This window comes from Martes martes, assembly GCF_963455335.1.
Source record: "Martes martes genome assembly, chromosome: 16".
NCBI classification, from domain to species: Eukaryota; Metazoa; Chordata; class Mammalia; order Carnivora; family Mustelidae; genus Martes; species Martes martes.
The window spans coordinates 58,543,469-58,613,331 of NC_137904.1; the positions used below are offsets into that span (position 1 = coordinate 58,543,469).

A 69,863-nucleotide genomic window follows, 5' to 3' on the forward strand; every position below is an offset into this window, starting at 1 on the left:
CAGAACTATTACTCACAACAGAAGAAGCTCTTCCCTCCTCTATCAGCCCAAACAGCAGCCCAGAGAGAAATCATCTTGTAGAGAGAGCAGCCCAGGGACTCCCCTAATTCAGGAGTTGCCAGGTTTCCGTAAAGGCCAGATGGCTAGGATTTTCCACTTCCGGGCCAGGGTCTCCATCAAAACTACTCAGTTCTGCCATCATAGCATGAAAGCGGGCAACAGATTTGTCAACAAATGGGTGTGGCTGTGCGCCAATAAAACTTTATTTATAAAAACAGGCAGCGGGCCACATTTGGCCCATGGAATGTCTTTTGCCCTTAGCCGACCCCTAATTCACCAGACCCCTGCTAGGGCAGGTCTGAGCAGCCTTTAGGATTAGCCATCATTCCTAAACTCCTCTGGACCAGTGGGGAATGGGGGGTGTTCCCCGAGCACGAAGGAGCTGAAGGAGATGTTGGCTGAACTGACCCCCACCCCCGTAAATCACTTCACCTTTGCCCCATTTTTTAATTACACCTGAACAGAGATCTCCCCCATGAGCACAGTTGTGGCTCCATAAATCACCAAGGTAAGCCACTTAAGGAGGTAACAAGGAATGATCCTTCTCCGGGGAGTACGCGAGTCTAGAAAACCCACTGGAAGCAGAGGGAGGGGCCACAGCCCCCCCCCCCCCCCGCCATGGGGGTCCAGGAGCCAAGGAGATGTTTTACTCTTCTACAGAGCCTCGGGGCTCAGGGTCAGTCTCCAGGGGGAAAAACAGGGTTTCGGCTCAGACCAGAGGCCACTTACTCACCGAATGACCTTGAGCAAGTTACTTAATCTCTCTAAACTTTAGTTTCCTTGTTTTATAAAATGGAGATAAAAATAGTACCTGGTTCCTGGAGCCCTGAGGTTTAGCTCAGATAACACACGGAAAGCCGTGAACACAACAGCTAACGTGTTAGGGCAGGGCCCGGCCCGCGTCTGTGACTCCCCGCTGACTCACCGGCACCTTCCAGGGCCCAGGCCTGGGCCAGGAACCGCTAAGTTAAACCGAATTCCTACTCAGTACGGCCCTATGAGGTGGCTCTTAGTAACCCCATGTTACAGGTAAGGAAACTGAGGCTTCTAGGAGCGATCCCTTCCCCCAGGGACACAGAGGTAGCCAGGGTCACAAGGGAGACGGTGAGAGCGCAGATCCGAGAAGAGTGGGGTGGGAGGGGGCCGGGAAGCCTGGGAATGCCCTCACGTGGGTTGGAATCACGGGGTTTCCACTCTCTAGAGGAAGAGGGCGGTGGCCGCTGAGTCACCATCTCCGTGGAAGGCCTGTCTCTTGCGCACCTGCCTGTCTCAGCCGGGAGAGCAGAGTGTCCTGGTGGGAAGATTCTTTGGGGGGTTTTGGGTGAACGTCCCGTGCCTCCGTGTCCCGGTTTGAATGGTGTCTCCAAAAAATTCGTGGTCACTGAGAGCCTCAGAATGTGATCTGATTTGGAAACAGAGTCTTGACAGATATAATTAAGGTCTGAGATGAGATCGTGCTTCATGGCATGGCATGGGAGCACCCCGGTTCGGACCAGAAGAGCAGACGTGGAGACTCAGCGAGGAGGCCACCTGAGATGGAGGCAGAGACCAGAGCGATGCGTCTGCCAGCCGAGGGTTGCCAGCAGCCACCAGAAGCGGGGACAGGACGTGGAACGGGCTCTCCCTCCGAAGGATCCCACCCTGCCCACACCTTGATCTCGGACTTCTCGCCTCCTGACCCGGGAGAGAAACTGCTTCTGTTCTTTGAAGCCACCCAGCGCGTGGTGGTCGGTTATCAGCGCCTCGGGAAGTGAACACACCGGGGGTGAGCATTTGCGGGTGGTTCCCGGTGACCCTGGTGCCCCGCACCCTGAGGTCCCTGAGGACGCCAGCGGGATGGGACAAGGGGCAGGGAAAGAAGGCAGGAAGGGAGAAGTCAGCCGGTGGCCTGCGCTTGGTTTGGAAGGCTGGGGGACGTGCTCGAAGTCTCAGGGGAGCAGCTGCCCCGAGCCAGGGAGGGGCCAGGTCAGAAAACAAGCAGGAGGGGCAAGGCTGGCCAAGCAAGGCTCCATCTCCTCGACGAGGGAGAACTACAGACAGACCACGCTGGTGACAAGGTCTCCAATAACGAGATACGGCCACACAGCAGAGGCAACGAGACGACTGTTTGGTCAGCTCCCTGTGCCACTTTCAACTGCCCTCCGCCCCCACATCGGGGCCTGCACAGCTGTCCAGCAGACGGCCCAACTCCGCCCCCTCGAAGCCATCCAACTGCTTGGTCAGAGCTGTGTCAGGGTGTGGGAGGGAGGCCGGGCTGGATGCTGGCCATGTCCAGGCCTCGACATCACAGCCTTGACCTTGGTGCCCAGGGCCCATGCTGGCCCACGTTTTCATGGCCCAGGGCAAGGCAGCGGCACCTGAGGGGGGGGAGGGGGGTGGGGACTAAGGCTGCCCAGCAGCCTTTCAGTTGAAGGGCTTTCTGTGTCCCCACGCTCCAGCCAAAGCCGGGCCCTCTGGGTGGTCACAGGAACGGCCCATCTAAGCTGGGCGGTTCGGGAGCCTGAGGAACAGGGACTGTCCCTGGTCCTGGGTAGCTTGCCTCTGAGGGGAGCAAAGGCCTCTGTGCCTGCGCTCTGTGGATGACCACCCCATCGAGGCAGAGCCCGTTCCTCCCTACCCTGCATCCGGGCGGCCTTGGAACTGCTCCGAGCAGCGGAATATGGCGACAGAGATACTGAGCCAGACTCGCACCCAGCTGTGAGAGGACTGGCGTTCCCACCTGCTCTCGAAATCCCGGGTCGCCCCTTGAGAGGTGGAGGCCATCCTGCGGGAGCGAGAGGCCACACGGAGGAGCCCTGAGCTGCCAGCTGGGACTCCAGCCCCATCGGGCCCCAGCCGCTGTCTCAAAGACCACCTCCACCACGCGGGAGAACCGGCCAGTTGAACCCTCTGGACCCACAAAACCATGAGAGATATAAATAAATTGTTTGAAGCCACTACATTTAGGGACAGCTTGGTGACCCAGCCCTGCATGATAGAAATAGTCTGAAAGACTCATCCCTTCATCCCCGTCCCCGGGCTCATTTCTGGGTTACTCAGGGGCCACAAGAACTCTCAAGCCCCAAAGTCTGCAGCACCTCATCGACAATCTGACCCCACGGTCTCCCCGGTCATTGGCCCTGGTTGTGGAGCCGACTTGCAGGGGTCGCTGCTCTTTCGCTCCCGCAGGATGGCCTCCACCCCTCAAGGGGTGACCCGGCGGGCAGGAAAGCTCAGCATGAATATCCGTAAAGCCGCTGGGGCATTTGTGGCACTCGGGGGAGCTCAAAGAGACACCCGATGCCTCTTACTTGAAGAGCATTACATTACGTAGCCAGCACTCCAACCTGTTGAACCTCATCTCACCCATGAAAACCACCAAAGTAGCAGGAGGCATTATTCCTTTTGTCCTAGAACAGGAAACTACCTTACGATGACACACACGGGAGTGGCACGTCCCCTGGCTGCCCGTCCATAGGCTGGCCTTGTGGGCATCCCTATCGAGCCCAAACCATCCTGGAGAGCGGCGGTGGCCTTGTCAGGCAGGGGGCGGGGACGTGGGGAAGAGACACTGGCTGCGGCCAGTAAGCCCTGGTTGTGGTTCTGGCCCCCAGCCACTTTCCTGGGGGAAGGTGTGGTTCTTAGCTGTGATAACTCGGCTAGGACTCACCTGGCCACACCTTAGCACCTGCTTCTGGAAAGGGAGATGCCCTCCAGCAGAAAGGGCATGTGTGTGAACCAAGGTGGGCTTTTGTGAACGCCTCCAAGGACAGAGGGGACCATCGGTGATGCCGGAAGCCAGATCACGAAATACAAGTTCTTTGCCTTGCTCTCCACGAAGCTGGCAGAACTCTCGAGGTGGCCGGGCTGTGAGGAAGCCCAGACCAGCCCACCTAAGAAGGCCACATGGAGAGGCCTTGAGGCTGCAGGAAGGAAGATGCCTGTCCGGGCCCCAGGTGCCTCGGCTCCATGCTGTTTTAGCTCCACCCACTGTCCAAGCCAAAACTGCCCAGCTGAGCCCTTCCTGAGTTCCTAACCCAAAGAAAACGTGACAGCTAAGAAAATGGTGCTTGCTGTTTGAAGTCACTAAAGGTTGAGATGGTTTGTCGCACGGCAATAGATAACTAGAACAGAGCTGGTTGGGGGCTGGTGGGTTGAATGGTGTCTCTCCCTTTCCTCTAAGAAAACTCCTCAGAATATGACCCTGCTTGGAATAAAGGTTTGCAGGTGTCCTTCAGATAAGGATACTGAGATGAGATGATCTTGGATTATGGGGAGCCCTACACCCAGGATGAGTGTCCTTATAAGAGATGAGAAAGAAGACACAGAGATACAGAGGAAAAGGCCACATGAAGTCAGGGGCAGAGATGGGAGGGACATGGCCACAAGCCAAGGGACGCCTAGAGCCACCTGAAGCTGGAAGAGGCAAGGAAGGACAGAGGGAGCATGGCCCTGCTGACACCTTGATTTGGAACTTCTGGCCTCCTGAACCATGAGAAAGTTCATTCTGGTCATTTGTCACCACCAAGTTCAGGTTACCTCCCCAACAACCTCAGAATTCAACTTTTTGGCTGAGTGTGCCCCAACATCTTTCCCCCAAAATCTTGTGTGGATTTGGGACTGAATCACCAGCCAGCCAGAGTTGGCATACAATGCCCCACGAAAGTGTGGACACGGCAGCGGCAGTGGGTGTTGGAAAGGGGAACACCAACTGTAGTGCTGATGAGGGTCAGGCGGGCAGCATCAGGGAAAGAAAGCTGAGCAGGAGAGGCGAGAGGGAATGGAGGGGAGTGGGGCAAACCGAGTGCTCCAGCTGACGGTCACTGGGGAGCAATGTGGGCCCAGAGCTGCCACATCTTCCAGTTTTCTAAGAGAACCTGGGAATCCAGATTTCCATGTAAAATCTACTTTTTAAATTGTAGTAGTCAATTCCAATTTTAAACATTGGGTGGATAAAACAACATTTCTGTAGGCCGAATCGGAGCTGAGAGTTGCTAGTTGTGACATCCATTCATGACCATCTATTCGAGCTTGGCACTGACCTGAAATCCCACGTTGGGCTCCTTCTCTCCTGGACGCTCTTCCACCTGGATTCCCAACTAGCGTGGAGTCCCTCCACCCTTGTCCTTGATCCCACAGCACCTCCCATACTTCCGTACCTGCTATCACCCCATATCTCAGCGACTGGTTGACATGACTCCTGCTGATTAGATCAGAGCTGCTTGGGGGCAGGGACTGTAATTCAGCTGCCTTTGCACCCCGTGCCTGGCACAGTGGGAATATGCAGTACGGAGTCATTGGAATGCACCTGCCAAATTTAGAGGCTCTGGTAGGAAGAGCTGAAGAAACTTGCTGGAGGTCACCCAGCTCACTGGAGGCAGAGCGGGGACTGGGAACCACTGCCCAGCTGGGAAGTCTTCTGACACACATCGCTGGGTGCCTGGCTGGGCCAAGGAGCCAGTGAGGGCCAGGAACAAGGGGCTGAGTGGTGCTCCTTGGGAAAGTGCCAGGACTCTACCAAGAAACAACTTTTAGAGAAACAGTGGCTTCAGAAGCAGGGAGGGAGACATGGGCCGCGGAGATGCTTGGGGCAGTCAGGTGAGAAAGTCAGTCAGAATCAGCTGCTGGCAAATGGAGGCTCTAAGGAAGGATCTGATGGACACAAGTTCGGTAATTCGGATCCACAACCCACTGGGAAGTATGAGGACACTCCAGCGAGAGACAGCAGCCTGGGTTTGGGGAAAATGGCCAAGACAGCAGGACTTTCAAAGTGACCTAAAGGCTGGCATGGCAATGGCATTGGCCTCCGGGAGGGTGGCCGATCTAACCCTCAGCTCCCATCAGCGATTTCAACCAGCTGTGCTGTAATTAAAGATAAGACACAGGACACCTGGGTGACTCCATCGATTGATTGTCCAACTCCTGATTTTGGTTCAGGTCATGATCTCAGGGTCATGAGATTGAACCCAGTGTGGGGCTCCCCACTGAGTGAGGAGTCTGCTTAGGATTCTCTCTCTCTCCCTCTGTTCCTCCCCCTGCTGCATGCTTTCAATAAATAAATAAAATCTTAAAAAAAAAAACTAAAGACAATCAGGACTCACATATATATGGGGTTTTACACACCACACAGCATGTGTTGTGGGATGAGATGTGTCCTCTTACCCACTTGAAGAGATACGTTGAAGTTCCAATCCCGTACCTGTGAACGTGACCTTCTTTGGAAGTAGGGTCTTTGTCGATGTCATCAAGTTAAGATAAGGTCAGACCAGAGTTGGGTGGACCCTAAGTCCAGTATGACTCCTGTCCTTATAAGGAGGCCATGTAAAGACCCACGCTGGGAGAGGCCATGTGACAACAAAGCAGAGATTGGAGTGAAGAAGCTGTGAGCCCGAAACACAAAGGGTCACCAGCAGCCACCAGGAACTGGAAGAGACAAAGAAAGATTCTTCCCTGGAGACTTCAGAGGGAATATGGCCCGGCAGACATCTTGATCTGGGGACGCTAGCCTCCAGACCAGTGAGAGGACATTTTTCTCTTGTCTAAGTCTACCCAGTCTGTGGTACAACAGCCCTACCAAACCTCTACAGTGTGTTTTCATCTATTCTCTGAGTTGATCCTCCCAACCACCCTGTTAGCTGCTCTCTGTCACTATCTGTGACCGCCAGCCTCCAGATTGGCCCCACCGGCCCCACCTCCCGATATTTGCTTCTCTGTGTGGTTCCTTCCACACCCAAGAGAGCAGACGTATATAACCAGTAAGATACTGTGGAAAAGACACGTGTACCTTCCATGGCTCAATTCCAGTTTCTGCTTTGCCTCCTCTTAGAATAATTGCACTGGGCAAAGCCTACAACCATGTCCCGAGGCCACATGAACAGCTTGTGGAGAGAGCTCCACGTGGAGAGCAACTGAGGCGTCCGGCCGACAACCAGCTCCATGTGAGGGCGCCATCTTGGAAATAGGCCCTCCAGCCCAGCCCACCCTCCTGATGAGTGCAGCCAGGGCCAACACCTTGGCTGCAGCCTCATGAGAAACTCGGAGCCAGGCACTCTCTAAAACCCACTCCTTGATTCCTGACCCACAGAGGTTGCATGTCCTGATGGACGTCGGTTGCTCTCTGCCACTGAATTTCATGGTAATTTGTGATACAGCACTAAATCAGCACTACGTTTTTTCCCATCCCAACAGAGACAGTCTGTGTAGGAGCAAAGAGGCCAAGGTCTGGAGTCAACTATCTTTGACTAGCTCTTGGCCTTTAGCAGATTACTTCAGCCTCTCTGAGCTTCCTCATTTATAAGCAGGTAGAATCATTATAATTCATATTATAGAATGTTGGGGGACCAAAGGAGTTAATACATAGCTTGTAACCGTCCTTTGCACGTAGTAAATGTTACTGTTATTATATGGGTGAGAAACAGCCCAGGAGAGGTGAACAGATGTCTTCATGGCTACACAGCCTGGAACGGGAAAGTTAGGCCGAGTCCTGAACCCAGTCTCTTGACTCCTTGTGCGGTGATCATGCTTTAACTAACAGACTGTGCATCCTGGGTGAGTCTGTAACATCTCCCACTTCCTCCCCGGCAGCAGGCCGTTTCAGCCATGAAGCGCTGTCCACAGTTGACCGTGCACATGCACGTTGTACTGGGGGTAGGGGGCAGCGGGTCGGGTCAGGCTGTGGCTCTGGCCCTGGGCCCTGGGAGAACCCCTCAGTCCCTGCAGGGGGGATACTGGAAAGGCACGGGAGACCAGGCAGCAGAGGGTGGGCACCCTCTGAGAGGGCTTTCCTGGACCACACTGGATTGACAGAGTGGGCCCTAGGACCCCGAGTGGGCCACTGTTTTCAGCCCAGGGTTCAGAAACAGCGCAGAGAGCAGGACGACTGTCTTGAAATGCAGTAAGATATTAGAGCAAAAAGAGTTGTGGGGGAATCAATCTCTACGGCTTGGGCTGCTTTCATTTGAGCTGATCAAAGTGACCTTGGACAAGCAAAGGCCCAGAAGCCACCAGCTTCCATGGGGCAAGTACCCACTCCTCTTTTGCTCAAAGTCTGTGGCTCCCGTCCCACATCGGATAGCGGGAAACAGTCGCAGTGCATAATGCAAACGGGGGGAAAAGGGCAGAAATTTTAAAAAGGCAGCTGCATCTGAAAGGTACCATTGAATGAGCAAGATCACCTATGGAAATTAGATGCAAAAACCTCCAGGTGTGCTTGTAGCTAATGGCCAGGTGTGTGGCTCTTTGGAAAACATGAAAGAAGATTACTGGGTGTGGTTTTTCCTAAATTACCACTGAAGAGCGGCAGAGCTTGCCTCCTCAAAATATGCCTCTTTGGCATAAGGATTATTTTGAGCCGATTATTTTGAGAAACAGCAGACACCCTGAGAAGCTCTGGAAACTGTCAGTTACCCTTTTGTAAGGGAAAATTTACATTTATAAAGGAAATCTCCCCTGGGTAAGGGTGTCTCCCTCTCTCTACCAGGAAGAGAAGGACCAGGCTCCAATTCCCGAGCACCCACGTCAATCTGCATAACAAATCTTACTCTTATCCCCTCCCCAGTACTGGCCTTGCCCAGTACTTTCTTTTGTTTTAGCTGAAGATAGTATTGAGGCCTGAATTCTAAGTCACCTCTTGGAGTTACTCATTTCCCCATTTGGTTCTCCCGTAAACTTGTTTCTTTTCCTCCTACTAACGTGTCTTTTGTTATGGAGTTCCCAGCTGAGAACCTAGAAGGGTAGAGGGAAAACCGTCTTTCATCTCCTACTTCACCGTGACCCCAAATCCCCCATACCAGCCACCAAGGCTCCCACGTCCCTCCAGAGGACTTGCTTTTTCTCTGGAGTCCACCACTTCTAGAAAGAGGAGGCTGGATGTGAAGGGGAAAGACCAGACACCAGCAGAAAATAATTGAATGATGGCCGCCTCTGACCTCCAGGAAGAGGAAACCTACTAGAGTCAGCGCCAGAAAACTGTATGAGTGAGGGCTTGTGGTTGGGACTGGCTCCTATTTTTTTCTTGAGCTCTGCCCCCTTTCTGTCTTCGGGATCCTCACCTTCCAACGGCGGGAGTCCAAGCAATGTTTCTCACTGCAGTGCTGCTCCCACTGGGGACGCCACACCTTGCCCTCTCACTGCTTGTCTCCCCAACAAGACCCCGTTCCCAGGAGCACATCCATCTAACCCGACTCCTCCGTGACCACACGCCTTCAGCAGCAGCAGCCTCTCGGCCCGGAGTCCTGCCATCCCTCTACCCTCCAGGGAAGTAGTCGAGGCAGATCTGTATTTTGGCGGCTCTAACACTTCATCAGCCCACCAACCTCTGCAGCGCTTGTGAAAAGAGAGTCTGTGGGAGCCTTGAGCTCTGAGGAACGGCGCCCTTATTGGGAGGACTTCAGACGGGGCTGGAAAATATTAGGGGAAGGAGCAGGAGGGCAAGACGAAGGAGGAGAAACCTCACAGGAACTTCCTGACCCTTAATCACGCTTTTAACACAGGAGGGGCCGAGGGTGGGCGTGGGGGAGGAACAGAGAAAACCACAAGGCCCTCGTTTCCTGGAGTGCTTCTGCGGGGTATCCGCTCTGTGCTTCCCTAACCCCAGCGTCACCTTTACGCTCACGCTCCCAAGTCCCTCATTCCGGAGGAGCAGGAAACCTGAGCCTGCATGCCTTCTGGGTTTTGCCTGCATTTCCCCTTCCTTTCCTCGTAGGTGCCTGCAACAATCCTTGGTTTAACCTTGCCTCCCTGGTTCTCAAGGTCAGTGTGCATCCCTAATCCCACTTTGTTTGGGGGTGGGGGCGTGCACCTTGTAGAACAGGCTCTTGACGAGAGACTTGGGTTCCACATCCGGAATGGGACCCAGAAATCTGCTTCTTATTTTTTAAAGATTCTATTTATTTATTTGTTTGTTTACTTATTGAGAGAGGGGATGGGGGAGAATGTGCATGCGAGGGAGGGGCCGAGAGAGAGGAGGAGAGAGCATCCCAGGCAGACTCACCTCTAGCAGGGAGGCCACCCCCACACTTCACCCGCGGATCTCACAGCCCCGAGATCATGGAGATCATGACCTGGGCCTAAATCCAGAGCGGCCAGCTCCACCCCCTGAGCCACCCAGTCCTCCTGAAATCTGCTTTTAAAATAAACAACGCGGGGCGCCTGGGTGGCTCAGTGGGTTAAAGCCTCTGCCTTCGGCTCAGGTTGTGATCCCGGGGTCCTGGGATCGAGTCCCGCATTGGTCTCTGTGTTCCGTGGGGAGACTGCTTCCTCCTCTCTCTCTCTGCCTGCCTCTCTGCCTACTTGCGATCTCTGTCAAATAAATAAATAAAATCTTTAAAAATAAATAAATAAATAAAATAAACAACGCGACCGGTTCTGAAGCCCGAGGCTGAGGTTGAAGAAAGCCTAAGCGCCAGCCTCGCCCCTGTTTCTGTGAGATGCTCTCTCCCTACACAGACCCGGGGCGGGGCAGTGGCAGGTGATGAGCCTGGGGCCAGAAGGTCCCAATTCGTGGACATTCTGGCCAAGGGCTCTCGGATCTGTGGTTTGGCATAATCTTCACAGCGATCACACGCGGCACAGATTTTTACCCCATTTCACAGACAAGCACGTTTTGTGCTCTCTGGACAACTCCGAGGCTCCTTCTGGTTCTGAAAGTATGGTTTCATGACAGGAGGTCAAAGGCCACACCTAAGCCTTCTGTCCATTGTCACATGACCTGGGAGGGTGCTCGATCCCCACCCCCTCCGGGGCCTCCGGTTCCCACATGACAGTAATAAAGCGGGCTGCATCATCTCTATGGTCTTTTATACAGGCTACCCAGAAATAAGTTCCTCACAGGGGCTTAATTTTGTCATCACCGGGTTTGATTATGACTCAAATCTTCCGTCACCCAAACTCAGCCTTCAGACTTTACTGCTCACACTGCAGAATCAAATCACGCCGTCTCAATTCAAAAAGCATAAAGAAGACGACGGAAGAAAACCGGGTCTCAGAGGAATTCCACCACGGGATTGATCCGGGAGGGGCTGTGCCAGAAAGCCTGAGAACGGGTTAATGTGGCAGGGCGGGTACGGGGACAGATGGTAGAAGTAAAGAAGCCCAGCTCCGGTCTGGACGACTGGCAGCGAGGACACAGGCCGTGGCATCGGCGGGCTCCAGTGTACGTGGTTTATGGCCAGGTCCCACTTTAGCGTAACCGCAGCTGCTATTAAGACCCTCAAATGCACCATCCGTGGTTCTGAACTCTGCGTAATGACTGAACTCTGCCTTATCATCAGAGGGGAGGAGAAGAACAGCGTTGAAACCAAAGGGGCTGAAATTTCAGCTGCTGCCGGGCAGCCGGGAGCTTCAACACGCTCCCAGAATAGCGCGGCTGGGTTCCCGGCAGCCTCCCGAGGCACCGCAGCTGGGCTTCCGGCAAGGGAGACAGAGTCAAGCCCCAAGTGGCGCAGGGGGGTGGGCAGGGTGGGAACAGCTGCGACCAGACACTGTGGAGCAGCCAGCCGGCAGGCCCTGCCCTGCTGGAGTGCCACCTCTGGTGAGTGCCGCCAGTCTCCTGCGGCGCCCGGGCTTTCTCCATCACCTCGGGGTCCTGGCTGAGTTCGAGAGTCGGGGTGCTCTCCGATCCAAGGAGAGTGGGTCAGGGCAGCGAGGAGGACTGGGTCTTTTGAAGGCTGTTGAGAGAATTGTGTTGGTGGCTGACGGGGCCGGTAAAAGGCAGGCTGCGGACCATGCTGAGGGGCCGTGAGTGACCATAGGGGCCAGCGGCCACCCAGAGAACAGGGCTGGAGAAGGAAGAAGGGGTTAGAGAGGGAGACAGGTGGCCTTACCAGAGGCCAGGCAACTGTCTAGCACAGCACTGGCGGGAGATGGCTTCGGAGGGCGAAGGGACTGTCGGGAGAAGAGAGGGTGTCAGCTCGACGCTGGGGGCTCTGTTGCCCTCGTCTTGCTCCCGTGCAGGCATGTCCAGATCCTTCCCTTACTTCCTCCCTCACAAATATCGACTGAGGCCCTACTATGGGCAAGGCACCAGGGGAACCAAGATAGATCAGGTACACATCTTTCCCTCAAAGAGCTCACACCCCGGTTGGGGACATAAGACGACGTACACTAATGAGGCGGAAAAGATAAGAGCTATAGGAGAGATGAGAAAAAGCACTTGGCGGGCACCCCACGGAGAAATGCAAGTTGGGCGGAGTTCAGACAAATGGGTTTTAATCCATGGCACACTGTTTGACCTTTATGAACTTCAGTTTTTAAATCTATAAAATCGAGATCATATCTGCTTTATTGAACTCCTGAGGTTATAAGGATCGAATATATACAAAAGACACTTGAAAACTGTACAGCACAACACAAGGACAAGCTATGATGAGGACTGCATTATCAGACCAGCTAGCATCTCTCTGGACTTCCTGGCCTGGACTTCTGGGAGCCAGAGGGAGCCGGGGATCTAAGCAGGGGGTTCATGACCACATCAAGGCCAAGGCTAGACCCTGAGCCTGTCCTCCCCCTTCAAGAAGGCTGCCTTGCTCAGTTCCCAGCCGGTCAGTCCACTATTCTGCTGATATTTATTGCTTCTTTTTTTTTTTTTTTTTAGTGTGTATAAAGCACTATCCTAGGGACTGCGAGGAAGGATAGATGTGAAATCTGAGTCCAGTCCCCGTCAAGCCTATCAGCAATTAGAGAATCAAGATATTTGTGCATAAGGTATAAGTAATGACACAGAGCATTGCTAGGCTAGCAAATTTGCCTTAGAAGGGGAGCTCCAGGAGAGCAGAAGGGAGGATGACTGGGGGGTGGGGTCACCAGCAAAAAATCCTGGGAGGAGCACAGGACTTTCCAAGGGGACTGGATCAGAGAGGCCCCGAGGGGGCTTCCCGGACTGAGAGTCGGGGGCAGTGTGAGCAAAGCCACAGGAAGGCAAGTCCAGGGGCCAGACTGGGAGCTGACCTCTCAGGCTGGAGTGGCCATTTCCTGTAGGGAAGAGGAGGGGGGTGAGGCTGGCGCCCGGGGTCGAGAGCTGGCTGTGGAGATCTTGACTGCTGTGCGAGCAAGCTTAGTCTTTCCCTTCAAGGCGGTGGGAGCCCATGAGCCTGGGGTGAAATCGGGGAATGCCCCCCTGACGGACGGGGGTTTGCAGGGTGACTGGAGTGCTGGGGAGTGAGAGGAAGACTGTAAGTGAGGTAATCAGTTTGGGGCCGTGCGGCCGCTGGAGTGAGGTAAAGGGTACCCCATCCCTGAAATGTTCTTAGATGGGGGTGAGATCCTCCCTCCCCTGAAGGTAAGGGGGAACTAGACGCAGCACCGTGTATACATTTCTTTCTCGTTTTTGGAAGGGGTCAGAGGGTGGAGGGGCCTGACTCCTTGGATCATCTGCTCTGACCCTGGTTCCTAGATCCACTGCGCACTGATGGACACTCTCCAGACCTGGGCAGCTCAGAAAATCCAGTTCTCTCCTCCACAGGGAGTTAATTAGTGGCCACTGAGCCATGGACAGGGGAGGCGGGGGGGAGAACAGATTTGTGCCCACAGTGGATGGGCTTGGCAGCAGGCGACATTCCAGCAGGCTCTGCCCAAGGCCCGCTTCCGGGTCCATTTCCAGAGGGATCATCCATGGGCAGCCAGTTGTGGTGAATTAGTGTTTAACTTGCCCGCTCCCAGACCCCTGGCTTCTTGCTTCTTAAGGTGCCACCTAGGGACCCGAGTCCTTAAAAAACAAAAACCAGGGGGTACCTACTGGTCTCAGCGTCAGTCCTATAAACTCAAGAGAAAAAAGAGGCGTAGCCAGGCACTGTAGGCTGGGTAGTGTTCAGTTAATATGGAGCCCGAGAGCAAGGGAAAGTCAAATGCAAAATCTGTTTACCAGCCAGTGGTGGGGCCCCCAGCCGCCTGGCACAGGATTCCAGGCACCTATCTGTCAGGGAGCCAAGAGCCCTCACCCTTAGCTCCAGGAGGGACTGTTCTCGCTTTACTGCGGCCAGGCCCCAAGATCAAGGGCACTCAACCCCTGTGGGGGTGAGGGGGCAGCCCTCCCCCTCCCCAGAGAAGGCAATGGCTCCCAAGAGTGATGCCACCAGCTGAAATTGCAGTGCGGGACTCCTGCTACCCAGGCCAAAGGAAGTCCCTCTAGGGAGCAAAACTGACCTCTAGCCTCCTGCCCCCCGTGCCCCAAGCCAGGTGGCCAAGTTCCTCTACCTGGACTCTGAATGGAGGGCATTGTTGGTCCAGGGGCAGTGGACTTCTCCAAAAGGCACTGGGGGTTGTCGGTTCCCAGGAAGGTCTCCGGGCCGTGTGCGGGGCAGGTGTGGTGGGCGGTAGGGCAGGTGCCCAAGGCTTGCAAGGTTGCAAGGCCCATGGTGGGAGTGAAGGTCAGTGGCAGACCACTCTCCAGGGGCCGCACCACTCCGCTACTCTTACTGCCACCCGCCTAACCACAGAACAATGGAGCCACCACGTGATTGGCTCTGTGCCAGATGCCGGGGACCACAAGATGTGTGAGCCATGTCCCCCTCTTGAGAACGGCGCAGTCCGATTGGAGAGACAACAGTGGACAGGACTGATGAAGATACACTGGGATATGATAAGTGAACAAACCCATACAAAGCCGTGGGTAAAGCAAGTCCGACAGTTCTTTCTGGGGAAGGTGAGGAAAGCTTCACAGAGGGACAGTGGGGCTGAGCTTTGAGGCGGGGCTGATTCTGTAAAAATTTCGGTCAGAAAAAGGGAAGGAAGTAGGAGGTAGAGGGTGTTGGAAGAAGAAGGAACAGCAGAGGGGAAGGCCCAGAGCATGGTGTGATAAGGCTGTTCCGATAAAACAGAGTTGAAAGAAGGTCAGAGAAGCAGCTTCTACAAGAGTAGACAGGACTAAGATTTGGAGGGGAGGCACCAGGAATAGAGAGGCTGACCGCTGGGCACCTGTGAGGGGCAGACTTGTGGGAGGAACACTCCAGACTCGGGTTCATCTGGATGTTTCGGTGAGCCGTAAAGCTGAGGTTATCAGCCCATTGTACAGGAGAGGATAGTAGGGCCCAGGGAGGTGCAGTGACCTGTCCAGGTCACAGCTGGCTGGTAGCAGAGCTGCTGCTGACCCCTGGGCCCTGTCAGTCCCTTGTGTCCTGCAGCTCATTGAAGAAAGGCTGGGATGGATGAAGGAGGAACCCAAGCACCATATATAAGGAGAGGGAGGGAGCCAGACACTCCGCCACAATCCATTAATCCAGGATCTAACAGTGTGTGTGTGTGTGGGGGGGTGGCAGTATCCATAGAGGATAACTTCACAAAGTGTTATTTTTTGGTGAGAATGGGAGTTCATAAAGGCTTCTATGCCTATAGGTCATTAAACTGGGTGAGTGGCATTTGGGAGCACAGACAACCTTATACCTGGAGTTCTGGAAAACACCATACCTCTCACAGAACTTCCCTTCTGGCCAACGCAGGCTGCCTGTGTCCAGCAGCACCCCTCGCCCCCATGGGGGTACTCACGGGGGCTGGAGTGGGGTGGGGCTCTCCAGACCTGGACCTCCAGTCCCACCATCCCACACCCAGCTGGGCCCTGCCTGAGGGACTAAACCAGAGGGCACCAGGGATCCTGGAGGCTGAAAGGGACAGGTCATCTGCCCCGTGGGCCTTGCTTTGTTTTGAAGGCAGATCCTGTTCCAGGGTGAGACGGGGTGAAAAGGGACCCAGCAAACCTTTCTCGGAAAGCTGCCCTACATTTCCAGGGGTGCCTACTACACAGGCTGGCACGCCTCTTCACCCACTGCCAGTGGGTGGCCAGGCGCCCCATACCCCAACCTTACCCCTGCCTGGGCAGGGGCTGACAGGGGAAAACTTGCCTCTTGGGAGAGTCCTCTGTACCTGAAGGAGTTCCAGAAGCCGGAGAAGATGAGTTGGCTCCAGAATGCTTCTGCTCCCAGCCCATTTCCCCTGCATCCATCCCGGGCTCTCAGAATTGGCTTTTCACATATGCTAATGAGGGACCCTCCCTGCAAACTGATTTCAATACTTGCCTTGTTAATGAAAGCCACGAGTCAGAGAGTCAGAGGTCAGAGGGACTTACTGGCTCGCTTAGGGCTTGCCTTCGCAGCGACTGCACACCCTCATGGGAGGTTTCGGGAAGATGTGGGGGCGGGAGTGGACTTAGGGGAGGGGGACGGAGAGTAAGGCACAACTTTGCACCAGAAACGCGCTGTTCTCTTAATATTTAAGAAGAACGGAAACAATTCAGTGATCACCGCACTTCCCAGACTTGCAAGGGACGGCAAGGCACAGGGAGGGAGGCAGGTTCTAGAAAACACAAGGCCCCACCGCCGGCCCCTGCCGCTAAGCAAACAATCCCTCCTGGACTCCGAGAAGCCGGTGCGCGAGGGGAGGGGCAGGCCTGGGCTTTATCGCTCCGGCAGCTCCTGGTGATTCATTGAGTTTGACTCCTGCTTGTCGTAGATTGAGGCACACAAACAGCCCTGGAGGTACCCCTCCCCTTTCCCCGCGCCCTCCCCCCAACCTTGCCGTCCCCGAACCCGGGACCAGCCGCCTCCCCTCCCCGCCCCTCCCGAGGGCGCTCCGGGCAGTGCAAACACGCCCCGTCGCCCGCCCCGCCACCGGCTGGCTCCGACCGCGCGCTGCTGGCGATCCCCCAGGCAACTCGGCGTCACGAGAACCAGCACCCCGGAGACCCGGAGCCCTGCCCTCCCTCCCCGTCCCCTGGGCCCCGGCCAGACCCAACAACCTCTCCCTTCCCAGTGCGCCGCGGCCCCTCCGGGCCTCCAGTGCTTGCTAACTAGGCCCCGCTGGGCGCCCCCGGACTGCGCTGCCCACCTCCCGCAGAGCCCGCCAGCCCCAGGGGAAGGCGGCCGGAAAAATCTCCTCTTGTTTACTGGGCCGGGGACGTCCCAGACTGGATTCGCTTCCCCAGTTTTGCGGTTCCCTTTCTGCTGATTCCTGGGGCTGGAGGGGAAAGGGTGGTAACCGGCTGGTCCACCCCGGGGCAGAGGGTGGGGGTGGGGCGGAGGGTACTCGAACTCGTGGAAAAGTCCGCGGGCGGCTAGAGAGCTGGACTCGGAGTCAGGGCGGATGCGTCCCTGAGCGCAGGGACCGCGGGGGCCGGGTTAAACACTGTACCTCGGGGAACATGACCGTGAAGGCTAATTAGGACAAGTCGGAACAGGGAACGGGGACGCGGGGAGGGGAGCGCTTGCTCAGAGTTGGACCGTGTCTGGGGCGGTCGCAGGAAATCCAGGCGCAGGGGAGTCAGGCCCGGGGTGACGTTTGTTCACGGTTCCGAGTGGATCCCCGCCCCGCCCACGGCGGTAGGGACGCTCGCGGTGCGCCCTCCGCACCCCCATGCACGTTTGGTGACCCAGGTGCCAGGGAAAGGCCGCGTGTATTAGAGGCGGACAGTCGGTGGGTGGTGTGTCCACGTGTGCAAGCTCGGGGAGGGGGCACAGAAGACGTGACAAAGACGGACTCTGTGTCCGAGTGTGCGCCTCGCTCTAGCCCAGAGCAGCGAACTGTGCCCGGCGTGTGTCTCTCACGGAAGGGCCAGGACGAAGGTGACGAAGGCTCGGTGAGACGCACCCAGGTGGCCGCCGCGCGAGTTCGTGTGTGTGCGCTGGGACATGCGGGGCGAGAGAGCCCGCGGGAGAGGTGTGCTGGGCTGCACCCCAAACCGCTTTCCGGAGGGAAAGCCGAATCCTGAAAGTGAGTGCGCGTGAGTGCGCGTGAGTGCGCGCGCCCGCGTGCGGGGGCGTGGCAGTAAACAGCAACAACACTCGGGCCAGCTCCGCCAGTAACTCCGAGCTCCCTCCCCGGCCGGAAAGTGCGCCTCGCCGGAGCCTGGAGGTGAGTCGGCGGGGGGAGGGCCCGGCGGGCTTTGTTGCTGTGCAAACGGATTGCACATACCTGGAGCGCCGCGGCCGCGCGATAAGCGCCTGAATGGAGGTGATGTCACGGTGATGCAGGCGCCGGCCCACCCTCGCCCAGAGAAAGGAGCGGAGTGCGGGGAGAGGCCAGCGCCAGAAGGAGGGACCGAGCGCGGCCGACCCAGCCCCGGTTCCCGGGAGAGGCAGGCCCTGCGCCCCGAGCCCCCGCCCGGGCCCCGCCACCCCAGGCCGGGGCTGTGTCTGGCTCCGCGCCCTCCGCCGAGCCCCTCTCACCCCACTCGCGCTCCGCTTGGGGCTGGAGGTGGCCCCAAACGCCGCGCGGAGTGCGGCGGGCGGCGCGTCCCAGGTAAGGGCTGCTGCCTTCCCGCTCCGCCCTCCGCTCCGCTGCCCGGAAGAGCCCGGTCGGCCCGGCGGGCCGTGGGCGAGGGCAGAAGCCCGAGGGTGGAGGACCGGGGCGCGGGGGACGCTGCGCCAACTCCGCTCGGTCGCAGAAACTTTCCAAACCGGCGCAGGCTGGGGACCAGGGGTGGGGGAAGCCCGGCGCTGTCCCGAACTCCACAGTCGCTGCCCCCTCCACTCCCGCGGCCCTTTGCGTGAGTCCACGGTCAGCACTGACTGGTGGGGCGGCCTCCTCTCCGGTGCCCGGGGATGGGGAGAGCAGGTTTCTGTGGCCTAAGGGAATGCGGGAGACAGGATGGGTCCCTGCTCCCCAGGCGGGGGGAGCGCCGGTGCAGACCGCAGGAATGAGGAGGGAAATTCTCAGAATCCTGTAGAAAGTTTGGAATCAGACCATTAAGGAGCCCCTACTTCTGGCAGCTTGGCTCCTAGATCCCTGCTCCCCTCCCCTCTCCTACCTGCTAGGGGTTTTCTTGGGGGGGGGGCTTGCAGCCGCAGGGGTTGGGTAGGGCCTCTCCATCCTCAAGCCCGCAGTTCTACACCCCAGAAAGCTGATCATTTCAGAGCTGCACGATCTTGGTCCTACAGCTCAGGGATCAGAATGTGTCAAAATAGGGTTCTGGGCTCTTGGAGGTCCCCACCTTGCCTTCCTATGTGTGTGTGTGGGGGGGGCGGTGCGGGGCGCATTCCGGAGAGGAATTCCACAGCAGACCCTTGGATTGAAGACTTCCACCTTTCAGAATGCTCAGGAAATTTTGGCCCTAAGGTCCACTTAATGTGGAGGTCTAGGCTGAGGTTTTCAGAAGCCTCTCCCTCCCCAACCTGGGTACCTCAGTACCTCCTAGCAGGGCATCTCTGATCTCTCTTATCCGTGGGTTTAGTCTCCAGAGCCCCCTGGACAGGAGTAAGATGATAGGCGCAAGTACAGAACTCCAGGGAGGGGAGGTGGGATGGGGGAGAAGGGAAGTAGATGGGAGGGCTGTTGCTGGGTCCATCCATCTGTCCTGATAGGCTGCTGAGTGCTGGCAGATGAGGAAGGGGGATGCTCCGTGGTGTCCCTGGGTGAGCCTAGGTGCCTCTGAGAGGGGGCTGTTGGGGGTCATGGCACCCTTGAATGTAACCACAGGCTGCATATCTATGTCTTACTCTGTCCTTGAGCCTGGGAGATCCAGAACAGGGTGGCACTGTGAAGCCCTTAGTACCTTCTTCAGGATGGTCTCCTATGCCCTAGAGGTTCTCAGGTTCTGGTGTGAATGGCAGGGTTGAAGTGGGGGTTCTGGAAAGGTGAGTGGGTCTGAGTGCCTCTGATCGAGCCAGTCAGGGCCAGCTGTGCCTCTGAACCCACCCCCCTGCTGAGGCCTCTCTGCTCCCCTTGGAGAGAGAAACTGGGAGGAAGGGGATTCAGGAACTGGATTGGGCTGACTCAGACCAGAGCTGGGGGCTGAGTGGCTGAGCTGGGGAGAGGCCGATTTCAGAGGTGATTAAAAATATTTGTATGACTGATTCCAGGGAGGTGAAGCAAAAGGGCCCCTTTGTCCAGGAAATAATCCAAGACTGGGCTGTGCTGCCACGGTGGAGAGGGAGAGATTCGTGGGGCAGGAGGAGGTCCCTCACCCACTCCCCTCCTTGGTCCCACTGAGAACCTTGAAAGAGAAGATGTGACTCCAGCCTGAGGAAGGCAGGGGAGAAGCGGGCACTGAGTCTGTTCTGTGAATGCTTTTTAAATGCCTACTCTGTTCAAGGTGCAGCTCTGGATGTTCGCAGGGATGCTAAGATACACATGGCTTGTGCACTGCCCTCACACACCTTCCAGCCTGGTAGGGGAGGCCCTTGCGTAGAAGAGCCATCCAGGCCCAGAAGACAACCAGGAAGTGCAGGCTTTAGGGACCCACAGGAGGGAGAGCTTTCCCCCTTCCTCCCTGCAGTCCCTGCAGTCGTGTAAAAAGTGGCATGGGTTGACTGAATCTGCATTTGTGGAGGTCAAAGGACCCATGCAGAACTCTTCTGAACTTCCTTCTCCAAATATGTTGGCCTCCACGGATCACTGCCCTAGGCTTGAGTAGGTGTATTCTTGTCTCCGTACTGGCCATTGGGTTTTCTGGGGAATAGAGAAATGGATTGTGTGGGGTGGGGAGGGTTTGTTTCATCTGGGGCTGGTAAGTTTCAGGGCCGCTGGGCAAGCAGGGTCCCCCGGCGGGAGGAGGAGCGGCAGGAGGAGTTCTCTTTCCTCTCCCCACATTGGGGCAGAGAGCTTCGAGGTTGCTGGATGCTGGGTAAAGGCGTGTACTTCTAAGAGCAAGATGGATGAGAAGAGTAAGTGACCAGAAGGGTTGCAGAGCTAAATGGGACCTAGCTTGTTGGCGTTTCTTTTTTTTTTTTTTTCCCCCTTCATCATGACAAGGCTGTTAACCAGATTTGAACTTGTAGTATGGGCTTTGGTATCCTTTTCCCCTCCTTCAGCCAGTCCTTAGATTTTATTTGGGAAATGATCTCTCAGATCTGGCCATTACGGCTTTACCTTTGGCCTCGATCTTTAAACGGGTGAATGTGTCCTCAACAAATCGATTGCCTGTGCATTTGGCCAGATGGAGATCTTAAAAGCACAACCCTGGTTATTCCACGTTTGTGTAAAACACAGCTTTCGGTGGTTCCCCATTGCCTTTAGAACGATGCCCCAAACTCCCTCCCTGTAGCATTTCTAGTCTGTGTCTCCCCTTACATACTTGGTTCATACTTGATACAATACCGAATAAAACACTGTTGAAGGGTCTTCTCCATTCTGTCTTTTCTGACCCCTTAGTTGGAAGAGCTTCCATCTGGGTGTTCTTGGAGGGCCTTCCCCTCCCCCGGAGGCAAATTCTGTTGTGTGGTACTTAACCATTTTCTCACACACCAACCTTATCTCTCGTACTGGATTTTAAAAACCATCAAGTCATAGAGGAAAAACAAAACCAAAAAAAAAAAAAAAACCATCCAGTCAGGGACTGCATTTTTTCACCTTTGTTTCCCAGAGCTTGGAGGACGACTGGCCTTTGTCCCCCCACAAATGCACAGTAGATACTTTCTGATTGGGAATCGGTGCCTGTTTCTAAACTGGCACCCAGAGCTGGGAGGGGGTAAAGTACTGGAAAATATGCAGATACCTGGGGGCTAAGTCGGGGCCTTTCTCAGGGCGCACTGCCACATCTCCAGCTCTACCACAAGTTCTGGCTGCTTTGCTGTGAGCCCCAAACACCCAAGATGGGGTTGAATGCTTAGGAACCCATAGCACAGAATCTGCAAATCACCTCTCTCCCTGGAGTGGCTCACTGTTCCTCCTTATCCATCAATCATCGACCCTTCTTTCTTTCCAGCACTTGTAAACACAGTTTATGCTTTATTGATTTACGATTACACAGAGTCCCCTACGAAAGCTGATTTAAATCTTGATGCCGGGGAAGCATGCTTTTGCGTTAGAACCGAGCTCTGACCATGCAGTTATTTGGAAACACAGTAAAGATGTTAGCTTATTAAGAGTTAATGATAGGTAGCATGGGGGTCAGGGGGGAGTCAGCCTAACTGAAAAATGAAGTACCTGAATGTGTCTGGGTGACTCAGTCAGTTAAGCGCCTGCCTTCGTCTCAGGTCATGATCCCAGGGTCCTGGGATCGAGCCCCACATCTGCTCTCTGCCCCGTGGGGGGCCTGCTTCTCCCTCTCCCTCTGCCTGCCGCTCCCTTTGCTTGCGCTCTCTCTTGCTCTCTCTGCCAAATAAATAGAAATCTTAAAGAAAAAGAAAAAAATGAGGTAGCTGAGAAGGTCGAGATACCTACAGTGTTTTCAAGGGGTGCCTTGGGCCTGTGGGATATGTTAAAGGACTTTGAAAATTGACGATCTTTATTATGTAGATTCATTTAATTTTTGAGCTTTATTTTCCCTTATCCAGGAGCACGTACTCTTCCATTTATCAGTGACAGAGAGTTTCTGTTGACTGAGATTTAAGACTTTTGTTCACCTGTTAGAAATTAGGTAACTAGGAATGGTGAAAACTTAAGGGGGTAGACTGTACGACCACCCGCAAAGAAGGAAGGAAGGAAGAAGGAGGGAATCATGCCATTCCCTTGCAAGCCACTAGTAGTCACTATTGTCCTGGGAAGCTTGGTTGCCCTCTTTTTTTTTTTTTTTCTTTTTTTTTAAAGATTTTATCTATTTATTTGTCAGACAGAGAGAGAACAGGCAGGCAGAGTGGCAGGCAGAAGGAGAAGCAGGCTCCCTGCGGAACAAGGAGCCTGATGTGGGACTTGATCCCAGGACGTTGGGATGACCATGACCATTGACCCAAGCCAGAGGCAGCCCCCTAACCGACTGAGCCACCCAGGCGTCCCGCTTGGTTGCCATCTTTCTGGAGAGTTCTGGGGACCCAAGAAGGGAGAGAGAGGAAGAGGGTTTTTTAACTATTTACTTAAACAAAGGGGTGATTTAATGTGCATATCTGCATTTTGCAGTATTTTTGAACTTGGCTGTCTAGAACATCGGATTCTCTGTTCTCCAAGTAAATTTAAAATCTTTCACTGATTAGATATTTAGTTTCTCTTAACCTGCCACATTCTTTTTTTTTTTTTTTTAAGATTTTTATTTATTTGACAGAGAGGGAACACAAGCAGGGGGAGTGGGAGAGGGAGAAGGAGGCTTCCCGTTGAGCGGGGGGACCCCGATATGGGACTCGGTGCCAGGATCCTGGGATCACGACCTGAGCTGAAGGCAGATGCTTAACAACTGAGCTACCCAGGCGCCCAACCTGCCACATTCGTCACCTCCAATCCACAGAGGCTAGCCCAGCTGGTGTTGAGGGCAGGGGTTCTGTTTTGTTTGCGGCTCACCAGCCGCTCTAGAGCCGCTGTTGACGTCGGGACTGGTCCAATGAGTAGTACATAGAGTAACAGGGTACCTTCCTGGTGTGAATGAAAGATCTCTTTTTTGCCTTCTAGCTACGATGCCTTAATGTCTTCTGTGACAATACGTTCCTTTGGGCTTTGCATTACCCTTCCCCATTCTTGGATTTAAAATGTTAATGCCTCATAGGAGGATTTTTGCATGAAGTCATTAACTCCCTAGCTGAGAAATTATTTTATCCTTGACTCCGGCAACCAAGCTAGACAGAGAAGTCTGGGTTCTGAAGAGGAGAGCTGACGTGGGAAGTGGGCAAATGAAGGGCAGAAAAGGGAGGTGGTAGGGAGGAATCCGAGAGAACTGTCTCTCTCCATTTTCTCTGGCTGCAGGCCATGCCTTTCAGGGGGCTCGGAAGTCCGTGGTGTGTGAATGAGCGCATGGTGGGTTGGCCATGGCCATGGGCATCACAGAGGCGGAGTCTCAGGGCAGAGAGAAAGTGCAAAATGGGTGATAGGCTTGGTTTTGACTTGCTCTCAAACCCTGTCACCCTCAGCTCAAACGCAGGAGCTCAGGGAGTATTGGGATCCTGGTTATGATAGGGGAGGGGGGAACCTCACAGTTCAGGGACAGGTTCTGCCTTTCCCATGACTAGGAACAGAGATGACAAGTGGCTTTCATCTCTTTGCCTCTCTGGTCAGCTGATACGCTTCCCAGGAGTGCTGTGTCGAGAAGGATTCTGAAGCCTGGGGGACAGCCTTGTGATCCGCGCCCACTGTGTGCCCTGGTTCAGGATAGGGGGAAGCAAGTGACTTGTGCGTCCGAGTCTGGCCTTGGAGGACTGACTTTGCATTTTCTCTCCTTGTCTCTAGGGACCCAGCCGGCGCCTGGCCTGGGAGCCAGGATGGCCATCCCCAAAACCTTGCTGACGTGCCTGGGGCTGCCTCTCTTCCTGTCCGCAGGCGCCCAGGCCCAGAACCACGTGCCACCTGGCTGCAGCCCAGACCTCAACCCCCTCTACTACAACCTGTGTGACCGTTCCGGAGCTTGGGGCATCATCTTGGAGGCGGTGGCCGGGGCGGGAGTCGTCACCACTTTTGTCCTCACCATCATCCTCGTGGCCAGCCTCCCGTTTGTGCAGGACACCAAGAAGCGGAGCCTCCTGGGGACCCAGGTGTTCTTCCTGCTGGGGACCCTGGGCCTCTTCTGCCTCGTCTTCGCCTGCGTGGTGAAGCCCGACTTCTCCACCTGTGCCTCACGTCGGTTTCTCTTCGGAGTCCTGTTCGCCATCTGCTTCTCTTGCCTGGTGGCCCATGTCTTTGCCCTCAACTTTCTGGCCCGGAAGAACCACGGGCCTCGGGGCTGGGTGGTCTTCGCGGTGGCCCTGCTGCTGACGCTCGTGGAGGTGATCATCAACACTGAGTGGCTGATCATTACGCTGGTCCGGGGCGGCGGCGAGGGTGGCCCTCAGGCCAATGGCACTGCGGCCTGGGCCGCGGCCTCCCCCTGCGCCATTGCCAACATGGACTTCGTCATGGCGCTCATCTATGTCATGCTGCTCCTGCTGTGTGCCTTCACCGGGGCCTGGCCGGCCCTGTGCGGCCGCTTTCGGCGCTGGCGGAAGCACGGCATCTTCGTGTTGCTCACCACGGCCACGTCCATGGCCATATGGGTGGTATGGATCGTCATGTACACCTACGGCAACAGGCAGCGCAACAGCCCCACCTGGGATGACCCCACGCTGGCCATCGCCCTCGCCGCCAACGCCTGGGCCTTTGTCCTCTTCTACGTCATCCCGGAGGTCTCCCAGGTGACCAAGGCCAGCCCGGAGCAGAGCTACCAGGGGGACATGTACCCTACCCGCGGCGTGGGCTACGAGACCATCTTGAAAGAGCAGAAGGGCCAGAGCATGTTTGTGGAGAACAAGGCGTTCTCCATGGATGAGCCAGCCTCAGGTAGGCAGAGGGATACCTTCCCTGCGTCCCCCATCGATCGTTCCACATCCTGGACGGCGGGACGGTCGGGGCTGGTCTCCCGAGCAAGATGGAAGGTTCTCGAATTATCGCTAGTTTCCTGCCTTAAAGTCCCTAAATTCCATTTTTTAAGGTTTTTTTTTTCCTACTCCTGTGGTTCATGAATATATTTTCACTGGAAAATTTCAAACACTACCGATGACCCCCTCCCCAGGCTGTCTCCCCAGTTTTACCCCGTTCTTTCCTGTCCTGTGCCACCTCTGACTGGTATTTCACCAACACGGGCCTCTGTTTCCTCATCTGTAAAATGGGGATGATAATGATTGCTGTTCAATCGGGCTCTTGTGAAGACTGAGGTAATGCTTGTGCCTCGCACTTGGAAATTATTGTAGACATTTTAGCTATTAGCGGTCTGTATTCCTCTCCTTTTACTATGATCACAACCACCCTGCACGAACTTGTTTTTCCATTACGTACATATTCATAGTCTTAGCTTCCTTTAAAAGTCGTCTCCGTGAAGATTTTGTTTTTTTGTGTTTTTTTTTTTAAGATTTATTTGTGTATTTTGGAGAGAGTGCGCCACAGCACGCGTGCAAGCTCCGGGACGGACAGAGGGAGATGGGGGGAGAAAGAGAGAAGCAGACTCCCTGCTAAGCACAGAGCCCCACACAGGCCTCGATCTCACGACCCTGAGATCATGACCTGAGCCCCACTCAAGAGTTCGTTGGATGCTTAACCAACTGAGCCAGCCAGGTGCCCCGATTTTGTTCTTTTTAACAGAAGCACTGGGCCACATACAGGTCCAAGCAGCACCCACTCTCCCCTGGCTTGTCCCCAAGCTCCTGTCCTGGCTCGTTGTGAATGGGATGGGGCTTTCCTGTTGGAGCCCGGCACTAAGGGCACCGGCCAGATGTATGGCCTCAGAGGGGTCAGGCCGAGGGCGTCCTGGAATTGGAAGAGGCAGGAATGGGTGAAGCTTCTGCAGCCGGTGCCAAGCCCCTGCCTTGGGAGCAGCTTGAGAAGCAGGTGGGCAGGGGTGGGGGGAGCGGAGCGGGGGTGGGGATCATTCTCTGGGACACTTGGCCGCTGGTTGAGCTCCTGGCTTCCAAAGGGAAGAGTATTTCTCTGACATTTGTTAACTGTAAGGACCACTAGCATTTATTGAGCACCTACTGTGTGCCACGTGCTGTGCCTTTCCCGATGTGTCCTGTGGCATGCTTCCTTAGCCAGCTGCCCACAGTACTCTTTGTCCGACATGACTGGGAACTGGCGGACAGAAAGACCAGGACAGCCCCCTGACCCCAACCCCAGACTGGTCTGATCGGGATGTTTTGGGGGCTTAAGACTTCAACTGCTTGGCTGTCCATCACCAGCTCTGGAGTCTCTGCCAGGGGACTGAGTCAGAGACAGGGAAAGTTCCAGAAGCAGAACTCCTTGCCTCTTCTCTACAAACTGAGATCCCCATTATTTCTGTTTTGGGGGAAGGAGTGACCTTTGTCCTGTCCGGCACTTGATCTGTGATCTGCCCACTGGGGTAGTCCCCGGTCTGCATACAGAGTGGAACCAGTCGAGTGGGGGCGGGGCTCGGGCTCCCATGTCTGCTGTCATCCTGGGTCTGGCCAGGAGGCCCACGTAGTACTCAGCCTTTGTCCTCTCAAGGCAAACATTTCTGGGGCTGTGAGGGTTTTTTTTTTTCCTCCTCTTTTTTTTTTTTCTAAATGGAAAAATCAATCGAGTGGGCCCGGCACTTAGGAAGCCGGCCCTGTACAGTTGTGGTCCCTTGGAGCTGCCGGCCAGCAGCCTGCAGGAGACAGACATCCTTCCTCCTGTCCTGTGCTCTCAGGCCCCAGGGGTTGGTCATCAGCTTTTCTCGGACACTCTGGGAACCCCAGCAGGGTAGAACAGATCAGGACACCAACATACCCGAAGGCACGGGGAGGTATTCTTGGAGCTGAAAATAGTTTGGAAACTCGCCAGGGTGCCACAGGACGGGATGCATGTACGTTTGGTCCTCTTGGTGGGGCTCTGGGTTGTGGGGTCCTGGTGGGTCAGCAGCCAGCTGTGCCCTGGGATGACAGGAGGAGTCCCAGCCTGTGGGGTGTCTGCTCCGTGTACCCTAGCCTCTGGCAGCTGGCCTGCGTTGGTGGAGGCCAGAGCTGGAGCCTGGCCACCTTGGAAGGCAGCCGAAGGCCCATGTGCCCCTCTTGGCCTCTGGCCCCGCAGGGCGGATGGGGATATGAAGGTTGCTGACAGGAGCAATTTTCTTTGCCGAAAGCCGGTGGGCGGGGGCGGGGGTCCTCCCAGTGCAGGAAAGCCCAAGCGGAAGGCAGGCAGCGTCATGCTCTTCTTTTCTTTCTTTTTTTTTTTTTTTTTTAAGAATTTATTTGTTTATTTGACAGAGAGAGATCACAAGTAGGCAGAGAGGCAGGCAGAGAGAGAGAGAGGAGGAAGCAGGCTCCCTGCCGAGCAGAGAGCCTGATGCGGGACTTGATCCCAGGACCCTGAGATCATGACCTGAGCCGAAGGCAGAGGCTTAACCCACTGAGCCACGCAGGCGCCCCAGTGTCATGCTCTTCTTGACTCCTGACAAAGGCATGCTGGTCTCTGGAGGGGCACCCCCACCTGCAGCTACCCACCCCCCACCAGGTGGGCCACCCATGGCCAGGCTTCCCCCTTGGGTCAGACGTTATCCCAGGGAAGGTGAGCCCCTCTTCCCTCCCCATGCCCCCTGGGGAGCCCTGCCTGAGAGTCCACTCTGTAAACCACTCCTGTGTTTCTTTGCAGCTAAGAGACCGGTGTCACCATACAGTGGGTACAACGGGCAGCTGCTGACCAGCGTGTACCAGCCCACTGAGATGGCCCTGATGCACAAAGGCCCGGTGAGTGGGGTCCCAGGGTCTCTGTGGCCCCAGTGGAGCCCAGCCTGAGCCAGCCAGTAGAGAGGGTGCAGAGGCCATGTGGCCAGTGCAGGCTGGGGCGGGAGGTGATGGGGACAAGGCAGGCTTCTCCTTCTGGTGCGTCGGCTTCAGGGAGCAGAGCCCCTTGGCGCCTAATGCCCTTTTCCTGGAGTTGATGTAGACACTGCCTTCAGTGGCACTGCAGGGGGACCTGCCCTGTGTCCCTGGGCATCACACAAGGACCCCGGCCCGGCCCCGGGCTGCAGAGAGAGCGGAACGGGTCCTCCTTGAGCTGGTGGGAGATGCCTGCCTTACCCTAAGGAGCTTAGGGAGGGACAAAGGAAGGTCTCAGCCAGGTAGGAGGTGGCGGTCCTTAGTGCCCCCAAAGGCACAGGGACCAGAAAACAGGTCTGGGTAAGTACTTCTCAGCCACAGCTGTCCCAAGAGGGCCTTGGCTCCCCTCCCCCCACAAGCAGGCGGCGGCAGCCCTCGACCTCATACCTCCCCTGGGTTCTGGAAACCAGATGCTCCATTAGCCAGTGGGGGGTGGGAACAGGAAGACAGTGGGTTAGAGTCTCACTCACTCCATATATGTTCCTCCCCCTGGGCTGGCAGTCACTGTGGGGAGAGGTCAGTGACCTGCCTTGGCAAGACGCTGGGAACAGGAAGCCAGGGAGATCAGCCGGTGGTGTTCTCACCCCCCTCCGTGCCGTGAGCCCCAGGGCAGTGCAGCGTGCAAGGAATATCTGAAACTCCGGCTCCAGCCCCTTCCCTTTCTCTGAGCTGAGGCAGGGAGTCTCTGAAGGACGGGAGTGGAGTCTGCTGGTCCCAGCCGCTCAGGCTGTGAACCACTGCCCCCCAGCCCCCGGTCCCCAGGATCCTTCCTCCAGCCCCTGTCCCAGCTTGGCCACCCCTTAGTCACCCTGGCACACTGAGTCCCGCTTCCCCGGTGGTTGGGGATCCGGGCAAACAGGGATGTTTTATCTGACACGGTGATTCTCACAACGCGGTCCCCAGGGCCCCCCACCCCAGCATTACCATCACCTGGGAACTTGCTGAAAATGTAAATTGCGTGGAGCCAGGGGTGCGACGGCTGATGGTTAGCATCTCTTCGTGGCATCATGGTGACAGCTTGGAGTCTGCCGGGATGGGAGTTGTACCCAGAGAGATGAGCGAAGACGACAGATGGGAGCTCCCCTCCCCCACTTAAACACTGATCTGGCCACCACGGGGTGGAGCCTGATTGGGTGTGACGGGGGCCCCAACCAAGTGCCCAGGGGATTCTGAGGCACACCCAGGTTTGAGGCCCACCTGCCCAGATGTTCTGGGAGCTTCCAGGGGCCTGTCAGCCGGGGATTGCAAACCAGTGGGAGGACCTCCCGGGTCTGATTCCCCCAAAGGCAGCGTGGGGCCCTGGAGTAGCAGGGATTAGGGATAAAGCAGGTGGGCTAGGAGTTCGCCTTCCTTCCAGGGCAGGAGTTGGGACCGGTGCCTCTGGGCCCTCCCCTCCCCCTGACAGCCATCTCTCGCCCACACAGGAGCCGGACCCCTGTAGCTCTAGCCAGGTTCCCAGGCAGAGAATTTGGGGCTTAAGTCTCCACATCAGACTAGCCTGTTCAGGCTTCAAAATAAGAAACAGGGGCACACCCAGGACCTGCCGGCTGTCCTCGGCCAGGCAGACCTGCCGCTCTGATGCCACTGGGCGTCACCTACTGCCACTTGAGGGCTCGGGGAAGAGTTCGGGGAGAAGGGAGCCGGGGAGCAGTTCCTGGGCGGGTAGTGGCCACTCAGTGCGGTTCACTCTGCACTGGGCCCCAGGACATGCCCCAGGAACTGGGAGCAGGAGGGAGGAGGCTCGAGAAGAGGATGGATCCTTCGGAAAACAGCGAAGCCCCGGGGGCCATCAGAGGTGACCGGAGGCCTCTTCCCATGCCTAGAGGCCAGGCGCTCTGCAGTGTGAGGGCAGGGGTTCCAGGTCAGAGGCCAGTCCCTCCATTTGCAGAGGTGGAGTCCCCCATCCCATGCCGCCGCTGGGGCCCTGCTGGGGGGCCGTGGCGGGGGGCGCAGGGAAGGAGGGGAGCTGGCCAGCACAGCCCTGCGGGAAGCAGAGCGTGTGTGCGTCCGCCCTGGCGGAAGCGGGCTCTGAGACCTCCTGTCCTTCCTTCCAGTCCGAAGGAGCTTACGACGTCATCCTCCCACGAGCCACCGCCAACAGCCAGGTGACGGGCAGTGCCAACTCCACCCTGAGGGCCGAGGACATGTACGCCGCCCAGAGCCACCAGGCAGCCACCCCGCTGAGAGACGGCAAGAACTCCCAGGTCTTTAGAAACCCCTATGTGTGGGACTGAGTCGGCGGCCAGGTGGAGGCCGGCAGATCTGGGGAGGGCCCCTGGGACGGGGCCCCAGGGGAGGAGCCCAGAGCTCTCCTGCGGCCCCTGCCCCCTCTGTGCCTCAGAGCTGGGAAGGCCGTCCCTGTCCGCCAGCGTCTGGGTGGGTGTCCCCGGCCCCCTGTCCCCCACTCCTCAGCGTTTGTGAGGCTGAGGAGCCAGCCCTGGCTTCGTGCTCCAGCCAGATAGTGTTCTTGGGGTGGTGGCCGGCCAGTGCCAACATTTTCTGGAGTCTTCGGAGAGATTCCTGCAACCTCGAGAGCTTTCTCAGGCGCGTCTGTCCTGGGTCTTTCCCAGGTCTTGCTCCTCTGTGAGGGGCAAGGGGGGCTAATAAACACGTTTTTGCTTTACGAGCCCTTCCTCTGGGAATGTCGTTTTTGACCCCGGGCTCTCTGTCCCTGGTGAGCCCCTGCCTCCCTCTGAATCCAGCTCACGTGAACGCCGCTGCTGCTTTTTCCTTCCGTGCGGTTAAGGAGCTGACACCTGCCCGCAGGGAAGGAGTTTTCAGCTGAGCCTGTGTGTTGTGTCGTGTGGCGTCGCATGCGGTCAGAATGGACTCCGGGCCCAGGGCCTGTCCAGGGTCTAGTCTAGCATCTGGGCTTAGCTGAGATCAGGCAGCTTTTCTCGGGGACCCCCTCTCCCAGCCGTACACGGGGCCAGAGCCGGGAGGGCGGACCCACCACCACCACCCGGCAGCTCTGCAGAGGGTATATGTAAGGGAAGGCAGACCAGCTTCAGACCCTCTTAGACGGGGATGGCCATTCATGTGCTCCAGGGTATGCGGTGGAGAGCGGCCGGCCTGTGCCTTTAGATCGTGCTGTGCTGAGCACGGTGGGAGCGGATGGCTCAGAAAGCCCCAGTGCTTGTTTACAAAGTGGGTTTCCAAAGGTGGAAAGGGTCAGCCGGTTCCGGCTGGTTTCATTCCTGGGCAGTTATTAACATGTCCTCTGGCCGAGTCCTTTATGATAAACAAAGCCTTTCCACATCAGCTCATTTTAAACCTCCTGGCTGCCAAGAAGGGTGGACAGGACAGCCTTCTATCCTCTCTCCAGAGTCAGAATCCCAGAATCGTGCCATTTTAGGGTTGGACGTGGCCTTACAGGCAAGGCGGGGGTGTCCCTCTCCTGGCCCCTGTCACAGGTATGCAAACTGACCCACTGAGGCCACACAGCCTCTAGAGGTGGCCAACACCGGTCGGGTTTTCTGGAGCTCTGTCTTCCAAGGCCCACTCTGGGACCAAGCCAGTGGCCTGGGCTTGGATGAGCAGCCGCGCTCTGATCCTTGGACACCGGCTCCGGGCTTTGCAAAAGGGGCTGCCAAGCCCGCCCCTCCTGAGCTTGGGAATGTTTGTCCCCAACGAGTCAGAAGCTATTTTCTGACACCGGTCGTAGGGAAAAAAAAATGTCTCTGTTGGAAGGGAGAGAAAGGTTGCCGGAAGAAAAACAAATTTCTCCCAGAGTTTCCCTTCTATGTCAGATCGCACCGGCCCCGCTGGGACTCAGACACTGTTTTTAGTAGAAGCCGAAACTTGGGCCCCCCCGGCGGTAGGGTCCCCTCTGACTCTTGCTCTTTCTGGTTACTTTAGGCTCAGTCCCCGCAAAATAAAACGAGATGGTAGAAGCCCTCTTCCCTGAACCACACGTCGTCCTGATGTCCTCGTACCTCTGTCCGGGTTGGGCAGGGCCCAGCACCTTTCCCTTGTCACTGGAACTGGGAGGGACCAGAGGCCACCAACAGGAAGCAGAGGACTGAGTGGGGGCCTTTGAAGCCCCGAGGTGTGTGGCGGGGTCCCCGGGGCCAGTCCCTTTGCTGCCCAGCCCGCCTCTCCTGATCCCCCACGTGACTGAGGCCACAAGGATCTACAGGACTGCCCAGCCCGTCTCCGTCCCCTCTCAACGCCCTTCCCCCAGTCACAGCCCGCGTGTCCCCATGCTGTGGTTCTCCAGATGGCCATCCTCAGATGCCCTGTCTTCACGCCACGGGCCTTCCTGGCCGTCTTGCTGTCCAGCGTCAGCTTGTCCCGCCTGTGCCTGGGTGTTCGGAGCCAAGCCCTGGCGGAAGTGGACTTTCTCATCAGGGCTTCCTGCCACCACCTGGACCGAGGAAGGCCCCGGAGCAGGGCCGGAGCTCAGCCCGAGGCCTGGGCAGACACCGCTCCTCTTCGTGGCCTGTAGGTGGTGGATCCGAGCCCCTTTGGTGCTTCTTCCCTCACGTGCCCTCCTGCACCATGGCCCCGTGCCTTCCCCACCTGCAGTGCGCTGGGGCCCACTGAGACATCAGGTGGGGGCTGGGCTGCATCCTCAAGGGCCAGCTGAGAATCTGGATCATACAGGCCGGGGTCTCAGCTGCTCACAGGACTGGGACTCGTGCCATGTCCTGCTGGGCAGACACACAGATTTCAGCCTCCCCTTGGGCACCCCAAACGTGCTGGTACTCTTCCTCTCCCACGACATGCTCCAGAGGGTCCTGACGGCCACCCAGGGAAGTAGGGGGCATCTTTCAGGACCTGGTGATGGTGGCAGCAAGGACGGAGATGTGCGCAGCTCCAGACTCAAGGGAACGAGGTCTCTGTAGCATCGTCTCCTGGTTTTGTCCTGCGCTCGGGTACCAGGCAGAGCCGGCTGGTCCAAGGGGGCCTCCCCAGGCATGGCCCCTGGAGCTCTGTGCTCAGTGCGGAGACTTCTCTGGGTGCCCAGGGTTGGGGGAGAGAACAAGAGCAGGGCCCAGCCTCGCTCTGTGGTCAGCCCGCAGCTCTCCAGTGCCATCCTCGGGCCCCCAGCAGTCTGTGCCTTTGTTACTGGGATATTTTTCCAGAGTAAAAATTGGGCTAACAGGCCCTGCAGAGAGAGTAGGGCTGTATAGCTGCCTGTGACAACTCCCCCCTCCCCCCCCCAACCCACACCCCCTCCACCACTACCATTGACCGGTCATGCCCTGGGTTGCTCAGCTCCTGGAACAGAGTATTACTTCCCTCTATTGGAGAGGAAGAGGGAGCTCTTGGGCACCTCAGACTTTTCTTGATCTGGGGTAGTGGCCCCAAGATCTCTTCCAGTGAATAAAGGCACTGTCTTGCTTTTTGAAGTGATCGTCTCACGGGAGTCTGGGCCCCACCAGACGGCCTCGAAGAGCAGCCTGCAGTGAATGGGGGTTTGTTCATTGAGTACACCGGGGACCTGGGTGTTGGCTTGGGGAGGATGAGCTCCTGAAAGCCGCAGGCCACCCTGGCTCAGGGACACCCAGTGGCCCTGCTCCCTCTAGACCATGGCCAAGTGGAGAAGACAGGTGTGTTTTCAGGGGAGAGTTGCCTTTCCCCAGGTGGTCCAGCCATATCACAAATGAGCCTGGGATGGAAGAAGAAAACAAAAAGAGGTTAGAACAGCACCTCAGTAAATTTCAGTCAAGCCATTCAGCTCAAAGTAGAGCAATTTGGACCGTAACTGCTCAGAATTAAAGAACATTATCCTCTTGTTTCTGAGGAATTCCTATCACAGAATCCCCATGTGTTCACGGAGAATGTTTCTGGGATTTGATACATATTTTTAACCTAGTCTCTCCCTTCTAGACCAACAAAGACTGATTCCAACTTTTTCTGGGTTGGGGATTTATTCTAAGGGAGGAAACCAAGCCTCCAAAAATAGCCAAGATTTGTGCCTGCACCCCTCCCCCTGCACCCCTCCCCCAAGGTCTGGGAATGGAGGACGGGGTAAGGGGGGGGCAGCCCCTATCCTAGTTCTGCCGCTGCCTGGTGTGCTGGAGGGGCTCCACTGAGTGCCATACTGAGCTCGTGGGAAGGCAGACGGGGGCCAGGGGGATGATCACTACCTCCCCTGAGGACCTGCCAAGGGTCACACCCAGTAGTCCCCTTTACACTGGTGTTCACACCTCACGTAAGAGCTAGAAATGAGAGCAGCAAGAAACAGGTGAAGTGACTTGCCCGGCGCCATGCCCTCCAACCCTGTGTCACCAAACGAGGCACTTTCTCCAGCCCCACGGGTTTTGCAGAGATCAGGCTCAGGTGCAAGTGACCCGATTTTGTTTCCTGTCTGCTGTGTGCCTTCTGGGCCCTCCCGGAAGCTGCAGCCCCCGCTTCACACATCCCCATGAATTATTTAGATCTCTTCCAGCTGGGTAATGCTCTGACCTCATCCTCCTCCTCGGGCTGAGGGCGCAGCTCTGACCTTCCTCTCCTTTTAGGAGGGATATTGACGGATGGAGGCCTGGGGGTGGTGGATCCCTCTGCGGGCTCTGGGTGACTGAAAGGTACAGGGAAGGAAGTGAGGACCAGAAACCAGCTGCCCTTTTAGCAGGAGGCAGTTCTGCAGGGAGAACATGACCTAGGAATCCAACAATGATGGGTTCGGATCCCAACTCGTGCTTACTCGCTTTGTGACCTTGGGCCACTCAGTTTCCTCCCCTGTAAAATACAAGCACTAACACCCCGAGTTCATATTTAGTGTCTAGTTCTCAAGGTCACTCCATGAAAGTCACAGTTTCATGGAGTTAGCTGTCCATTGTCTTCTGCCCAGACACACTGCTTTCGGGGCCAGATTTCACTGGGCTCTGCGCTCTGGAGATGGCTTCTTTCCTTTTCTCCGCTGTCCCTCATGCATGAGGTCCCCAGAGTGGTGGGATAACAGATTGCCAGGACTGGGAGGGGGTGCTAAGGAGAGGGACAGACACTGACTGGCAGGGGTTGACCATCAAGATGCTAAGAGGGTCACCTGGGGCACAGGAAGTCAAGAAACCAGGCTGAAGAGGGGGTCTTGAACTGCTTTCAGTGAACAGGAAGTACTGAGTTCCTACTCTGGGGACAGAGAGAAGCAGTATCTGGTCCCTGCCCTCTGGGGGTTCGGAGCCTAACTCTTCCTTCCCGCAGGTCAGACCCAAGGACTGAAGTGGACGGGGTGATACTGGGCTCCCTCCTGGATCCAAACGGGTTAGCATCCCACTTCCACCAACACCCCACTCCCCCCCCACCCCCGGCTCCTCAGGTGGGACCTAGTTCTTACTAACTCCTCTGATAAGCTTTCCTCATCTGTAAGTTGCACCCTGAGGCCCAGCTCTGCATAACCCCTGGAACTGCGACCCTACTAGCTGAAAGGGGACCCCGAAGCACAGGCTGTGCTGAGAATGAGCCCTCACGGCCTGGATTCAAGGTCTGGCGCAGAGCTGAGTGGGTGCAGAGGCGCTGGGGGCCCAGATCCTAGAGGCTCTACCCTCGCACCTGTGCCTCTCCAAGCCAGGGCCCCGGGGCGCCCCGGGAGCACGAAGAGGTGGGCTTCAGCATCCGACGGCGCCTGCGGGGCCGGGGGCCAGCGAAGGTTTTACGGAGTCCCTAACCCAGCGCTCCAGCCGCCGCGCAGCCCTCTCGGTGCTGACCGGGCGCGTCCCTGACTCCCTCCCGCCGCCTCTGCACCCAACCCACCTTCCCCCACGCACCGGGGGGCTGGGACGTGCGGGTGGGGACCGACTGGGCATCCGGCGTCACTCCGAGGGGCCCCGCCCCTAGCTGCCAGCCAACCCGAGGCCGCCTCCTGCGCCCCGCCTCCTGCGCCCCGCCTCCTGCGCCCCGCCTCCTGCGCCCCGCCTCCTGCGCCCCGCCTCCTGCGCCCCGCCTCCTGCGCCCCGCCTCCTGCGCCCCGCCTCCTGCGCCCCGCCCCGCCCTCCCTGCAACCTGATCCCCGCCACCCCGAGGAGCCGGCCGCGACCGGCTGGCTCCGCTTCCGGGCCCGCTGGGGGTTGGTGGTAGCGCAGCTCCCTCCCCAGCCTGAGGCCTAGTAGAGACCCTCTGCTTCCGCTCTACCTACCCCCCACCCCGGGGGGTGGGGCGGATCACCGTCCCCTGTGACCTTTTTCCTGTTCCCTCCCAGGCTGTGAGCCCCAGAGATAGCGTTCATTCCCGTGTCTCTGGGCCCAACACCCAGCAGGGGGCCCAGGCAAGTGCGTCTTTGTGCCCAAGGGGTTCACTATGCTTGCGTGGGTGGGTGCAATGGGGCTGGCGTGCAAGGAGCCCCAGCGCTACCTTGAGTCTGCCTCTAGCACAGGGTCCCTCAGTCTCGAACCACTGACACTGGGCCTGGATCATTCTTTGTGCTGGGGACATCCCGTGCGTTGTGAGAGCTGAGCAGCCCTCCTGGCCTCCCATTTACTAGATACTCAGTAGCAACACCAGCCCCTTAGTGGAGACAACGAATAATGGCCCCAGACATTGCCCAGTGTCATCTGGGCGCAAACTGTCTTGGGTGGAGAAAACACTGTCCTGGGGTATTACAGTGAACATGGAGCCTGCCGCTCGCAGGGCGCGGGGTCTGAAGCAGGAGGCTTCTGCTGGCTAGGACTTGGTGACGCTGTTCCCCTTGATGCCGGTTTACAGCTGCCTGGGGCCAGCCTGGGGACTGGGACCTTTAGCCTGACATTTGGGCAGCATGTGACTGGCCAGCTCTTCTCACCGTGCAAACAACTTCTGGGCTCCTGCCCTGTTGTGGGTGCTGAGCGGAGCCCTGGGACGGAGAAACTTGGGTGCTTTTCTGTCCCCGGCAGTGTCATTGTGTTAGAGGTTAATGGGACACTTAGGTAGTCAGGGCCAGGGTCCCCAACGCGAAAGCAAAAAAGCGAGGACAGCTAAGACCAAACCACACCAGCATCCTGTTTCATAGCTTAGGACCTGAGAGCAGCATCCTGTCCCAGCGTCTGCAGGAGTCACTTTTGCAAAACATCCTGAAACAACAATGAACCATAAAACGTGGGTCACTATCACAAGCTGATAGTCTTCAGATGTCAGCCCCAAAGACCAGCAACATGTGAACAACAGCCCATTAGGGAGACAGATGCCTGATAGAAGCCCTGATTGGTACACCTTAGCGGCCAAGCCACAGGAGCCCCCCACCCAGGATGTTCAAGATAGTTCCTCAAAAGAGTTTATAAATTTGAACACCAAACTGGCAACCTCTTAGGGTTCCCTCCCTCTCCGGGAGCTTTGTACGATCACTCAGTAAACTCTGCCTTGCTGCCTATCACTCTCCCCTGGGTCTACCTCTTCATCCTTCGAAGAGGCGTGACCAAGAACCACGACCATAAGGGAACAAAAGTCCTGTAACAGGTGGGCACTGGAAAGAGACATGTGTGTCCATCGGGCAGGCTCTGGGGTTCGGGGATCAGAGGTGGGGAAGGAGGTACAGTGAGCTGAGGCCACCAACGGAGCCCAGGGGCTGTCAGGTGGGAGGGTTAGGGGAGCATCCTGGCCAACTGGGGGTCAGATATGGACCCCTTGGGGCCATCCAGACGTAGCAGGGCTCCATCCCTGTTCTCTCTTTCCTTAGGGGAGGTAAAAACCAGGTACACACCCACACACGGAGGTAAGGGGTAGGGAGCAGGGTTTCGGAGAAGGACAAAAAAATGAATCAGTCCCAGCGGGAGGAGAGTGCATCTCATCCCTAACCAGGGCTGTTTGGGGTGGTCCTCATAGGCAGGTGGAAGGTGGGGGGGGGGGCGGATGCTGTTGGCCTCACTGCCAACCCCCACCCTCACTGCACAGGCCAAGTAGAATTTTCCAAAGGATCCAATTCCCTGCTTAAAGGGGAAGGTTTTAACAGTGCCCCCTCCCCCTGGACATTCATATTTACCTGCATCCGCGCAGAGTCAAAAGATACCGCAACAGGTTGAAGGGGAGGCGGTGGGTCCCTGGGGCCGGGCAGATGGGGGTCATGAAGACATTTCAACTGTTTTCTTTCTCCCTCCCTCCTTCCTCTTACTCTTTCCTTTTCCATGAAAATCAAGTACCTATTTTTTTTTTAAGTTGATCTGAAAAAAGAAAAGGAATCCCAAGGTGAGCGCACCCTGTAGTAGCCTCCGCAACCCGCCCCCCCCCCCATCCCCTGGTCCCCAGCCCACCAGCGTTATCACCGCCAGCCCTTCAGGAAGGCCAGACCCCAGCAGTGCCAGGCCACGCCTCTCACTCCACACCCTCCGAGAAAGACAGGCAGCTTTCACGCTGCCAAGTCTCTTCCAGTGCATTCTGCCCTGGGAGGACTTCGGAGGAGGCTGAAGACAGAGGGCCTGGGGAAGACAGAGTGTGTTTGTTGCACGTAGGGGCATGGGAACCCCAACGCCCACTGCCCACCCCAACCTAACTAAAAACTGCAGTTTTGAGAAGACTGACTTTGATGTGTGCACACGGAACATGCCGGCGCGCTGACGCCACTCTCGAGGTTTCTGTGGGAGCGGCTCAGCGTTAGAAAGCACGGGGTGTCCCCCAGGGCAGAGAGTAGTACAGCGGGGAATGACGTTCGACCCATTCATTCATTCTCTCATCGGTTCTTCACCAGCATTCATTAAAAGCTGTTCCCTGCCACCGTGTCATTAACATCAGGCCCCACCCTGAACTCTGGCACACAGTCCTCCGTCCCCCGTCATCCCAGGACGCACCTCCCGCGTGTCAGCCTCCTGCTGGCCTGGTGTCTATTCTCTTCGTGAATTCTGCAGCTACTTTACTGTATCAGTAAGTTCCTGGTCTGCCCCCTGGGGACAAAAACACCCTGTGTGTGTGTGTGTGTGCGCGCGCGTGTCGTGCACAGTGTACTTGTGTTAGGGAATGAGGGCTTACCTGGGAGAGGTTGTGTCTCAGTTGCAAAATGGAGCCAGGGGGCCAGGCTGAGCTGGAAGAGAGTATCTCCCTGGATCATAAGTCAAGAGGGGGGTCTCTGGGTCCTCCGGAGTTCCCTTCCTCTTGGGAACCAGTGAGCAGGAACCTGTGGTATTGATTCGCGAGGACCATCTGACCACGCAGCACAGACCGAGTGGCTTCAACAACAGAAATTTGTCATCTCCCTTCTGGAGGCTGGGAGTCTGAAATCAAGGGGTCAGCGGGGTCGGCTCCTTCGGGGGCCCCGAGGGAAGGATCCGTCCAGGCCTCGCTCCTGGACCTCCAGACCGCCGTCTTCTCCCTGTGGCTCTTCACGTCGTCTCTCCTCTATGTGTGTCCCTGTGTCCAAATGTCCTCTTTTTATAAGGATGCCAGACGTACTAGATGAACGCACCCCCTGATGACCTCAGGGTAAGTTGATCATTCCGGTGAAGACCCCCAACTCTAAGTCATGTCCCGTTCTGAGGTACTAGGACTTCACCATGTGAATGGGGTGAAGGAATTCAGCACCTAACACCTGGGCTGGTCCTGGGCAGGTGGAAGGGGAGTGGGCGGGTCAGGGCAGGCTGTAACCAAGGCAGCTTGAGGACGCAGCGGGCCCTAGGGGGAGGCTGCACGCTCCCACCGTGTCCTTCGCAAGTGTGGTCTTGCCAATGCGGCGGCTTGGTCCTCTCGGGTGGGCCTTGGGATACCCCCACATGGGGCTGGATCTCCCCGGCACCAAGCTGAGATTCTTTTTCTCCTCCCGGGAAGCAGACGGCATTCATAGAAGGAGCGAATTATCTATTGTCCACAGGCCAAGAACACTGAGATCTGTGCACCCCTTCCCAGATACGGGCTGCGGATCTGGGTCAAGGGAGGGCTGGTGGCGAGCAAACGTGAGGAGGGCAGTCTCTCCGTTGGGAAAGCGTGCCTCCTCATCTTCCGTGTTTCAATAAAAGAACAGACAAGACACTGCCCCCTCAGCATCCCAGATGAGGCAGGAGACCTGTGATTGGATGTCACGATGGGCCCACAGTCGCCACCCCCCCCCCAACCAGGACAGCCATAAAAGCAGAGGCGTGTGCCCACCTTGGGTCAGAGAGGCACCCTCTGTCACCCACCCCCAGAAGTGAGCCGCGCCGGCCAGCTCTGTGCCCGAGACCACCCAGCGGGAGGCTGGAGAATCCCGTCTTCCAAGGGAGGCCGAGGTAACACCCAGATACAGTGTCGTGTTCCCACCAGAGGGCACAAGGGACAGCGGGTCCTCCTGACCAGTTTCTGGCTCCTTGTGATCCTAAAGGAGGTTCAGCCTTGCAGGGCGGGAGGGAGATCCCCCAGCCTGGCATTCCCAGGGACAAAGTGCTGACGAAATGCCTTTTAAAATGGCCATCCTGGGGTGCCTGGGTGGCTCAGTCGGTTAAGCATCCAACTCTTGCTTCTGGCTCAGGTCATGATCTCGGGGTCGTGAGATCGAGCCCCGCATCGGGCTCCGTGCTCAGTGCGGAGTCTGCTTGATGATTCTCTCTCTCCCTCTGCCCCCCTCCTGCTCGCTCTTACTCTCTCTCTCTCAATACATGATCTTTAAAAAAAATAAATGGCCATCCTGCCTCAGCTGTCCTATGACCAGGGAAACTTTTCTGGCTCCCCTTGGGCCAGCCAGGAGGAGGGACCTGGGGGCAGAGGCCGGACTTCTTGGAGGAATCTTGACAAGAACTGGGAAGTTCTGGGTTTTATCTTTCTGAGGATTATTAGTTTTTTTTAGGAACTCCCTCCATGTGCAAATTTCAAATCTTGAAATCCTTAAAGAGGCCATAACGTCTTTATCTCCAGCTGCCCTCCTGGGGCTTCCTTCCCCCTCACTGGAGTCTCCCAGCTCCTCCTCGTTCCCAGTCCACAGTCTGCCAGGACACAGGTGTGGACCCAGTTCTCCGAGCATCCCCGGAGCAAGCCAGGGTCTGTATTGTCTGTAAACGAGGATGTTGCTGCCATGACCTCACCCGTGACCCAAAGATGGTCTGAGCCATCCTACCCTGTTCCCTACTTTTTTAAAAAATATTTTACTTATTTGGGAGAGAGAGAGAGAGCGAGAGAGTGAGTGCACAAGCAGGGGGAGGGGCAGAAGGAGAAGGAGAGAGAGAGAGAATCTCAAGCAAGATGTGGGGCTCCATCCCACGACCCTGAGATCATGACCTGAGCTGAAATCAAGAGCTGGAGGCTTAACTGACTGAGCCACCTGGGCTCCCCCTGCTCCCATTTGAAAGGATTTGGACTGCCACGACCACACCATTCGCTAGCCTTCCATGCTCGCACAACGCTTTACCAAATATTTCTGATGCTTGAGGACACCCAGGCACAGGGAGTGCAGCATCAAACTCCTTGCTAGGATTCCAAGACCCTCTTTCCGGATGGGACTCTCACCCTAATGCCCCCGGACCCTGGGAGCCCAAGGGAAATCCAGAGAGACTGTCTGGGGAAGCTGCAGAGCTGCCCGTCTCCATCCCCCTGCACGGGTACCAGAGAGCTCTTCTCACTGGCTCATGTCATTCAACAAATATCTACTGAGTTGACTGTCAAGTGCAAAGCACAGCCCTGTCCTGTCCTATCCTATCCTATTCTTTTTTTTTTTTTAAAGAAATATTTATTTATTTAGAGAGGGAGGGAGAGAGAAAGAAAGCAGGGTCGGGAGGGAGAGGAGAGAGAGAATTTCAAGGAGACTCTGTGCTGAGCACGGAGCCCAACCCCATGACCTGGGCTGAAATCAAGAGTCGGAAACCCAAAAGACAGGGTCACCGAGGCTCCCCAGTCCTACCCTTTCCTAATCTATCCTAACCTATCTACCACCTCCGAGCATAAGGAGAGTTCCAGGCCTTCCAAATTCTGCATGGTGGAGTTTCCTAAATGTGGTTGTAGGCATCATCTTGGGGAGCCTGTTGAAAGGACAGATTTCTAGTCCCAGCCCTGGAGAATCCTAATGGAGGAGGTCTGAGGTGGGTCCTAACCAGGACCCTGACTATTACAGTTCGCCATGCTGGGGCCCTGTGCTGGGGACCCCAATGTCTATGGTCCCCACCCCTGACTTCCCTGACAGTCTTACGTAGGCTGCTTGGGAGCGCTGAAGCAGCTGGGTGACTGGCCCACAGGGAAACTTTCAACCACTTTGTTACCCTTTGGGGACTGCTGGGGTGGGGGAGTGCCAGGCGTGTGTGGTAGAAAGAGGAAGAGTGAAATGACTAAAGGCCTCTTATCCCCTCACACTTCCAAAGAATTAAGGCTCCATTTAGGGTGGGCTGGATATCCTTCTGGAATTTTCAGGGGCTCTGTTCATCCTCCTCCCAGAATTCTGGAGAACAGCAATCAGATGGGACTGACAGGGGCAGGGTCGCAAGGCTGGGATCCCTGACCCCGGGGGCTACTTGTCTGCACCACTTCCTGTGTCCCATAAAAGGAAGAGGCCCTTTCCCACCCAGGCCACTGGGATTTTTGCCTTGACCTTTGGACCACTTCTACCTTTTAAGATAACCCTTTGTTTTCCTGTCTGTTTATGTGCTTCCTACTAAAGGGTGAACTCCCAGAAAGGAGAATTGTCATAATTTTATCTTCCTGTCCCCAGCGCTTGGCACAATGCAGACGGTCATTATTTGTCAAATAAACCAATACACCGTGCCTGGGCATAGAGTGCCCCCTGGTGGATTCAGAAGTCTGGCTGTGTCTCAGGTCTTGGCCGGAGCAGTCAACCTGACCCTCTCTGGTTCTGGGCAGCCCATCCAAGTGTGAGGCCATGTGGGGCTGGATTCAGCACAGGGTTCCCTGGAAAGGCATGGCTATCCTAGGATAATGAGGGACAGCAGAGCAGGAAAAGGATTGAAAGGAGTCTGAGCTGTCCTGCAGAAAAGCGAGGACGGGGACAGCTGCTCTCTTGGCCTTGGATATGAAGGAAGTGGCACACACTGTGGCCCATTTCACTTTCCCCTCGGGCACGGGGGTGATGTGGTAAAGCCAGTAGAGACAGCGACCCCAAACCTTTGTGGAGTGTGGACACTGGGAAGTGGTGCAATCATTAGCCTCATTTTCCAGAGGGACAAGCTGAGGCTCAGAGATGTTCATAAGTTGGCCAAGATCACACAGCTTGTCAGGGGCAGGACTGGGAGTCAAAGCCAGTCTGTGAGTCCGAGTCCCTGCTCCTAATCATCGCCAGCGTGGAAGGCTTGGGGCTGTTACGTCGAGTTCCCCTGTACGAATGCCCGCCCTCCTCTCTGGAGAGAGTTTTGGTGATCCAGGGGTAAGAGTGGTTCCCTGAGGTCAAGTGTGTGGCTAACTTCTGGGCTTCCTGCACCTGCTCATGGGCATGTCCAGGGAGGGTCTGAAACCTCTTTTCTCTCCTGGCGTGGAGAGCCACCTCTCCTCTCTTCCTCAGGGCGCGGGTCAGGGCTCCGCCCAGATCAACTGAGTCAGAAGACCCTCAGGCTGCACTTGGGTGGGGGAAGGGGAAGGAGGTTGCAAAGGTGGCTCAGGCCCCGGGTATTTTTTTAAAAAAGCTCTCCAAGTGAGTCTAATACGCAAGCATGATTGAGAGCCCTGTGGGCTTCCATGTGAACAAATTCAGATAGTGGGACTGGAAAGCTAAATCAGGATCACTCCCCTTTCTGCTTCATCCGTGGGGCCCCCCAGTGCTACTCTGTCTCTTCTCCATCCCCTCCCCTCCCTGCACAGACACACGCGTGCACCCCTGAAGCCGCCCACCACGAAAGCAGAGCCTCCTGTGTTCTAGAGCTGGAAATTCAGGAATATGCAAGCTCTCATCCTCCCCATATGGCAGAAACACATGTTCAGAAAGGGGGTCCCATTGGTGGGGGGCCTTGGGGTGCTTGGCCCTTGAACGCAGAGCCTTACAGTAGAGAGTTTAGCTGCGAGAGAGGGCAGGGAGGTTAATGCGTTTCCCTGCCTCTGCCTTCTCAATCCCAGAGGTGAGGCTGCTGCTCCGCCGCCCCCACCTGCAGCCTCAGCCCTGCTCCTCTTCTAGAACAGTCCAGCGGAAGCAAGAAGTGGAGCAACTGTCTGCTCGATCTAACAGGCAGCTGGGCAGTCCCAGGTGGGCCTCAGAGCTGGCCATCTGGAGAGGCTTCTGAGCATCCCCTGGTCTCGTTGGCTGGGAACCAGGAGCCCTAGAGACCCCAGAGTCTGAGTTCCAGCATCCCCCCTCCCTCCCGGGCAGCCTGGTCGGAGAGATGGGCTCTTTCCTGTTCCCTTCTCCATACTTCCCCCCACCCCCTTCCCCAGGTCCTCGTCCACCATAGAGGCCCCCCCCTGCCTCTCTGAAACCCCCACATTCTCTCTCCCAGGGGCTGGAGGCTTCCCCTTCTTCCTGGTCTACTGGCTGGAGGATCTGGAAGGATCAATGCCACACACCTGGATATGTGTACAGAAACCTCTCCGCTTCCTGGCTTGAGAGATGGAAACAAAGTTACCTGACACAGCCGGCAGTTCTGGAAACTACCGACAGGTGGCGCCATGGACCGCCCGTAGCTGCCCGATTCCCGATTTACCAGGTTCTAGGGAGCGCAGCTTCTCTACTGGCTGCAGACCGCACTGCCCCTTGCCCGCTGGGACCCCCCCACCTGATTTGTGTTCTCCAGTTTCGGCCACCTTGGGAATTAGGTCTGGGACTGTTGGACCTCCCTGGCACTGCCCCACAGCCTGCCCACTCCAAGGCTAGGTTTGACCATTGGGTTCATCCCAGCTCTACTCTGTTTACTCTGTGCTCACTCCCCACCCCACCACCCCATTCTCTGGGGCCCTCATGTGCCCCCTGGGGCCGACCAGGACTGAAACAGACAGGCAGGGATGGGCTGGGGTGGAAGCCAAGGCGCAGCCAGGGGGCAGTCAGGAGTTGAAGCATGGAAAGTGCTGGAATTCAGGGTGCAATGAAGCTAGATAGAAGTGAGCTGGGCACACGAGGGGCCAGGCCAGGGCAGTGGGTCTTGCCTTCAGTGCTACTGACAAGCGGTCCCTGCACTTCTGCCCTCCATGGCTCACCTCCCTGGGAGAGGTAGACACCCATTCCCTCTGTTGGAAGTTTTTAACGACTTTGGTACTTGGTTTGTCGACAGCCTTCCCTGTTCCTCTCACATTGCAGGAAGGAAGGAATCAGTTCTTTGAAATATTAATATTTGGTCAGTGCCAGGAAGGGTCTGAGGGAGATTGGGGCAGAGGAGGGAATAAAATACAAGGAGAAGGACATGGGGCGCCTGGGTGGCTCAGTCAGTTAAATGTCTGCCTTTGGCTCAGGTCATGATCTCAGGGTCCTGGGATTGAGTTCTGCGTCGGGCTCCCTGCTCAGCAGGGAGCCTGTTTCTCCGTCTGCCTGCCACTCCCCCTGCTTGTGCTCTCTCTCTCTGACAAATAAAAGAATACAATTTTTTAAAAGATTTTTAAAAAGGGACATTCAGAAATCAAGATGGATAGATGACGGGAGGTGGTGGTGAGAAGATCTTTGGGATCACATTCACAATGGGCTTCAAAGTTGCTTTTTAAAGATTTATTTACGTATTTTGGGGGGGGAGGGGAGAACAGGGGGAGAGGGAGAGAGAATCCCAAACAGATTCAGTGCTGAATGCAGAGCCCGATGTAGGGCTTGATCTCACCATTCTGACATCATGACCTGAACCGAAACCAAGCATGAGACACTTAACCCACTGTGCCCCAGAGGTGCCCCCAAATTTGTTTTTTTTTTTAATTTAGGTATCATGCCATAAAATTTACCCATTTTATATGTGTGCTTCTCTAATTATAAGTAAATTCACAGTTGTGCAAACATTACCAGAACCCAATTTTAGAACTTTTCTTCAAACTTAGTATTGACATTATTCCTAAGTGAGTTTGTTCTTTAAGGCCCAGCATTTATAGGACTTCTCCTGCTGGGAAGGAGGGGAGGTGTCCTTCCCATAACTCTGCAGCTGGGTCCCCTTGCCAGCCCACACCATGAGTTAATACTTTTATAAACCTTGTAATTGTGTGTGTGTGTGTGTGTGTGTGTGTGTGTGTGTGTGTGTTTTGCATGTCAAAAGCCTTGATTTGTTAAATGCTCTAATTTTCATTAATCCTCTTTTGGACTCTTCATTCAGTAATATACTAAGAGACTCAGGAAATGGAAGTAGGTCAGACCTGTCTGGATCTCAGGAAAGCATAGAAATTCCAAAAGAGATAGAAAGAGCGCACCAGACTCAGGCAAGGTGAGGCAACATAATTAGCTTCACCTTTTCTCCTGGGAAGCATGGATACTCCCGGCCCACTGTCTTGGAACAGGGAGGGAGACATGGACACGTCTATAGCGAACGCTCACCTACTGTGAAGTCCCATGAACTCTTGGCTTGCCTGAGTTCTTGGCTTTGAACCACATGCACTCTGGGCAACCCTCTTGGGTCCCCTCCCTCTTTCGGAGCTTCGGACTCTCAATAAACTTGGCTTTGCTGCCCACCAAAAAAAAAAAGAAAGAAAGAAAGAAACAAACAAATGCATTCTGCCAGCTTCTGGAAATGTCTGTGGGAAGATTGCTGTAGGTTGTGGGACAGATAAGCAGTCGGGTCAAGGAGGTTATAGGGGGGTGTGTGTGAGTTTGAGGAAGCTGCTGACCTTCCTGAGGTAGGGTCATTCCCAGAGTGTCACAAACTCACAAAGTCAAGCTCAAGGCCAACTGTGTTTCCTGAAGCCAATCTTAGAAGTGTTTGAACGGACCGTTTGCTGGTTCGACCCCACCCTCTGTCAGGACAGGGGCGGAAGCCCACAGGGACTGTGTTCTGTTTGTCTGGCATCATGCCACAGAGAAAGAGGCCCGGGGCTGCCCTAGGGTGAGGGAGGAGAAGGAAGCAGAAGGTGGTGATGGGGAGGCGGGGGAACGAAGACTCCCGGGCAAGCCCATCCATTTGTCGGCCGCAATTGCCCAACATCCCATTCCCCATCGCACTTCTGGGACAGCAGTTTGGTGCTCTCCACTGCTTTCTAGAACCCACTCTCTCCCTGCCCCGAGCAGTCACCCACTGGAGAGGCGTGGTATGGCAGACGAAAGTTGGGGTCCTTGCAAGTAAGTTATCTCATCTCTCTGAGTGTGGGGGCAGAGACGAGCACATTTCAGGGCGTGTGAGTTCAATAAACAGCAGCCCAGGCGCCGGGCAGGTGCATTCGAGTCTCTGCTGTCCTGGGGAGCCTCCCTTGGCAGGGGAGGGGTGGGGGCAGGACTGGCCGCGTCGCTCCCATTTCACAGACGGAAGCACTGATGACTCACTGGGGCCGCACCTGCCGCTGGAAGGCCGCTCAGGGTCAGGCCACAGAGGCGGGACCTCCCTGCTGCACTAACCCCACGTCCCAGTCACGGGGCCTCCAGGGCTGGCTCCCCTCACCCACCTCCCAGGTTATCAGCTGTGATTCAGGAGACCCGGGAGGTCAGCCCTGGCCGGAAGCTGCCCCTGGGCGTCTGGCCACTTCGTGTGTCCCTGGGGCGTCGGGAGAGGACGGCCCATGAGTGCTGGGTGCTGCCCCTGCCTCCCCCGCTGGGTGTGTGGGCGGCGGGCCGCTGCTCGGACCTCGGCTCTGCTGAGCGGTAGCTTAGGGTAAGAGCGCAGATCCTAAGTGCTCTGCTGGGGATCTTACCGTGCTCGCACGGTTTTCAGTTCTATTGCCTTTCTTCCTCCTGAGGTTGGAGTTTGGCAAGAGGACGAGAGAGGCGTTGACGGTCTGGCTTCTCTGTATCTGTCCCCGGTTCCGCTTGCCCTTCCCTGGGCTGTGTGTTGTGGTGGGCACATGAGGCTGGGGCGGCGGGGGCCTGTGTGGTCCCTGCTTTCGTGGAGTCTTACCGTGAAAAGGAGGCGCTCAGCAACCCCCTGGTGCGGGTGAGCAAAACACAGAAACACGTTGCAGGGGACAGGGACACGGGAGGGGGCTCAGAGGGGCCTGGAGGAGGCAGGCGTGTCTTCTGAGGGGCTGGCTTGAGTGCAGCCCTGAGTGAGTGAGGAGGGGGTCGTGGAGGAGGCTGAAGGGGAAGGAATGACCTTGAAGAGTCACCTATGCCCTTCTTGCTACTGTGACTGGGACTCTGAGGAGCCCCCCAGGGCTGCCCCTCAGGGCCACCCCTCCACGTAGACCAGGGAGCAGGCCCCCGGTGGAGGCCCCCGCTGAGCTCCGCAGGCCCCCATGAGACCAGGTCTCCTTCCCGGTCCTCTCTCTGGGGTGCGGACACCTGTGAGGGGGGCAGGGCCTGCATGGAGCTGTGGCTCTGTGCACAAGAAGCCTCGGGAGCCCTCTGAGGGACAGAGAGTGCTCTCAGGCCTCTGGCCAGTCCTGCCCCCACCCGCTCACCCACAGTGTCGTCTCAGTCTAGAACACAGCATGCCCGGGGCCAAGCCGGAGAGTGTGTCATAGACCATGACCCTGCTGGTTGTAGACGGTGTCCCTGGGACTATGGAATGCACTGGAATGTGGGTTGGTCAAGCTTGCCTGGGCCCCTAGAAGGTCTGGCCACGTTGGAGTCGGTTCCCTTGACATGGGCAGGAGGGTGGGATGCGGGCAGTCCAGCGGAGAGGCAGGCTGGGCCAGACTGGGAAACCAGACACTTCCGGGGCTCTGTCCTCCTTCCCAGCTGCCCTTCCCCCACTGCTTCTCATTCACGGTTATCCTTTTCACCTCCAGGGATCCCGAAGATATCAGCCCCCTGGAGACAAAGCATCTGGCGCAGGTGCTGGTCCTTCCCCCCCCCCCGCCTCATTACGGATTCACCCAAAGGTCAGCTCCCTTCCCCGGCCAGCCGGTCATGCGGCCACTTCCTGCTGGTTAGACCTCAGTGCCCAGCCTCTTGGCTTTTGGCCACACTTGAGGGGCACCCACAGTGGGGGAGGGGCCTAGATCTTCAGAAAGGAAAAGGCAGAGTGATGGGGAGCCATCGACTGCCCAGGAGAGAGGGCAGCTCTGAGATTGTGCCACCTTGGAAAGGGAAGTTCTGCCGAGTGCTCCCACAGCTACCCCCCCCCCCCGATCTTTTCTCAGGCGCCTCCCATTCTCAGGACTCCAGGCAGTGCCTGCTGCTGTGACTGGGTCTACCCAGGGAGCCCCCATCCAGCACTGTCCACCCCTGTCCCTGCTGGCCTCCGAGCACGTGTGTCCACCCTGGGAAGGAGCTCCGAACCCGATGAGCCCCAGGCCTGCGGTCTTCAGGCTTCGTCTTCCCCTAAATCATGCCCACTAGTAGTGTTAGGGAGTCGGGGGAAAATGTCACTTCCCTAATCTTCTGACAGCATGGGGCAATTTAAAAAAAATATTTTATTTGTTTATTTTAGAGAGAGAGAGAGCAGGTGGTGGGGCAGAGGGAGAGGGAGAGAGAGTCTCAAGGCGACTCCATACAGAGCATGGAACCCGACGCGGGGCTCGATCTCGAGATCCTGAGGTCACGACCTGAGGTCGGACGCTTAACCGACTGTGCCACTCGGATGCCCCATCACGGGACAATTTGTCTCATTTCGTTTCTTCCTTGGTGTTTGTGGACAGAATGGGGCCAGCAGGATCGAGTCCCCTGCCCTTCCCCCCTCCAGGAACCCAGGTGTTTCCTTGGGCTCCTAAGAGGAACCTCCCCCCACAGATTACTTGTGAAGCCCACACTCCCTATTGAATCTTATTTTCCTATTGTCTTGCTTTCTTTTTTTTAAATTTAAAAAAATTTGGGGGGCACCTGGGTGGCTCAGTGGGTTAAAGCCTCTGCCTTCGGCTCAGGTCATGATCCCAGTGGGATTGAGTCCCACGTCGGGCTCTCTGCTCGGCAGGGAGCCTGCTTCCCTTCCTCTCTCTCTGCCTGCCTCTCTGCCTTCTTGTGATCTCTGTCTGTCAAATAAACAAATAAATAAATAAAATTTTTTTAAAAAATTTATTTTATTTGTTACTTATTTTTTAATATTCATTAATTAGGCTTCACACCCAGCATGGAGTCCAGTGTGGGGCTTAAACTCACGACCCTGAGATCTGAGCCCAGATCAAGAGTCAGATTCTTAACCCACTGAGCCAGCCAGGTGCCCCCCTATTGCCTGTCTTTAGAGCAAAGATGTATTTCCTAGAGGAAAGACTCACCTGGTGACACCGTCACCTCACCTTTGAGTATTTTTATGATTATTATACTGTTTATTTCCCCAGGTTGGCTGTGATTGTTGACACTTTGAAGGAGCCACAGAATTTACCCACGGTTGTACCAGCGCCAAGTGGACAAGCCACAGGAGATCCTAGCCTCCTGCTTCTCAGTCTGGTGCGTCCCCCTCTAAACCTTGACATTCAAGACCACGGCAGTGCCTTTGGGTGGTTGAACTGGAAAATATGCACTTCTGGGGAAACCCTTTATAATTACTAGACCAAGCAAACCACCAAGTATGACCCCTTTCCCACAGTCTCCTGTTCCGCTCTAGATCTTGATCTTGGATCTCCGTGAGCTTTGATTAAATGATGACTGTACTGTCTTAGAAATTCTTCCAATGCCTACCTAACTCTGTGCTTGGAATCTTCCAGAGGAGAATGGGCACGTCTTCTGGGTTCCCTTGTGCCTTCCCGGGGAAGGTGCTCCTGTGGCCAGAAGGGAGGAGGAAAGTGAAAATCCTCTAAGAAGCAGGGAAGGGACATTCTCGAGACTCCAGAGCTAATGCAGGGCTCCCTCCAGGTGACACTTGGGGTAACCACAAGCACCCAGATGATATGTCACACGTTAGGGTTGGTTTCCTCTGCTCATGTGGCTGTTCTGTGCAAGCTGAGCACTTGTCACGGGAGATGTGTGTGTGTGTGTGTGTGTGTGTGTGTGTGTGCATATTTAGAATCTGAACTCTCGGTGGATCAGGGTACGGGGGTCCTTGTAAGCTTGCTAAGTCCCCACTCTGTGCCCAACCCTGAGCTGGGACCACTACGGGCTGCAGAGGAAGGAAAGTCACAGCCTGAGGACACGTTTCCAAGAGTAAGAAACATTCAGGGACTCTGAGGTCACCATGCCAGCTTAGGGGGTCTGGGCCTTGAGCTGGGAGCTCCTAGAAGCAGAGCTCCCTGGGGCAGCTTCACTGTAGGTGCCCCCAGGGCTGGAGGAGGACGCTGGCCCTGGCTCCGCCCCACTGGGTGCTCACCCTGACCACAAGGAAACCAGAGGAATTACTGGGCCCAGAGGAAGGAAACCAGGCCTTGTGGTCTTGGGGTGTGATGGAGGGGGGCGGGGCACAGTCCCGCAGCCCTGTAGGGGAGCGGGGGTCCTGGCACTGGAAAAGCTTGTGGCATCTGGGACACAGATGGGATGGGTAGGAGGGTGCAAGAGTTCTGGGGGGTCTCAGCTTACCATCGTCCATGGAGGGTTTTTTCCCTCGGTGTCCTTCATTTTCTGACCAGCTCTAGGAGCAGAGCCTAAAGGCACTAGACCAGGAAGCAGCAGGCACAAGGAAAAGCAGAAGTGGGAGCCTTGAAGACTTGAGCCTCCTCCTCGAAGAGGCCTGAAGACGCCTGGCCGTGCTGCAGGTGACGTCTGTGCCAGAGAGATGACCCGGCAGGGCCGGGTCCTGTGTCTGTCCTGGGCTCTGCTGCTTCTCTGGGTCCCAGGTGAGGGGCTGCCCGGACTGAGCCTGCCCTGGGTGGGGGGGGGTTGGGGAGCAGGGCTGCTGGGGAGGCAGCGGCAGGTCCGACCCCGGAGCAGGGTGCAGTCTGTCCAGCACGGACGTGGACAGATGGAAGGACTGCACCCTGGAGGGGCCAGACACGGCTCAGGCCATCCGCCCCACCTTCCCTGAGCCACAGCGGGGTGCCCAGAGGGGCTTTGTGGGAAGTTTTGGATGAATTATTACAGAAGAAGGAGGCGAGAGCAAGTGACCTCAGAGTGGGTGGGAGAGTGGCCGCTGAGCCCGCCATGGGGAGGGGGGTGTGCCCGGTGCAGGGTGTGGGAGGGCTGGGGACTGGCAGGGGCAGGCCACGGTGTCAGGGACACGGAGGTGTGTAGCCAGGGTAGCTCGAGGGGTCTGGCTCTCCCACGGCAGGGAGATGGGGACAGAGCAGAGGAGAAGGCGGTGGGGAGGGCGGGGAGGGGAGGGAGGAGAGCTTCTCCAGGGAGCAGAGGGCTCCCTGCTCCTGGGGGTCTGGCTTCTGTTCGCCACACACAGGCGGGCACAGCCTCGTCAGGTCTATCCCCGGGATACTCAAATCATTTTGGTTGTTTGATGGTAAATGGTATGGTCTCTCTGACTCTATCTGCTAACTAGTTGTCCACAGGAACGCTATTCCTTTTGTATAGTAATTTGGAAGCGGTCACCCCGGCACGACTAGTCTGTCCCTTACCCTCTGGGGTGTCCTTGTGTTTCATGGGATCTGTCTGCAGTGGGAGTTTGTGGTTCCTTCTGGATATCCGTTTGTCTTGTTTGTTTCTCTCATCGGCCACAGGCCAGAATGATACCCAGGACGGAGGTGGCAGGGACCATCTCCACCTTGTCCCCGACGAGGGCAGCTGCCCAGTGGTTCCCATGAAGCGTGAAGGCGGCGTCCACTTGTGTCTCTTAACAAACAGTAGCAATGGGTGTAGGAAGCTTTTTCATTATCTGTGGAGATGATTATTTTTTATTCTTTGGACTATTAAGGCAGTGAATTATATTAAGAAATTCGAGCCAGATTTTAGTCTCAGTGTATCATGCTACCTTCACGAGGGGAATTGGGGAGGTTTTCCTGCTTCTATATTCCCTACAAATGTGTAAATGCAATTGGAATTGTTTGTTCCTTGAGGGTTTGAGAGAACTAATTTACAAAACTGTCTGGGTTTTACTCTTTTTTGGTTTGGGGGAAGACAAAGACCTTTTTTTTTTTTCCATTTCCTCCCAGCTTTACTGAGGTTTAAGTGCCAAATAAAAATTGTGTATATTTATCATGTACAATGTGATTGTTTTGTGGTTTTTTTTAAGATTTTATTTATTTATTTGACAGAGAGAGAGATCACAAGTAGGCAGAGAGGCAGGCACGGGGGGTGGGAACAGGCTCCCTGCTGAGCAGAGAGCCCTATGTGGGGCTTGATCCCAGGACCCTGAGATCATGACCTGAGCCGAAGGCAGAGGCTTAACCCACTGAGCCACCCGGGTGCCCCAGTGTAATGTTTTGATATACATGGCACCTTAGAGACTTATCACCAGGAAAAGTCTCCTTGCTAACACACATCTTCACTGGTCTACATTAAAAGGATAAATATTTCGGGCCAATATCAGTAATTTATATTTTTCTAAATATAGAAAGTCATCAGTTTCATATAAGTTTACAGACTTATTGGTAGAGGCTTACAAATAATGCTGGCTATTTTTCTTATGAATTGTGTCTGTGTGTCTCCTGTTTTTTCTTGATTTGGCTACTCCCAGAATGTTTGTCTCTCGCATATGAAAAATCAGTTTTTCAATGTATATGCTAATTCTACCGTTCTTCTGTTTCTTAATTCACTAATTTCTATGCTGACCTTTTTCTTTCCTCCTGGCTAGGGTGTATATGTGTGCGTTCCTCTCCTGACTTTCTGATTTGGAGGATTCGCTTGTTCAGCTGGGGTTTGCTGGGATAAGATTTCATGACCCTGAGTGGCCAGAAAGGAGGCTGGAGTGTGGAGGAAGGGACTGCTCTGATAAAAAAAATAAAAAATAAAAAAAAAACCTTTGGGCATGACACAAAAGAAGAGGAGGGCGTGACCAATGTGAGATGGGGCACCTTTGGGGGGTGACTCCAGGGGTGACCCGACCCAGGCCCCTCTGGTGAAGGGTTACCCTCGGCTGTGTTTTCCAGGTTGTTGGTCTCTGCGTGGCCCCCCCTCCGTGACGGGCACCGTAGGGGGATCCGTGAGCGTGCAGTGCCAGTACGAGGAGAAATTCAGAGAGAATACCAAGTACTGGTGCAAGAGCCCATGTGTGTGGAGTACGGTAAAGACCAAAGGGACAGACAGAGAAGTGAGGAGTGGCCGTGTGTCCATCAGGGACCATCCTGCAAACCTCACCTTCACAGTGACCTTGGAGAGCCTCACAGAGGATGATGCCGGGACATACCGATGTGGGATTGATTTATCAGGGCTCCCAGGATATTTGTTCGACCGCACCTTCCAAGTTGTGTTGTCTGTGGATCCAGGTGAGCTGTGCACACCCCTCCCCCAGCGCCAGCACCAGCACCAGCACCAGGGCTGCCTGAAGGGTCTCAGGTTGGAATGGCTAAGGCAGGAATCAGGTCAGAGGCTTGGAGCAAACTATGAGCATGTGTGTGTGTGTGTGTGTGCAGGTAGTAGGAGGAGAGAGAAAGAGAGTCAGGGAGGCTTCCTGGAGGAGCCGGCTCCACTGCTCAGTCTCGAGAAGGCAAGGTGTGCAAAGGAGAGAGGGAGAGCTCTGGTTGCCAGCCCTGCGGACGCAGAGAGCCGCGCTGCGGGAAGGTGGGAGCCGAGCGGAGAGGCAGGCGCCCGCCCCGGCAGCAGGGAAGGTGCTGGGAGCAGCAGGAGCTCCAGCCGGGAGGGTCAGATTTGCAGGTTAGGCAGAGGTCTCAGGCAGACGGCCTGTGGCTGGGGCAGGCCAGGGACAAGGCTCGAGTGCAGGGATGACCTGGGGCTCTCCCGAGGTCATGACCCTCCTTCGCAGGATGGAATCAGGACTACTGGGGGCAAGCAGTGCCCGTGTCCCGTTTGGAAACCCTCACTTGGTTCAGGAGAGCCCTGGGGAGAGACTTTGGCCCCTGGGATCCTCTGTCCTGCTTCCGCCTGAGTGAGCATTTCGTGTGAAATCAAACCAAAAAGGTCTTGGCAAGTAGAGGGAGAGTCCGAGAGAGCTATCCTGGGTCTGATTTGTGTTTCCACGCCAGCAACAACGCCTGCCCCACGTGTCAGCATCACTGTAACCCAAATGTCGACAACCACAGCTAAAATTACGACCACGCCGTCCCCGCCCTCCTCCGCTGCTCCGACTGTCGTGGGAGCCACCTGCAGCACGAGCAACCAGGAGGCGTTCCCGCCAAGCCAGGGCCCGGGGTAAGGTGTCCTGTCCCCTGTCCCCTGTCCTGGAGGTGGGCTCTCCCCTCAGGAGTTGCTCCCGGCCAGGGAGAAACCACGGTGGGGCTGGAAAGAGAGGAAATCCAGCGAGGGCTGACGATCCTACCAGACATCTGCTACTTGCCTGTGTGCCTGTTCTCATCCCACTAGAGCCCTGTGCCAGCACTGCTCCATGGTCTAGAGGAGCAGATGGTGTGTGTGTGTGGTGTGGGGAGGGGGGTTCAGAGAGGTTAAGCAATTCGCCGGGTCTCGTAGCTATGAGAGGAAGGCTGGGCTTCAGTCCAGGTGACTCAGAGTCTTGGGTTTTTCCTTCCAAACCTTCAATTCTTGACCTTTGGGGCACAACCCCCCAAGAGAGCCCCACATTTATAGACTCTTTCCAGGAAAACACGTGCAGGTGTAAACCATTTCTGAGGTTTTAAGACTCCTTATCCCGCCACCACCTAGTGTCCTGGGATTCAGATCTGGCACTGACACCTGGAGTTTGCACAGACCCTGCAGGTGGGGGGCTCAGCCCCATAAGACCGCCTGACTTTGGGGGCCAGAGCACTTTGGGGATCCCCAGGCCATCAGGTTTCTGGCTAACTGGTTATAAATTTGGGGGTTCCCATGACCCCCTTTGGTTTGATGATTGGCCAGATAGCTCACAGAATCCAAGAAAGCGCTATAGTTACAAATATGGTTTTATCATAGAGGATAAAGGCTGGGATCTGCCAAAGAAGAGACACACAGGACGAGGTCCGGGAGGGTCGGTCCTGAGCCCAGAGTTTCCCTGCTGACTCCCAGGGGAGTTGGGGCACGTCGCCCTCCTGGGACATCGATGTGTTCACCAACCAGGCAGCTCCTCCAAGCTTTGCTGCCCAGAATTCTTCCTGGGGTTCCTTTACGTAGGCATGATTGGTTGAGTCATTGGCCGCATGATTGATCTCAATCCCAGCCCCGCTCCGCTCCCTGAATTTCAGGCTGACTCAGAGCCCCAAGTCTGTATAATCATGGGGTTAGGCCTTCTGATGACCAGCCCCAACCCTGACTCACCTCATCTCTTAGCATGAACTCAGGTCTGATCCAAGGGGCCCAATAGCAAAGGCACGCATACTATTAGGGAAATCCCAATCCTTCCAGGAGCCAGGGGCAAAGTCCATCCAGATTTTTTTCTTTTTTACAAATCATTTCTACACCAACGTGGGGGCTCAAACTCATGACCCTGCTGTCAAGAATCTCGTGCTCTACCGACTGAGCCCGCCAGGCGCCCTCATTCAGATTCCTTATTATATGACCCCCTGAAGCCCTCCCACGGGCCTCCTGTCAACCCAAGGGACAATCTTGACATCAGGCAAGGTGAAATGCAAGCCCCGAACACACCACTTCCAGAACTGACTGCAGATACACACATGGGGCAGAGCTAGGCTTTGTGCAGCTTGGATCCTGTGCAATTTGGGGTGTGGGGGCCGAGGTGCATCTTTGAGGGAAAGACTAGAACATCGTGAGTGCAAACTGGACATAGAAGAGGGGCCTGGCAACGTGAGGGACCCAACGTCAGCTTCCCATCGGCTGCGGCTTGTTCACGGGTGAAACGGCAGAGCTACCGGGCGCCTGGGTGGCTCAGTCGGAGAAGCGTCCGACTCTTGATTCAGGCTCAGGTTGTGATCTCAGGGTTGTGGGATCGAGCCCCGTGTGCGGCTCCACGCTCAGCCAAGACTCTGCCTGAGAGTCTCGTGCTCTCTCAAAATAAATAAATAAATCCTAAAAAAAGAAAAAGAAAGAAAGAAATGGCAGAAGTACAAGATGGGGACGCCTGGGTGGCTCAGTTGGGTAAGCGGCTGCCTTCGGCTCAGGTCATGACCCCAGCATCCTGGGATCGAGTCCCACATCGGGCTCCTTGCTCGGCGGGGAGCCTGCTTCTCCCTCTGCCTCTGCCTGCCACTCTGTCTGCCTGTGCTCGCTCGCTCTCTCTCTAATAAATAAATAAACAAATAAATAAATAAATAAGTACAGGATGGATTTTTGGAACCATGTTTGCAGCTGCAGGAGACTGGGGGAAATGCCGAGTAAGAGGGAAGAATTAAATAAATGATGGTCTGGAGTAGTATGCGTGCCATGGAATAGTATGCAGCTGTGGAAAAGGGTGGGGTCTTCTTTATGCACGGATATGGAGCGATGTCCCCCATGTACTGCCAAGTACAAATACAGTGCTGGCTTATGCTTCCTTTGTGTGAATAAAGGAGGAAAATAATGTACATTTCTATTTTCCTGTATCTGGGGAAAGAGCCTCTGGAAGGTTCTTAAGTACAGGGCATGTGTGTAGAAAGGAGACTGTACACTCTATCTCTTTTTTTGTTTTTTTAAAACTTTATTTTTTAGATTTTTTAATTTATTGGACTGGCAGAGATCACAAGTAGGCAGAGAGGCAGGCAGAGAGAGAGAGGAGGAAGCAAGCTCCCCGCTGAGCAGAGAGCCCGATGCGGGGCTCAATCCCAGGACCCTGAGATCATGACCCGAGCCAAAGGCAGAGGCTTTAACCCACTGAGCCACCCAGGCACCCCTATCTCTTTTTTTGAAATGTGATCTTATCATCTATTGCAAATGAGGGGGGCACGGCAAGCTCCCACCTGCTCAACACTGCCCTGTGTCCCCCTCTAGGCTCCAAGTTCTCCTCTCCTTGTTGGCACTTCTGCTGCTTCTGCTGGGCGGCAGCTCGCTGCTGGCCTGGAGGATGGTTCGCAGACGGGTCAAATGTGAGTCAATCCCCGGCCAGCTGGGGGGTGGGCTGGCACACCCTCTCGTTTTCGAGGCTCTGTGTCCTTGTTCCCCAGAGTGGGCATCACACGCGTACCCTCAGTCCACACATCCTAGCTGGCCCTAAAGGCCAGACCCCAGAGGGGGCATCCCCGCTATGTGGGAGGGGGGTCCCTAGAAGGTAGTCTGTGAAACCATCACCTTCTGTTTAAAACCCTTCCATGGGGGTGCCTGGGTGGCTCAGTGGGTTAAGCCTCTGCCTTTGGCTTGGGTCGTGGTCTCAGGGTCCTGGGATGGAGCCCCACGTCAGGCTCTCTGCTCAGCGGGGAGCCTGCTTCCCTCTCTCTCTCTGCCTGCTGCTCTGCCTACCTGTGATATCTCTCTGTCAAATAAAATAAAATCTTTAAAAAAATAAAAATAAAACCCTTTCACGACCTCCCACACCCTCAAAAGTCCAGGTCTCTCCACTACCAGCCCCGCCCACCCCCTGCCCATTGTTATACTCGGGACAGCGGCTGATCCCAACTTCTACGACCTGGGGTAGCTCTACCTTCAGTCTCCTCTTCTGCACTTGCCCCGGGCCCCTGGAGCGCCTTCTCTGCCTCCTTTCACTGGCTCGCTCCTGGTGGGCTTCAGGGCCCTCGCACTTCTTTCCCTCTGGCTCCTTCTCCTGCTCCCCCAAAGCAACTGGGGGGCCCTTCCTGGCCGCACCCCTCTGCACACACCATCGGGCCCTTTCCCCTGCTGATTGTCCCCACCTGCTTCCTTGCCTGTCTCCCTGCCAGCCTGGGCTACTCCTCAAGACCAGGGAGGAACCCGAGAAGGCACACAGTCATATTTGTTAAATTAACATATTGTTTAAAATCTCCCACCACAAGGGCACCCCAGATGCTGGGGACATCCTGGGGCCTACTTGCTCTCCTCTGGGCTCAAATTAAAAGAGAGAACAGAGGGGCGTCTGGGTGGCTCAGTCGTTAACCGTCTGCCTTCGGCTCAGGTCATGATCCTGGGGTCCTGGGATCGAGCCCCACATGGGGCTCCCTGCTCGGCGGGGAGCCTGCTTCTCCCTCTGCCTGCCGCTCCCCCTGCTTGTGCTCTCTCTCTTGCTGTGTATCTCTCTGTCAAATAAATAAATAAATAAAATCAATGCGACCTTCTTGTTGCTGACTGGAGACCCAGCTGTCACCCAAAGGAGCTCAGACTTCTGCCTGCATTGGAGTGTGAGCCTTACATTTCCTTCTTGTTCTAGAACTTTCTGACTCTATGAGCAGCCGGTTCTCAGGGGGATCTATGTCCAGCCTTAGGGAGGAGGCAGTGTTCTGGAAGCTGGTGCATGGCCACCCTGAGCTCTTGTCTCCTGGACTCCTACTGCCCCTCTCCACGGTGGGGGTCAGGCCTTCAGAAGAGAAGTCAGCCCCAGCATGTGTGTGCCTGATGTAGGGAAGGAAAACCACTTCCTCTTCCCCATCTGCTTCTCTCACATCACTTTTGAGGGCCCTTCCCCTCATTGGGGCCCATGTGATGTGGGCCTCCCTAGGGTGAAGGGGATTTTCCCAGCCCCAATTGCTACAGACCTCTCTGCCCTTTCACCTAGAGAGCCTCCCTTCTAAAAAAAGGGACACGAGATGGTTGTAGAACATTCAAAAGATAAGTAAAAGCACAAAGATTGAAATAAATTCCCCATAATAAATAAGAAAGAAAACTCCCACCACTCAGAGAAAGCTAACCACTGACATTTGAGGGGTGTCTTTCCAGATGCTTTTCTCTCTTTTTAAAATTAAATTAAATTAATTAACCGAAGAGTGAGAGAGAGCATGTGCTCAGGCATGTGTCGGGGGAGGGGCAGAGGGAGAGGGAGAGAATCCTCAAGCGACTCCCTGTTGAGCCCTTGGTGGGGCTCGACCCCACGACCCTGAGATCATGACCTGAGCCAAAATCAAGAGTCAGACGCTCAAGCGACTGAGCCACCCAGGCCCCCTCCACCCCCAGCTGCTGTTTTCAATGCTTATTTATGTAGATATGATTTCTCACTTATGGTTTGCTTCATTCCATAATCCCCCTTTTAAACCTTTTTTTTTTTTTTGCACTTAACCTATTGTATCATTTTCCCTGCCCTGAAATGTTCTAGAAGTCTCTTACTGCAGAGTTGGACAGTGTGTTTGTGGGTGGGGGGGATTACACCTTGCTTCACTGATCCTCTGTAACAGGAGAAAATCCTTCTGTTCAAATATCCTGACTCTCCCTCCCCATCCCTGCCAGTCTCAGCTCCTGTCCCCTCACTGTCCCCTCCCCTGTCCCAGAGCCTGATGCCTGCCCCATCACACCCACTGACGGTTCTTCCCCTCAGCCCGCTTGCCGTGCCCTCGATCATGCCCTCCCTCCGTCCCCCACACACCCAGCACCACTGTCCCATGCACCTGCTGTGACACCAGGCCCTGTGCCGGGCTCTGGGTGACACCGCTGCGACCGGGTTAGACAGGGCTCCACATTCAGTGTTCCAGCTGGCTCCCAGCCACATTCCTTCCCCGGCGATGTCCGTGCAGCTACACCAAAGGCATTCCCGGCCATGTGTGCATCCCCTGGGAGGACCCAACCTGCTCCTTGGGGCTCCAGGGGGCAAGGCCAGGGGCGCACAGAGCCTGACTCTGAGACAGGATTCCTGCAGAGCAACGTTGCGGGCCCCAGGAGCCCGAGGTCGTGTGCCCCGAGCCACCTTCATTCTCAAGTCTACAGTTGGTGAAAGAGATCTCCAGGGCCGTTTCATCCTGCCAACGGGTCCTCCTAAAGGGGTGTCCCTTTCCTGTCTTCTTCCGCCTGGGAACAACCTTTGAATGGCTGTTTCGAGAACTAGCTTTGGTTTGGCCACTGTCTCCAAGCCGGAGCGCCTTCCTGCCGGCTCCGGCCTTCGCGCCTCCGCCCGCCCATCCACTGTCCTTTTCCTTCCTCACGAGTTCACCCTCGCGGCAAAGCCTTGAACTCCTACCCCATGGCAGATCGGAGGCAACGAGTCCCTAGGGCCAGATTCTCTAGGGAACGGGATCATAGGGATTCCCATTCCTGCTTTGTTCTGGGATTCAAACTTCTAACTCTTCTCCTGTCTCTTTAGCTGGCGAGAATCCAAAGCAACTGCGGTCCCCCAGTCAGGTAAGACAGGCTGGGGGTGTACGGGAGTGGCTGGCGGGGAGAACAGAGGATGTTGGGGGCGTGAGCAATCCCACGGGCCCCTGGAGGTCTGAGTGCATCATCAGTGGCTGGAGTGGGGTGCTCGCCCAGAGCAGGGAGAGTGATCCCTGGGAGATCTGGTCACTGGGTCTTGTCTTGAGTCCTGGCCAATCTGTCCCCATACAAAGTGGAATGGGAGAGGGTCCTTTGATGCTGACCTGGGGGGCCTTCCAATACTGCCCGGAGATGACCAGAGTGGGAGCTGGAAGAGGGAGGCTGGGGCATCCAGGGCATCGAGGGAAGGGGGAGATATCCACACACAGGCAGGAAGAGAGACCCCTCTGGGCTGGACCATGGAGGGGCTCCGTGGAAACCCACCAAACCCTCCCCATCTCAGCAAGGGGAGCCCCACTATGCAAATCTGGAGCTGCAGACGTGGCCCCTTCGGGAAGAGCCCATGCACCCGAGGCAGCTAGAGGTGGAATACAGCACAGTGGTGAGTGTCAGGGCCTGGTTCCCACATGGGGTTTCTGGGCTCTGTTAGGGGTATCATTCTGGGGGATGGCATCAGGCAGAGAGGAGAATGAGAGGGGCTGGCTTGGTGATCTCTCCAGCACAGGGCCACACGCAATGTAGGGCAAGTGTCGATTCGGCCAGAGTTTGGTGTCATTGTAGCTGGGGGCTGCGGTGGGAGAGGAACGGGCTTTTGGGGTGGTCAGTGATAGTCAATAGTCAGTAAAGCATAGCATTTATTAAGCACCTACTGTGTACCACACACCGACATGCAAGCCTTGAGATTTCCTGCTGTTTGGGGTACCATCATCTCTTTGGTATCAATGCTGCTTTTCAGGTTTTGAATCAATGACCCCCCTGTCGGTCAACCCTTAGGCACAGAGACAGTAAAGTGAAACATGGAAGAGGTCCCCCCACCCCGCAACCCCAGGGTCAAGACCCACCTGCTGGTGAAAGAGTTCGGGGAGAACAAGAGTTCCTTGTTTTTCTAATTTGGGGATTAATGATCTCCAAGTAGATCCCAGGCACCCCCCCCACCCCCGCCCCCGCCAAGCCCCATGTCCACGTCTGGGTCTGATGCCTGGGACTTTGTGCTGTGTTTTCACAGGTGGGGTGAAGCAGGGGTGTGGACAGGACAGTGAGGAAGTCTGGAGCCCCCCCCCAGGAAGGCCCCCTGCCATAAGCCCCCTCCCCCTTGGGTATCCCCTGTCTCCATCCTGAGCTGGGGACCCATGCTTCTCTCTCTGAGCTACCCGTCTCTCTCTCTGCAGAAGGCTCCCCGGGAAGAACCTCACTACTCGACCGTGGTATTTGACTTCCAGAGTGGGGATTCTAAGGCCAACAGCTTTCACTCCCAGAGGACCCCGGAGGAGGAGACACAGTACAGTGTGATTAAGAAGACATAATCCTGTGTCACCAGCCCCACCATCTGGAGGTCTCTGTGGGCCACAGAATACCAGGGCAAGGGCCCTCAGCCCTCACCCATGTCTGCCTCAGGCCACTCCCCTCGATGGTCACCGATACGGCAGCTGGGAGCCATCAGCTTGGTTGGCTCTGTTGAGGATGAGTGGGAGTGGGATTCCAGTGGGGACCTGCAGGGAACCCTCCATCCCACAGGCTCTTGTCACATCCTTCCTCTCTTCTCTGCTTCCTTCCAGCAGTGTGTGGAGGGCAGGAGCTCAGTCCCGTGTGGCTCCAGGAAAAGACTTGACCCTCATAGGATGGTACCTACAAAGTTTATAAATTACAGCTCCATGGAAGTGTCTGGAATCGCTGCGGCATGGGGAGAACTGGTGGAGGGATCAGAATACAAAGGCCCTGAAGATGGAGTCTCCCTTGTGTCATGGACAAGGACCCTGAGGCTCAGAGAGCAGAGGCTTGCCCACGGTTCCAGAACCAGTGGCACATTGCTCTGGACTCTTAGATAAACTTTATTTTTAATATTAAGAGATATCAATACAGTTTAAAATAACGTCAGAGAGAAGAAAAAAATTATTTAAGCCATGCCTGCTACGTGCTTGCAATCCTATATTAAAGAACGCTCTTCCCTTTTGAAGGCTGAGTAGTATTCCATTTCGAGGATCTATCCCACTATGCTCTCCTTTCATCCACCGATGGACACTTGGTTGGTTTTTGTGTTTTAGCTACTGTGAAAATGTTGCCATGAACATGGTGTATAAATGTCTCTTTGAAAGCCTGCTTTCAATTCTTCTAGGTATATACCCAGAAGTGGAGTTACTGAATCATTAGATAAATCTATTTTTAAGCTTTTGAGGAATTACCATCCTGTTTTCAACAACAGCTGTACCATTTTACATTTCCACCAGCATGGCACAAGGCTTCTAATTTCCTCACATGCTCCCCAACACTTGTTTTCTGTTTTTGTTTGTTTGTTTTGACAGTAGCCCTCCTAACAGATGTGGTATATCATTGTAATTTTGATTGGCATTTCCCCAGCAATGAGCGATGGCGAGCATCTTTTCATGTGCTTGGTGTCCAGCTGTGCGTCCTCTTTGAAAATATGTCTGTTCAAGTCCTCTGTCCAGTTTTGAACTGAGTTTTTTTTGTTGTTGTTGTTGAATTTTAGTTGTCTATATAATCTGGATATTAATCCCTTGTCAGATATATAATTTGAAAATATTTTATCTCATTCTGTAGGCAGCCTTTTTACTCTGTTGATAGCATCTTTGATGCACAAAACTTAATTTAAAAAAAAAGATTTCATTTATTTATCTGAGAGAGAGAGGGAGAGTGAGCGCAAGAGAAGGAGTGAGCACCAGAATGGGGAGTGACAGGGGGAGAGGGTTGGGGAGAGGGAGAATTAAGCTCCCCACTGATCAGGGAGCCCAACACGGGGCTGGATCCCAGGACCCTGGGATCATGACCTGAGCTGAAGGCAGATGCTCAATAGACTGAGCCACCCAGTCACCCTTGATGCACAAAACTTTAATTTTCTTGATATCCTATCTATTTTTTCTTTTGTTGCTTGTTCCTTTTGGGTCAGATCCAAAAAAGTCATTGCTGAATACAATATTGTGAAGCTTTTGCCCTATGTTTCCTTCTATGAGTTTTGTAGGTTCACATCCTATATTTAGGTCTTTGATCTATTTTGAGTTTGTTTTTGTATATGCTTTTAGGTAAGGGACCAACTTAATTCCTTTGCATGTGGACATCCTGTTTTTCTAGCATTGTTTATTGAAAAGACTGTCCTTTCCCCATTGAATGGCCTTGACCCCTTTGTTGACAATCATTTGGCCACACATATGAGGGTCTATTTCTGGACTCTATTTTACTCCATTTGCTTCTATGCCTGACTTCATGTCAGCATCACTGTAGTGGGTTTTTTTTTATTATTATTTATTTGTTTATTTTAGAAAGAGAGAGAGAGAGAGAGAAAGTGTGTGTGTGTGTGTATGTGTGTGCGCGCGCATGCAGGGGGTAGGGACAGAGGGAAGGAGAGAGAGAGAATCTCAAGCAGACTCCTTGCTGAGTATGGAGTCCAACACAGGGCTCAATCCTAGGACCCTGAGATCATGGCCTGAATGGAAACCAAAGGTCTGATGCTTAAATGGCCGAGCCATCCGGGTGCCCCAGCATCACTGTCTTTTAATTACTGTGGCTTTGTAGTAAGTTTTGGAACCAGAAATGTAGGTCCTCCAGTTCTTCTTTTTCAAGATTGTTTTTCCTATTCCCATGAGACCCCACAAGATTCTGTATAAATTTTAGGATGGGTTTTTCTATTTCTGCAAAAAAATGTCACTGGGATTTTGATAGACATTGTATTGAATCAGTAGATCATTTTGAGTAGTATTGACATCTTAACGACATTAAGCCTTCCAACCCATGAACATGGGCTGTCTTTTCATTTATTTGTGTCTAATTTCTCTCAGCAATGTTTTGTACTTGTCATGGTACAAATCATATACCTCCTTGATTAAATTAATTCCTAAGTATTTTACCTTATTTTAAAAATTTTATTGTCAATGGAATTGTTTTCATAAATTCCTTTCCAGATTGTTCATTGTTAATGTATGGAAATGCAACTGATTTTTGTGTGTTGGCTTTGTATCTTGCTACTTTGCTGAATTCATTTATTAGTTCTAGCCTTTTTTTGGTGGAATCGTTAGGTTTTTCCACATGTAAGACCATATCTTCAAACAGAGATAATTTTACTTCTTCCTTTACAATCTGGATGCCTTTTATTTATTTTTCTTGCCTAATTACTCTGCCAGAACTTCCAAAGCTATGTTCAATAGAAGAAGCACAAGTGAGTATCCTTGCCTTGTTCCCGACCTTAGAGGAAAAGGCTTTAGTCTTTCACAGTTGAGCATGAGGTGGATTTTTCATTCATGGCTTTTATTATGTTGAGGTAGTTTGCTTCTTTTTCTAGTTTGTTGAGTGTTTTTGACCATGAAAGAGTGTTGGATTTTGCCAAATACTTTTCCTGCATCAACTGAAATGACCATTTTTCATTCTATTAATGTAGTGTGTTTCATTGATCAATTTTTTCCATTGAAACATGTTTGCATCCCAGGAATAAATCCTACTTGATCATAGTGTGTGATCCTTTTGCTATTTTGCTGAATTCGGTTGATTAGTATTTTGCTGAGGATTTTTTTGGATCAATGTTCATAAGGAATAGGGGACTAATTTTCCTTTCTTGCAGTGATTTGTTTGGTTTTGGTATCAAGATGATGATACTGGCCTCATACAAGGAGTTGGAAATGTTGCTTCTTTCTGTCGGTTTTGGAAGAGTATAGGAAGGATTGGTATTCATTTTTCTTTAAATGTTTGATATAATTAGTCTGGGAAGCCATCTGCTTATAAGCTTTTCTCATCAGGATATTTTTGGTTACTGATTCAGTCTCCTATTTGTTATTAGTCTGTTCAGACTTCTCCCGTCCCCCTCCCCTCCCCTTCCCTCTCTCCCCCCTCCTCCCCTCTCCCCTTCTCCCACTCCTCCCCCCTCCATTGTCGTTGCCGTCTTCTTCTTTGTCGTCTTCTTCTTCCTCTTCTTCTTCGTTGTTTTACTTCTTCTGAGAAAGAGAGAACATGTGAGTGGGGGGAGGGACAGAGGGGAAGGGAGAGAATCACAAGCAGACTCTCTGCTGAGTGCAGAGGCCAATGTGGGACTCCGTCTCACAACCCTGAGATCATGACCTGAGCCGAAATCAAGAGTTAAATACTTAAATGAGCCACCCAAGAGCCCCCAAGACTTTCTTTTTCTTGATTCAGTCTTGCTAGTGTCTAGGAATTTGCCCATTTCACCATTACCCACTTTGTTGGTGTACAGCTGTTCACAGAAGTTTCTTGTAAATCATTCTGATCCTACGGAGTCCATAGTAATGCTCTCACTTTCATTTCCAATTTTGGTAATTTCAGTTTTCTTTCTTTCTTTTTGTTTGCTTGTTGAGCCCATCCAGGTCAAGTTTTGTCAGTTTTGTTGATCTTTTGTTTTTGTTTTTTTGTTGTTGTTGTTTTGTTTTTGTTTTTGTTTTTTGTTTTTTTGTTGTTGATCTTTTGAAGAAACAAGTTTTGGTTTCATTGATTTTTCTCTATTTTTTTTCCTATTCTCTATCTTATTTATCTGTGCTCTAATCTTCATTATTTCCTTCTTTCTGGTAGCTTTTGATTTATTGTGTTCTTTTTTTTTAATTCCCTAAATTGTAAAGTTAGGCTGTTTATTTGAGGTCTTTCTCATTTTTTAACATGAGCCTTTACAGCTATAAATCTCTCCCTTAGCACTGCTTTTGTTCATCCCATGTTTGGTATGTAGCATTCTTGTTGTCATTCATCTTTGAGTATTTTCTAATTCCTCCTTTGATCCACTGGTTGTGTAAGAGTATGTTGTTGAGTTTCCACCAATTTGTGAATTTTCTGATTTTACCTCTGTTAATTATTTCTAACTTCATCCTGTTATGGTCAAAGAAAATATTTTGTATGATCTCTATTTTTAAAAATCTACTGAGATGTAGTTTTGACCTCGCATATGGTTGATCCTAGAAAATGTCCCACATGTACTAGAGAATGTGCTGTTGTTGGGTAGAATGTTATTTGTTCATCTGTTAGATCTTGTTGACTTACTGTGTTGTTCATGTCTTCCATTTCATTTATCTCCTGTCTTGTTTTCCGTCCATTATTGAGAGTGGGTCATTGACGTCTTCAACTATTATCATAGGACTCTCTGTTTCTCCCTTCAATTCTGTCAGTTTTGCTTCATATATTTTAATGGTCTGTTGTTAGATGCATAAATGTGTGTGATTGTTAAATATTCCTGCTGTCACTACTGATCCACCTTTATGCTGTCTGAGAAATAAACCTGAACATGGTTTAAAACAGAGAGACGTGGTAGAAGATAGGATCTAAGACCTAAGGGGTTATTTGAAGGACTCTTTCTCTTCAAATGCAGTGGATTTAAAATCTTTATTTAGTCTGAATTTCCACAAATTAGGAAGAAATCCTCTGTAAAATGCCAAGTTCTAGGGTATGAGTAAGTGTAATTGACGCTAGCTTTTGTAACAACCACAACCATGCCCACAAAACCAGTTGGAGTGGCAGTGGGGGCTAGATCAAGAGGGTATTTCTGTTATAACCACACACTCCCTCCACCCTCCTGCCTCATGAACCTCTAAGGCATGGTGGGGGATAAATTTCCCAGTGTAGATCACCTGTCATGGTGGCTACCCCTGGGGAGTCCTTAATATCACTTTTTCAGTGATATTAATGGTCTCAGTTAGGACCATCCCAATTTTCCAGAGAAGTTCGGACAGCACAAGGGAGTGTGCTGGCTCTCCATCTTTCTCCCACAGAAGTCTTGTTGCTTTAATCTACATGAATTTGTCCAGCTCTCTTTCAGGAAGCTCTGTATGCCAAAGGACATTGGGAAAGGCAATCTCTGTCAAGTCAGACTTCTTAAAAGGTCTTTTATAGCCTTCTTTCAGGGCCCCTGGGGGATGTGCATCTTATAATCACATCATGAAGAGTGGCAACATGGTGACTCTTCCCTGAACAAAGCTTTGTTCTGGGGTGATTGATCAGGAAATGCCACAACCAACATTTTATTTGATTTCATATTTTTAATTTTATTTATTAGAAATTAGGCAATGTACTACATGACTTAGAACTCAAAATTTACAGGAGAAGGGACAGTGAAAATCAGTGTCTTTATTATTCCTATCTCTAGTCATCCGAGATAATGTTAATATTTCTTATGTTTCTTCCCTGAGAATTTTAATAATAGCGTACATCTATATGGCATGTATCTGTATTCTATGTACCTTCCTATCTATATAGCTATCTATCATCTATTTATCAATCATATATATGAATATATAATACATGTATATCTCATATAAATATGAGATCTATCTATCTATCTGTCCCTGACCTTCAGTTTTCTCGTTTGTAAATGGGGAAATAACCCGATAATTCTCCATATATTTGTGGTGAAGTTACAATGACATAGCAGGGTGCCTGCTTAGATCACATAATACAGTAGTAATGAAGGCAGCTGATACAAAATAATGCCCCTACCCACGGAGAGTCTGCAGTCTGCCCCCTGTTGGCCTTCACTCCCCAGTCCTCTGAGTCAAACCATCATGCCCTCCACTGACCTCTGCTAATGCTTCTTATGCTCAAGCCAGTGATGCTGAAGATGCTGAAGGGTCAGAGGCTTAACCTGAAAAGAAGAATCCTCGAACTCGGAACTGTCGCTTCCTGCTGGAATGGAGGGGTTGGGGAGGGGGGGAATCTTTCTTATACTAGGGAGCTATCCACTGCTCTCCCCTCCCCCTACAGCGCACACACACACACACACATGCAAAACAGAATTAAAGAAAAAATATTTTGTGGAGGGAAAGTAGTTATGAAATGGTACCCGATGCATTTCTTTTGCTCTTGCTTTTTCTTCTGCTTCATTCACTCCACTAAGACTTGGGGCTGGCACGGCACAGCTGGAAAGCAGAGGATAAAGGCTGCTTGCCTCTATAGTTCCAAAACCTTCAAGGATTTGCTGGAAGAAGAAATGTGCCCAGACCAGAGATTTTGAGTGAAAGGTGAGGAGCACGAGAGAACTTTCCAGCCTCAAACCAGACAAGGATGGTCTGGGCAAGGAAGAGGGGAGAAGGAGGATGGTGGCCAGGTGTGGGGCTGAGCCCCGACTCAGAGTTGCCCAGATCACCGGTACAAAGACCTGCACTGTGCAACTCAAGGCAGCCACTGGACACAGGTGGGTCCTAGCTCGTGAAATGTGCTAGTCTCAGTGAGGGGGGCTGTAAGTCTAAGGCTTATTACAAATAAGAGAAAGTAAAAAAATAAATAAAGAAAGAAGAGAGAAAGTAAAATCTCTCACTGATAATTTAACACCATGATTACATGTTGAAATGGTTATACTTTGCCTATAGTGAGGCAAATAAAATACATTACTAAGATCAAGTTCTCTTTCTTTCTTTCTTTCTTTCGCATTCTGGGAATGGGTGAGCTGAACTTTATTCACACAGTGGAAACTTTACAGTAGTGGAAAGAGATAGCTTTCTTTATCTTACAGAAGAAGAACCACTGGCCAAAGAGGTTACTTGAAATGACAAATACCAAGAAGAGGGGTAATAGAAAGTCTGATTCTTGCATCCAGGACTCCTGGATCTTAGCATTTTAAAAAGCTTTATTTTGAAACAATTTCAAACTTACAGAAAAAATATGAAAACAATACCAAAAAGTCCTGTATATCCTGTATATCCATTACCCAGATTCACTTATTTTTTTTTAAAGATTTTATTTATTTAGTTGAGAGAGGCAGAGGGAGAGAGCGAGAGCAGGGGTAGGGGCAGAGGCAGAGGGAGAGGCAGGCTCCCCGCTGGTCACGGAGC

At 54.3% G+C, this 69,863-nt stretch overlaps 1 protein-coding gene across 4 annotated transcripts; it reads left to right on the forward strand.

Annotated features, from left to right (window-relative positions):
• Positions 1 to 17,068: 17,068 nt before the first annotated feature.
• On the forward strand, positions 17,069 to 33,917 carry GPRC5C (G protein-coupled receptor class C group 5 member C). Of its 4 annotated transcripts, none has more exons than XM_080826011.1 (5): positions 17,760 to 17,874; positions 24,049 to 25,131; positions 27,934 to 28,028; positions 30,215 to 30,364; positions 32,019 to 33,917. In XM_080826011.1, exons 2-5 carry the CDS (start codon positions 24,081 to 24,083, stop codon positions 32,049 to 32,051), a joined length of 1,329 nt encoding a protein of 442 aa, XP_080682137.1. In that variant the 5' UTR covers positions 17,760 to 17,874; positions 24,049 to 24,080; the 3' UTR covers positions 32,052 to 33,917. The 4 variants fall into 4 exon arrangements, with proteins under 4 accessions (XP_080682138.1, XP_080682137.1, XP_080682136.1 ...); XM_080826009.1 differs by lacking the exon at positions 17,760 to 17,874 and adding an exon at positions 17,949 to 18,261; XM_080826012.1 differs by lacking the exon at positions 32,019 to 33,917 and having other exon boundaries at positions 17,069 to 17,874; positions 30,215 to 30,786.
• The last annotated feature ends 35,946 nt before the right edge of the window (positions 33,918 to 69,863 follow it).

Coding starts and splice junctions, on each gene's coding strand:
- GPRC5C (XM_080826009.1), top strand. CDS start 17,988: ATGCAGGCGCCGGCCCACCCTCGCCCAGAGAAAGGAGCGGAGTGCGGG. Junction 28,029..30,214: donor CCCTGATGCACAAAGGCCCG/GTGAGTGGGGTC, acceptor CCTTCCTTCCAG/TCCGAAGGAGCTTACGACGT. Junction 30,365..32,018: donor GAGACGGCAAGAACTCCCAG/GTCTTTAGAAAC, acceptor TGGTTACTTTAG/GCTCAGTCCCCGCAAAATAA.